The sequence below is a fragment of the Benincasa hispida genome, chromosome 5 (genome assembly GCF_027475165.1).
Source record: "Benincasa hispida cultivar pf3 chromosome 5, pf3_genome.v1.1, whole genome shotgun sequence".
In the NCBI taxonomy this organism is placed as follows: domain Eukaryota; kingdom Viridiplantae; phylum Streptophyta; class Magnoliopsida; order Cucurbitales; family Cucurbitaceae; genus Benincasa; species Benincasa hispida.
Window position 1 is genome coordinate 60,241,737 of NC_143482.1, and position 59,271 is coordinate 60,301,007.

Sequence of the window (59,271 nt, forward strand, 5' to 3'; positions counted from 1 at the left end):
ATGCATCCCGTTGGATATTGGGAGGATTATACGGGACCATAACAAGCCTCGAGGGCAACTATATTTTCCGTGGTTGATCTGCACGTTATGCGAACATGGAGGCATCCCTCTAGGGATGAATATGAAGAAGTCAATGGTCTGATAGACATAAAGGCAATAAGGCGTCTCCTTCAAGGATCACAGCATCAACCAGCCTTACCTGCCAAAGAAGTGGCACGTAGACCTCGACCAACAAAACGCACCCCCAAGAAAAGACGCGTCATGGTAGTTGAACACAACGATGAAGCTTCAGAGAAGAAGAATGTGAAGCTGAGCCAGAAGCTTTGGTTGAAGAAGCGTAGCTTGCACTTTAATTTTTCCATGACTCACCAATAACCCAGCCAGAAGGGAGTCCTGAGCAGACGCATCAAGAACCCATATTCATAGATCAGGACCTCTCTCACTCCATTCCTTCGCCCTAGTAAAGTCCAATCCAAAATTTTGTACCACCTCTACTGATCTTTGAGCCAACTGGGTTAGGGTTCAGTAATGCAGTAGCATTTGAAGACCCAGTACCCCAACGCAGCATAGACTTGGAGGAGTTGAAAACATTCATCAGTGATCAACTCCAACCGTTGGCCGCATCAATTGAAGATCTTCAACAACAAAATCGGGTATTAAGGGATTACTTGAGGCAACAGATAAGACGCATGCAAGCCCAATTTGTCTACACAACACAGTATATCAATCAGATCTTGGTGGGAATGTTTGCCTTGCCTCCGTTACCAGCCCATCTCAGAAATCCCTTGCGCTTCATGGACGAGAACCCCGAAGAAGAACACAGAGATGATGCACCAGCACAGTAGAACCTTGGGGTGTTGGGTTAAAATTATTTTGTAATTTTGGTTTAATTGTCCTTTTGCATTTTTTTGCTGTGTTTATGCAATCTATGTTAAAATATGAAAAATGAATGAGAAGTTATTATCACTTTGATTCTTGCGTTTGTCCTTAGCATACTTTATTTTTGTTCTTTGATTGTTTTCTAAGTCTTGTGTTTAACTTAACCTCAATGATATCAACTATATGAGTTCATAAGCATAAGATAGGCCTTAGGAAAATAGACAAGGCTTGAACTTCTCTGTATCAAAAGATCATGGTCTTCTGTACCAGGGATGCTCATGTGTACCTACGGATGATGACATTAAAAATGAAATATTGATAGAAACCCATAGCCCTCCATTTTCATACATCCTGGCAGCACTAAGATATATCAAGATCTGAAATGATGTTATTGGTAGAATAATATGAAAAGAAAAATTGTTGAGTTTGTCAGTAAGTGTTTGGTGTGCCAATAGATTAAAGCCATGAGACAGAAGCCAGTAGGCTTGTTGCAACCCCTGAATGTGCCAGAGTGGAAGTGGGAGAATGTATCTATGGATTTCGTTATGGGTTTGTCAAGGATAGCAAAAGGCTATATGGTGATATGGGTTATAGTGGACAGATTCACCAAGCTAGCACGTTTTTATCCTAGGAAAGTCCACATATTCAGTGAATAGGTGGGCGCAATTGTATATATAAGAGGTGGTGAGATTGTACGAGGTACCGGTGTCCATCGTGTCTGATAAGGACCCTTGTTTTACATCCAGCTTTTGGAAGAGTCTTTAGACGGTGTTAGGTACTCAAATGGATTTCAGTACAGTTTTTCACCCATAGACTGATGGTCAAATTGAGCGATTGAACCAAACCTTGGAGGATATGTTACGTGCATATGCGTTGGAGTTTTCAGAGAGTTGAGATGCCTACTTGCATTTAATGGAGTTTGCTTATAATGACAACTATTAGGCTACAATTGGCATGACGCTATTTGAGGCCTTGTATAAGAAGAATTGCAGGTCTCCTGTTTATTGGGACAAGGTTGGTTAACAGAGATTTTTTAGTCCAAAGTTGGTGCAAACCACCAATGAGGCATTAAAGAAGATTACAGCCCAAATGTTGACAACTCAAAGTAGACAGAAGAGATACATTGATGTTAGGCGTAAAGATTTGGAGTTTAAGGTTGGTGATAAAATATTTTGTAAAGTGGCACCTATGAAGGAAGTGTTGAGGTTTGCAAGAAAGGAAGTTGAGCCCTCGGTTCATTGGGCCATTTGAGATCCTGGAATGGATTGACCCTGTAGCATATTTGCTTGCCACCATCTCTTTCGGTAGTTCATAATGTTTTTCATGTTTTCATGTTGAGGATGTACATAGTGGACCCATCTCATATTGTAGATTATGAGCCTTCACAATTGAATAAGAATTTGAGTTACAAGGAGAAGCCTATTCAAATTCTGACCAAGGAAGTGAAGGCGTTACACAACAAGGAGATATCATCATTAAAAGTTCTTTGGCGAAATCATCAATTCGAGGAAGCAACGTGGAAATGACAGGATGAGAAGAGGTCACAATATCCCAAGCTTTTTTAGGATTAGAACCTTTGAGAACGAAAGTTTCTTAAGAGGGGAAGAATGTAACACCCTGATTTATTATGTAATTATGCATTATTTTATTTTGGTTTGTTTGGATAGGTTGAAATATAAGATTTGATTATTTAGCTCAATTAGCTTCAATTATTTTGAATTGACTGGGATTAACTGGTTTATTTGATTCGATTAGTTTCAAGGATGGAAGATTTAAGTTAATTTGGAAAGTTTGGGATGTTGAGATTTTGGATAGAATTTTATTAGGTTTATTTGGATTTGGATTTGGTTTAGGGAAAAATTTGAGTAAGAAAAGGAAAAGGAAAAAAAAGTATATAGACGGGTTTGTTTGGGTTAAAAAGTGAAAGAAAGAAACAGAAGAAAATTAATTCCTTCTCTCTCCCCCTCTCAGTTTGCATAGCAGATGAAAAAATTAATTAATTAATTAATCTTTTTTCCCTCTCTCATTCACACATGGGCAAAAATGAAACTCCCCTTTTCATCGTGTTTTCTTGTTCGAGCGAGACCCAGCCTACCGCCGCCTTCAAGTTTCTTCTACGAAGGCCTACACCTTCGATTGAGTTTCTTCATGCCCTAGTTGTGATGTCACGCCTAAAGGTTCCAGTTGCCAACTAGTCGCGTTGCACGCCTTAGATTTGTCGAGCCATGCATTATCTCCCTCTCTCAGCCTTTTGTCTGTCGACTCCAGCCACCGTCGAATGTCAAGTCATCGCTTGTCCAGCCACTGTCCATCTTTCACCTCATCCAACATTCGTCGCATGTTGTTGTCCGTCGTCATTTATTGCCGGATTGTATTTAGGTGAGATTTTAGTGGGTTTTATCGATCTTTCTTGAACAGATCTTGAATACCCATTTAACCATTAAATTATTGGTTCGGAGGTTGTTTATCCATGACATTTGGATTCTAGATTTTAGATTTGGAAGAGGTTTTGAATTCAACCACATTTAGGGCTTGATGCAGGATTCAAAGGGTTTACACGGGATAAAATTGTTAATTGGTTAGACAACACTTTGAGGTAAGTGTCTTTCTACTGGTTCGCCTTCGAGCCAATTGTCCCTATTACTTGGCTGTATATTTTAGACTGAATGGATTGATTACTCTAGATTTCTTGGACTATTAATCTTTGATTGATTTAACTGTATGATTTAATGATGTATGATTTAATGATGTTCACTGAAAGGATTGTTTGACCCTGATGATATGTAAAAATGACTGAGGATATACTAAAGATTTTACCCCTAAGATAAACGAATGTGCATATAACAAAGGAGTTATATGTAAACTGATGCATGCTAAGTTTTAAGGTTCTTGTCAGCTTTTCTTATCTAGTCATATGTACACATATGACTGTATATGTGCACATTTATGACTGATCATGTACCTCCAGGATACACACCTACAACTGACGTGTGCTTCCTCGAATCACACCTATGAGTGATTTATGTACTTTCGGGTTACACACTATGACTGATGAATCATGTGTACAACTGATTTGTGTACCTCCGGGATACACACTATGACTGATGTGTATTCTCTCGAGATCGCATTTATGAATGATAAACCCTTTAGAATCATGCTGATATGATATGGTATCCATCGAAACCTAAATAAACTAGCTACGGGTAACTTAGAGGGCCCGGTAGAGGGTAACTTATTGGTATTGTTATACTCATTCTTACTTCTTTTATGTTTTTCAGGCAACAACAGGAATGGATTGGTGGGGGATAGAAAGGACCCATGATAGAGCCATACGGGGATAATAGAAAACGCTTCTGTACAGTTCATGTTTTATTTTTTTTTATTTATTTATATGTTTTATTTTTATTTTATTTAAATTTGTTGAAAGATGTCATGTTTTATTATTTTGTTTTAGAATATTGTTTTTTTAAAATGTTTTTTTTATCCCAACCAAATGTATTGATTGTTGGATTTATTATCAAATTAATATTTCAGTTTAAAGAGGTTATTCATGTTTTCTCTTATTTTACGTTATAACGGTCAGAATGTTTGAATTAAAATGCGTACTAGTGGTAACGACCCTCAACATAATAGAGTTTTGAGACAAGTGATCAATGAGAACACAACACATAATGTTTGGGAGAAATTGAAGGCTCTTTATGAAAAAAATAAAAAAAAATCCTAACAAGCTGTACATTCGAGAAAAACTCTTTTCTTTCAATATGAATCACTCCAAGTCCTTGAATGAGAATCTAGATGAATTCAAGTGACTCATCAATAACTTAGGCAAAAAGTGAAATAGCTATCTTAATCAATTCACTACATGACACTTTTCAAGAAGTAAAATCAATATTGAAGTATAGGAGAGATTCAGTGATAGTAGATGTTGTCATTACAGCTTTAAAAAGCAAAGAATGAGAAGTTCATTTAAAGGGAAATCGTGTTGGAGGAGTTGAATCTCTTTACTTTAAGGGTAAGAATTAGTCTAAGAAAAACAACTTCAACAAAAATCAGAGAATGTACAAAGAAATACCAACTTTAAAGTATTTTATCTACGATAAGGAAGGACATTTAAAAAGAAATTGCCCTGAAAGGAGGAGACATCAAAGAAGAGATGACAATAGAAGATTTAGAACCTATTGCAAAAAAGATACAAACGAAAACAGAGATTATAAAAGAGATGAGTCAAGAAAATCAAGGGAACATGGGAGAAATAAAGGATCTACTGGTGAAAAAGCATTTGAGTACACTAAGATACTTGTTGTAGCAAATAAAAAGGCCATGGAAATTGAGACTGAGGAGGGAGAATGGGTTTTAAACTCAAGATATACCTATCACATGACTTCCAAAAAGAACTGGTTTGTAGATTACAAATCACAGGAAGGAGACTCAGTTTACATGGGTAATAACAATGAATATGAGATCATTGGAAGAGGCTCTGTGCTATTAAAGCTTTCAAAAAGCAAGAAAGTTCTCTTAGGGGATGCTAGACATGTTCCAAAGCTCAAACGAAACTTGATTTCCTAGGGAATGCATTATGATCAGGGATGTAAATTCATTGATGAAAAGGGTGTTTTGAAGCTAGAAAAAAAGAGGAGGACAATCCTAATTGGGAAAAAAGTTGATGGCCTATATGCTATGAAGAAGATTAATGAAATTAAGTATGCTCTATTGTTAGAAACAGAGAAGAACAGTGAGCTTGAGCTATAGCATCGAAGGCTTTCATACATTAGTGAAAAAGGTTTGAATGAAATCATGAAGCAAGGCTTGATTCAGACTAGAGGCACTAAAAAAACTTAGCTTTTGTGAACATTATGTGTATGGAAAGTCCAAAAAATGAAGTTCATAAATAGGGATCACACTACTAAAGCTATCCTTGAATATATTCATGGAGACCTATGAGGCCCTACTAGAATTGCTTCATGGGGAGGTTCTAGGTACTTTCTATCCCTTATAGTTGATTAGATTACTCAAGAAAAATTGGACTTATTCGTTTGAATTTAAAGATGAAACCTCTGAATGCTTTAAAATATGGAAGACTAAGGTTGAAATTCAAACTAAAAGAAGAGTTAATTTTTTCATAACTAATAATGGTCTAGAGTTTCTAGGGAATGACTTTAACTCTATTTGTGATGATATGGAATAACTAGACATAGAATTGTAGCCTATACCCCTCAACAAAATAAAGTTGCAGAGAGGATGAATAGAACTTTGATAGAAAGAGTTAGATGTATGCTATTATAAGCTAAAATCCCCGAAGAATTTTAGGTAGAAGCACTAGCTACACCAATTTACACAATTAATAGAAGCCCTAGTGTTTCTATTGACATGAAAACTCCTAAAGAAAAGTGGAGAGGAACACCCCCTGACTTATCAAACCTAAAAACTTTTGGATGCACTGCCTATGTTCATACTAAGAAAAGTAAGGAGGAACCTAGAGCCTTAAATGTGGTTTATATGGTATCTTTAAGGAGTAAAAGGCTATAAGTTTTGGGACTTCAATTCAAACAGAAGCTTAATTAGCAGAGATGTGACTTTTGAGGAAGGTGAGTTCTATATGGACTTTGAAACAGCAAAGCAATTGGTTCTAAACCTCCAAATAGCTCACATATTGAAGTCCACCACATATTTGAGAACTCATTGATAGTGGATGATCCAATACAGTTCACATATGTTCCTAGCACCTCTATGGATAGACCAGAAAGACAATTAGAAAGCCTAGAGAAAGAAGGACTACCATACCTACCTCTAGATTTACAACAGCTTATTACATTTTTAATCATTCTATAGAAGATGATAATGAAGATCCTAGCAGCTTTGAAGAAGCCTTGAATAGTAATGAGAAGAGTGAATGGCTTGTTGTTATGAAAAGTGAAATTATTCACCATATTAGAATGAGACATGGGAATTGACTGATAAATCACTTAACAAAGGCATCATTCCTTGTAAGTGATTTTATAAGTTAGGGAAAAACAATGAAGAAATAAAGTATAAGGTCAGCCTAGTTTCCAAGGGCTTCAAACAGAAAAAAGGAGTTGACTACACAAAAATCTTTTCTGTAGTGGTGAAACATACATCAATTAGAGTTCTCCTAGCTATTGTGGCACGTGAAGACCTTGAGCTAGAGTAGATGGATGTCACTACAACTTTCCTACATGGAAACTTAGAAGTGGAACTCTAAATGGAACAGCCTGGAGGCTTTGAAGTTTAAGGGAAGATAGGCCTGATTTGCAAGTTGAAAAGGTCTCTATATGGGCTACGCAGTCATCGAGATATTGGTATAAGAGGTTTAATGATTTTATTAGCCATATAAACTTTGTTAAAAGTCTATATGACCCTTGTGTCGACAATAAGTAGCTTATTGATGGCAGCCTAACCTACTTGTTGTTCTATGTAGATGACATGTTATTGGCAGGGAAAGATCTAACTAAGCTGAATGAGATTAAAGGTCAGTTAAATGTTGAGTTTGAGATGAAGGATATAGGGTCGGCTAAGAAGATCCTAGGAACGGAGATCACAAAGCAAAGAAGTAGAAGAGAACTATTCCTATCATAAGGTCAGTACACTTAAAAGATCCTAGACAGATTCAATATAACCAAGCCAAAGTTGCAAACACTCCTATGGGCTAACAGTTCAAGCTATCTGGTAAAGACTCTCCTAGAGAACTAATTGAGAAGCAAACTATGGCTAATGTTCCCTATTTTAGTGCTACTGGGAATTTGATGTATCTGATGGTTTGTGTTAGGCCAGACCTCGCTTATAGTTCAAGTTTAGTCCTTCAATATATGGACAATCTAGGCTATCATTGAAAAGCTACCAAATGGGTATTTTGATACCTAGTAGAATAGTGAACAGAGGCCTACGGTACACAATACCTAACTACTCCTAAAGGAGTATGTTGATGTAGATTTTGCAGGGAATAATGATAAGAGAAGATCCCTAATTGGTTTCTCCTTTATGTTAGATAAGCTAGAAATCTAATATTTAATCAGTAGTTGCCATATTAATTACTAAAGTCAAATTCATAGCAACATTAAACACAATCAAAGAAACAATATGGTTACAAGGCTTAATCAATGATCTAGGCTACAAACAAGAATCAGTAGAACTTTTATGTTGTTGGGGTGTATGTCTTAAAGCCTCATAATTTTATGTTAGTTGAATCAATGGTTGATTGATTTTATATTATTTGCGTAATAATCCACTAACCTAAGATCTAAGGTTATCTGATGTAACTTAAAAATGTAAGTGGAGACATACAAGTAGATCATGTTTAAGTGATAAACTAAATGGTATGTAGTATATAGATAAGGTTGAGTACCTTATCCTGGTAACACTACTGATACGTTCCACTTTGTAGTTGTTACAATTGATGTAAAGTACTACAAATGATCTGATCCTGATCATTCTTGTGGAGACATGTGAGCGAAGGTATCTTATACAAAAGAGTTTATATAAAGACCGGACCAAGAAATGTTAAGTCTCTCTTTATAACATCGTTGCTAGAAGAGACTTACATTTCACCAGGATGACCATAGGTGACTTGACTTTAATCATGATTGAGTTATGAAATTCTACTTGTAAGAACGATCCTTTGATTTGTATGGATGAGAGTGGCCAGATTCACCTACTCAATAAGTCTACCATTTTGGGGATTCATCTTATTGAGGATTTTGGAACATAGTTATACAAGAAGGAATTCACTCATTCTATATAGTTAGGGCAAGAAGATAAATTGCTCTCTTAAAGGCTGATTATGGGGCTTAAACAATGAGGCATCTCACTCTCTCCTGGCCCGAGAGGGGTTTTGTCATACTTAGACTTTGACTAATTGTTTATTAGAGGGATCAATGGTACTTAAGAAGTTAGATATAACTATAGGGGTAAAACGATAATTTGACCCAGATGTACTTACGAGCTATTTGTGAATGGTCAACTCACTATTGCTTGGTTATATCCAATGGGCAGGTAAGTATATCTATAGTACGAAGAGTACAGCTGTCAGTCTTTAATGGAGTGACCGATAGTTAATGAATATTGATTAATTGATTAAAAATGTATTAATCTCGTATCATTTGAGCTTCAATCTATAGGTCCATAAGGTCCCCTCGTTAGCTCAATGAGGACAGATGGGAATCAAATTAATTTTAGTTTAATTTGAATTGTTCAAATTAATTAAAGAAAATTAATTATATAAGATACAGTTAAATAATGTATATTGATACATTTTGATACATTATATAATATATTGTGTGTTGATATAATATAATTAATATTTGAATCATATTCAAATATTAATTAAATGAATATAATTCATATAAAAACTATATGTTAAAATTTAATATAAATATGATTCATATTAAATTTAAATATAATTTTATGAAATAAATATTGGAATATGATTCAAATATTAATTGTATGAATATGAGTCAAATAAAAACTATAGGTTAAAATTTAATGTGAATGTGATTCATATTAATTTTATATAGTTTTATGAGAGAAATAAATATTTGAATATGATTCAAATATTAATTATATGAATATGATTCATATAGGAACTATACATTAAAATTAATATGAATATGATTCATATTGAATTTATATATTTTATTGAGATTTGTTATAATTTGAATATGATTCAATTATTATTTATATAAATGTGATTCATATAAAAACTATAAGTTAAAATTAATATGAATTTGATTCATATTAATATGTTAGGTTATTTGAGAGAATAATAAACTAAAATTTATGTTATATGTGGATATAATATTAACTATATGTTACATGTGATATAACGTATAGTTTAAATATATATTAAGTGGTTAATAAATATATATATTAAATTCAAATTTTTGAATTTGCATTTATTAAAAATAAAAGGGAGGGAGTTATAGAGAAGAAAAAAAAAAACTTTGAATTCTCTTCTCCATTCTCTTCTCCTCACAATCCCATACCTCTGCACGGTTCTCGTCCTTAAGAATAACGAAAAAGACCCCTTGGTGGTGTCCATTCCTATTCATTGAGTTCGTGGATCACGGACTCATGAGATCCAGAGAAGATGACTTGAATTGGAGAGGAATGTGAAGAATTCGTCTTCAAGAGTATGTGATTTCTTAATCCCTTTATCTCTATTTGAATGGTAGAAAGCTTGATTAGGTTTATATTTTTCCATGGTTTCTGTTATTTCGAATTTTGAAACAAAATTTAGAGATTGATGCGTCCAATTACTTCGGGACGGTGAATTCCAATCCCTTCATATGTGACAATCATAGTGCAATACACGTAACTAAAAATCAGCAATATCATGACCTAACAAACTATAAAGATGGAAAGCTATTTTTTGTACAGAGAAAGCCACAGCAGCATACAAAAGGTCAAAATAGAAGAGAATGTAGTTGATTTTTTTAACTAAAGCTCTATCGAGACCTAAATTTGATCATTGTTTGAATCTATTTAGAGTAGTAGATTTAAATAAAAGGAACCAAGTACCTGAAAAAGCCAGGAGAGAATTTGTTTCAAGAGGGAGATTTGTTAGAAAGTTAAAATTAAATTCCCTCCTACCTGCAACAAAATAAAACAGAAATTAGTTACAACTAAATTTTGTTATGTTTTATCTGTAAAACAGATCAGTAAATAAAGAGTGTGTAAATCGATGCTTGAAATGTGTATATCTTTGATCAAGAGAGAAGGTGAGAAATAGAAAGAAGTTTCACTTGAATTGCATGAAGAAAATGAAATTCTGCTAATGAATATTTTCTAAATTGAATAAAAGAAGAAATATGTACTAAGTGGAAAGACAAGTGGCTCTCTCTCTTTTTACACACGCCTAGTACATGCATTGGGAGTTAAGTAAAGGTCACACACATTTTGAATTTTTGATTTATTGTCTTTTTATTTTCATTGTGCTTTAATTTTTATTTATTTTCATGGTGTATTTATGAATTCTATTTCAACAAAGTTGTTATTATTCTTTTTCATTGTGGGCTGAATTCTTTAAAGGATTTGGTTTTGTGGATATCTTGAAAAAGATAGAATTACTTGAGAAATTGTGAAACATGCACCTATTCCTTTCTACTATTTATTTTTTAAAATCAAGTTTTATCTCATTAATTTGAGTTGTCCATTTAAGTTAGCATGCAAGTTGTCAAGTCTTAAATGTTGAGAAGATTAAGACAATATAGAGAAATTACAATAGAATATGAGATTACGAGCCTAGACATAGAATCTTACGTGACTTTAGACATAAGGCACAATATAGGTGTCACATCCCGCCCCGAGCCCACGCTCCTAAGCCTGAGATGAGGCATAATATTAACTGATAATACTTTGGCTAATCTACTAGTTTCTTTTACTATGTCTGTAGCGGAAAATATTACATACTTTTATCAGAAACTAGTTTACAAATTCAAGTTACATTTACATGAAAACCCTATCCCGACAACCAATTTCATTTCAAACTATTTCTAAACTTGTGGCAGACCTTAACCAACACCGCAACCTGGACTCGTTAGCTACCTGCAAAATAAGCACAGAGAAAAACCATGAGCTTTTACAAAGCTCAATGAGTGGTAACACAAATACAAATCTTCCACAAATAAAATCACGAGGTTCCCAAGCAAACCTCCACCATATCATGAAGCTTTCACAAACTCACCTACACATACGGTAGATGGTTAACATATCATAACTACAATATCAACCTATGTACACATAGTTTCTCCTTTCATGGACTCAGAAGCTAGGCCCGTCGGCCCTCTGACCATCCCATTTCAAGGTTTTTTTTGTCCCACAGGCTCAGGCATTAGACTCCTCGGTCCCGTGACCATCCTGTAAGGATTCATTCTGGGCTCAAGTTCTAGGTCCTTAGACCACCTGACTATCCCAACGTCATAATATTTCATAGCATAACCTACAGCATATTAATTCACAATATGCTCAAAAGAACAAAGGAATAAACCACTCACAGTGAGTTGTTGAGAACTTTCTTCGCAATTCACCTGGTTTCCCTTGTTCCACCATTGGATCCTATTTCATGTTTAAGCTTAGATTACTAATGCTTTCGGGCCTTATCTCAAGATATTCCCTTCTTAAAATATGTGTGGAAATATCTTGACTATAATACCTTAAAGTTTCGCCTTCAAATTCTTTGGCGAAAGTTTCGAGTCGCATGTTTATTTCTCTTGGCCCGACTGTCTCCTCACTGGTGAGCACTTCTAGGTTTTCCTTGATGTTGACAGCCTTAAAATTAGAATTTCGTTGAGGCAACCTCACACTGAAACTACACTTAATTTAGAATCTTTTGGTTCAAGAATCATTTGATTTACACGAGTATTTTGGAAGAACTTCATGTTTGAATTTAGCCTATGCGCCTGTCCATACAGTTCTGCTCCCTTTGTGCCTTTGCTTGCACCTTTGACCGAAACCTACTTTCCCTTCTCTTATTTTTCCCTCTCTTTGTCTTTAAGTACTTAATTGATGTGTAGGTCGAAGTGAGGCATTCTCTCTTTTTTATAGGCGCTCAACACTCTTTTTTGTCCAACACCTCCTCCCTTGACCACATCCAAGTGTTTTCCTTAGCATCTGCCAATTTCCAACCTTCTCCACCTCCTGCTTGAGGTGTCTTCACCTCACAACATCAACGCAACTTTTGATCAATGTAACCTTAAGTGTCTTTCTCCCCCATAGCCAATGTCTACTCGTGCACCCACATCATTTCCTTAAGGCCTAAGACTCCTTCCTAGCAAGCCACATGTCTGATGACGTCCTCCATATGCGTTTATCTAACTCAATATGCGTTCAACTAGGATGATGACCAATACCCCTTTTCAACCATACTGCTAGCCTCGGATATGAATGCATAGTATACATCAACGCATAGTATGCCATCAATGCATAGTATACCATCAATGCATAATATGCCATCAATGCATAGTATACCATCAACGCATAGTATGCCATCAATGCATAGTATACCATCAATGCATAGCAACCCTTGGCTCTACTTGGTTTTCAACTCAACACCATCGCATCTTCTACAACGCAACCAACTCACTTACTTTGTCACCGCAAGCCTTAACAATCGCAAGAGCAAACCACTATGCGTCCATCCTAGCTCTTCCCATCGCATGGCCTATGCCTTAGCAAAGTCGCCGCGTCCAATGTATCCATCGTGCATGCCATCGTCTACTTCCAATGCATAGCACAGTCGCATGGCATCAATGCATAGGATGGTAGTATGGCATCAATGCATAGGACGCTCGCATGGTATCAACGCATATCTTTTATCGTAAAACATCGGCCGCATAGCCCAACGCATCCATGGCATCCAATGCGATCATCGTGTCCACCTCTATCGCCGCATGCCACCCTCCAGTGCATGTCTCGCACCGTGTCATCGCATACCCTCGCGTCACCGCATGCCCTTTACACCGCCTACCCTCGCGCCACCGCAACCTTCCAATGCATCTTTTTCAGCTGCATGCCTTCAGTCGTATAGACGCATATCCTCGTGTCCAACGCATCCAATGCAGCCGTCGAACCCTATGCATTGATCTAACCTCCAAGAGCAGCGGCTACCACATGCATTATTCTTGGCCCTACTTCAACCTCTCCCTTTGCCCAAGTAATCTATCACAATTTTATGGCCAACATATGGCAATGCCTAGTCCAACACTTAGTTATTTTCACAGCATGGTTATACTTAGCCACATCTTCACTAGTATGGTTTATTTCCAAAGTACTTACATTCTTTGCATCACTTAGGGATCTTCCTACTCTTGTCTTATAATTTAACTTTTAGTTAATTCCTTTTATTTTCTGCTAAAAAGGGAAAATGGGCTCTGGGTTTCACAATAGAACTTAAAAGACTACATGAAATAATCTAAGTTATAATCAGTCATATATATAGTTCTGATTACTTAGATTTCTTAAGGTGCTTGAAACCACGGTCGAATATAGTAGTTAATCTTGATTCATGTTTGATAGTGTATGCTGGTACTTTCATGACCTTTATTTTTAGAATGTTTTTTGAACCATAACCACCCATACACATTTTTTTTTATCATGAATTACACATTAAGGTAATACCACACTTTGTCAACAATATATATCAATTTTAGGGTTTTACTATTTTTTTTACTGCCGCACATTTTTGTATGTTGTGGTTCCTCAAGGATAACTTCGACTTTTTGTATTTCTTCTTTAGGTTGAGTTGTATCCTAAGAAGCACAGAAATAGATATGGATATATTATACGATACGATACGACGATACGTTAATTTCTAAAAAACTGATATGGATATGTTGAAGATACGTTTTATATATAATGTCTAATTAATTGCTATAATACTCATTTTAAGTTAGATTAAAATAGATTCAAGAAGAGAGTGAAAACTTAAAAAAAATTTGAGTAATGTCGAGTGATTGTTGAGAGCCTAGAGTAGACGGTAGGAAAGAAGTAGAAGATGAAGATTGAAGAATGAAGTTGAGGATGAAGGGGGTGTGAGTTATGATTTAAATAGTGAGAGAGAATGGAAGAATGAAGATTTAATGACGTTTCGGGTTTTTTTTTAATTTCTTATGTTTTTATCATTTTTAATTTATTTTGATTTGGATTGCTCGATTTAAGTGGACTTTTATGTTTTGAAGTGATTTTGAAATGGTTGAAATCACTTTTGTCATTTTCAAAATCACCGTGAAACATGTTTAATTCTTCAAAACTAATTTTGTTGATATGAAAATTGCATTTAAAAGTGTAAAATTGAAAACTAAATTAATTTTGAGTAATTAAAAGTGTGTTTTCGAGTGATTTTAAAAATTAAAAAAAAAATGATTTTTGATGATTTTAAAATCACTCCTAAACATGCACTAAAATAAAATGGGTTGTGGGTGGGCTTTTTAAATGGTTGGGCTTAAATTAAAAAAAAAAAAAAAAAAAAAAAAAAAAAAAAAAATTGACCCAAGTATCCCCTTCCGTATTTGGAAGCAATATGCGTATCTAAAAATTAAAAATAAAAATAAAAAAATCAGATACTTCAAATCACGTATAAAACACGTATCTGGACGTATCCATATCGTATCTATATCTGATACTGATTCTCTACACAATTAGAAGTATATGTGCTTCTTAGGTTGTATCTATATAAATGATATAGGTTAGCGATATACCTACCACAAGGGAATTAAGCAATAATTCAAGGAAACAAAAACAAAAATGGACAGGAAAAAAATATATATAGATTAGATATAGCAAGTTGAAGATGCGGCCCCAACAAAGACAGAAAATACCAGTGCAAGGGCAAAAATTGCTTTGCTTTGCTCAATATCTAGCCCATTGCTTAATAATTGGATATCTTTCCAAATTTAAGTCTTATCTTCACTGCCAATCTGACTATACTTTGGTAGGATATACATATATATGTGTGCCATAAACCATTTTTTTCTATTTTTTATTTTCAGTGTTATATTAGTTATTGAATTTCAAAAAAAAAAAATCATATATCATTAATAATGAATGGATGAAATTCCTTGATCTAATACTTATATTGATGATTAACATGATCCTAGTTCAATTGACCAAAGCATATATCTTCATAAAATCGGACGTTTTGAATAATATAATGAAAGATATATAGATGATCATGAGGATAAGACACTCAAACTCATCTTGTTCATTTGTACTTTCTTATGAGAATAATTAAAGCCAACCTTAATATATGTATGGATAAGGATAGTAAATTCCTATTAAAGAGGAAAGAAGGCTGAAGAATAAAGGTGTAAAAATAGGTAATTGAAACCACATAATTAGATGATGAAAGCAAACTTTACCGACATCAAATAATACATACATTTACGTGGGATCCCACATCATAAATAAATAAATAAAGAAGATCTCCAATCTTTATAAAATAGGTGAAATTATTCCTCCAATCACCAAGGATTGAGGTATAGAGAAAACTTCAAATGGAAGTTGAGCACAAAAAGTGTTCATCAAAGAAGGAAGACGATGGGCAAGCCATCATCCAAATGTGGAAATACGTATTTAGTTTCACTGAAATGGCAGCAATAAAATGTGTAATAGACCTCAAAATTGCTGACATTATAGAAAGCTATGGAAGCCCCATGACATTATCAAACTTATCCTCTACTTTAAATTGCTCTTCTTCTCTTCTTTACCGCATCTTGAGATTCCTCATTCATCGTGGAATTTTCAAAGAAGAAACCATTGGTGAAAACCAAACAGTTTATTCACAAACACCTTTGTCTCGTTTGCTAGCCACCAATGTTGAGAACACCATGGCTCCTTTGCTTTTACTGGAAACAAGTCCAGTGATGCTTGCAGCATGGCCTAACTTGAGTGCTCACTTAAAGAACAGTGAGACTTTGCCATTTGAGATTGCTCATGGAATGGATTTTTGGAGCTATGCTGAAGCAAATCCTGAACATAATGTGTTGTTCAATGAGGCCATGGCTTGTTATGCTAAGGTGATTGCTTCTGCTATACTTGAAGGGTGTGGGGATGTTTTTGATGGAGTTGGATGTTTGGTGGATGTTGGAGGAGGAAATGGAAGTACTTTGAGTATTTTGGTGAAGGCTTGTCCATGGATGAAAGGTATTAACTTCGATCTTCCTCATGTTGTGTGTGCTGCCCCACAATATGAGAATGTGCAGCATGTTGCTGGCAATATGTTTGATTTTGTTCCAGAAGCTGATGTTGCTTTCCTCAAGGTTGGTATATATATACATGTTTGAGAACGATTAACATGAAAAAATGTGATTTTTAATCATCTCAAAATTACTTCTAAATATACACTAAATGTTAAAGCATTGTATAATTTTAAATTTACCATAATCTAATAGTTTAATCTTTTGGATTAATTTGTGTTTAATTAACATGGATCAGAATAAGAAGTATATATTATCGTGTTCATTTGAACCCTTGTAACATAATTTTCTTTTCAAAAGTAATATTAAAGTTTATTTGTCAATTAGTTGGACTTTCTATAAATTTTCAAGCTTTTCAAGTGAGGAAAATATTATTAAGGCAACAAAAATATTAAATTTATAGTAATCCTTCGACATAAATGTTTATGAAAATTTTCCGACTTTATGTGATTCAAATGGCAGTGGATTCTACATGATTGGGACGATGAAGAATGTATTAAAATTTTGAAGAAGTGTAAGGAAGTCATTCCAAAAAGTGGAGGGAAGGTGATAATTGTAGAAGCAATAGTTGAAGAAAAAGGTGAAAAAAACAAGAAATCAGATGTGGGATTGATGTTTGATGTAGCGATGATGGCTCATACAAATAAAGGGAAGGAAAGAACAATTGAAGAATGGGCATTTGTTATCAATGCAGCTGGCTTCACTCGATACACCATTACACCCATTCAAGCTGTCCAATCACTTATTCAGTGCTTCCCTTGAAGCAAAACAACCAAGTTGTTCTTCTTCATTTTATTGTCTTAATCTATTTCTATTTCCATCTCTCAATCTATTAGATCTTTGTTAGACCACGTTTTAGTAATAAATTTTTTATTCCTAGGATTTTACTTTTGTTTCTATTTAGCTCGTGAGTTTTTAAAATGGATACTCTTGATTCTTTGAAATTTGAATAATTTAAGCTTTATTTAGTAATTATTTTACTTTTTGTTTTTTACTTTTAAAATTTATGGTTGGACGTTTCTTAGAAAAATATTTGAATTTTTAGTCAAATTTTGATAATAAAAATAATTCGAGAAATATGAAATCATGACAAAAAAAAAAAAAAACAGTAAGAAGTTAAATTAAATGATTATGGGATTATTATGGTTTCTAATTGGCTCTAAAGATTTCAAAGAAGTGGTGGTAGGTTTGAATATGATTTCAATTGGTTCCTTAAGTTTGAAATTTGTATGTTAACTACCATGACTCATGTAGCCTCTATATACAATTAGAATGATGAAGAGCCTACTGGACTTATGCTAAACAAAGAGACGTGGTGCTCCAACAATTCATGCTTGCACCTGCCCCTTGTCTATTACCAGATCTTGTCGGCCTTCCATTCTCGACCTTAAAATTGTTGGATATATATGGTGAAAGAAAGAAAAGGTTTGATAAAGATTTGAAACATAAGATGAATTTACTTGTGTAGATTAAATTCAACGTTTAGAAACTTTTAAATTGAAGTGAAACTTCAAATTAAAATGATGTTTCATGTATAAATTTAATATATATGAAAGTTAAATTTGTAGTTTTTTCAATTTGAATGAGTTATGTTTGATTTTTATCAAGTAACAACTCAGTTGAGTCAAATTTAATAAATGTTTCAATTTTTTTATTTATTTGACTTTATTTTGTAATTTGAAGAGTTACCAAGTTTCTAGTTTATAAATAACAACTTGGTTCTTCATTTGTAGCATCTCATTCCAAATTAAAGAGTTCTCCTCTTTCTTTCTTTCTTTCTTTCGTTCTTGAGTTGAGTGGAGAGCAAGTATCCATAAGTTTTGTCAGATCTAAGTAGTTCGAGGTTGCAAAACTACTCAGTTGGCTAGTGTATTCAGTTTTATATTATCATTTTTTCTTCAATATTTTGAAGACAATTAAAATATTTGAACTGATAGCTGCAAACTCCTCCACCAATGTCGCTAATTCTACTATCATTGGATCACTCATTGTCAAATCTCATGCTGAAAAACCAAAGAAGTTTAAGGGAGACAATTTCAAGAGATGTCAACAGAACATGATCTTTTATCTCATCATACTAAATCTTGCTCATATTTTGAAGGAAGATTGCCCAATTATCCCACTAGAAGCTATAACTCCTGAACATAAGTTGTAAAGCAAGCATGGATGCATTTGGACTTCTAGTGTCGTAATTATATACTTAGTAATCTTGAGGACACTTTGTATAATGTCTATTGCAATGCCTATAATACATCAAAACTATTGTGGAAGGCATTAGACAAGAAGTGAGCTAGAAGATGCTGGTACTAAGAAATTCCTTGTGGGAAAATTCTTATATTATAGGATGATCGATATCAAGTTGGTAGTCAATCAAATGAAAGAACTGCAAATTATCATCAGTGATTTGCAAAGTGAAGGATTAGATATCAGTGAGCCATTTGAAGTTGTTACTGCGATTTAGAAGTTGCCTCCTTCCTGGAAGGACTTCAAAATTCTATCTCAAACACAAGCAAAAGGAGTTATCCATGGAGAACCTCACGGTAAAACTTCGTATGGAATAGGATAACAGAAAATGAGATAAATTATGCTAGAAGTTGAAGCCAAGACTCACATTGCTGAAACTTCAAAACATAAACCAAGAACTAGAATTTGAAGAAGAAAAATGTGAATCATGGGTCAAGGAATGATAAGCGCATTCGAGGCAATTGTTAAATTTGTGGTAAGAATGGCCATACTACTACAATGTGCAAGCACAAAAAGGGACAAAGTTCCAACAATCAAGCTAATGTTGTGGAAAATGACGATTTGGTTGCCATCACTTCTGAGGTAAATATGGCTTCAGACACCAAAAATTAGTAGATTGACACTGATGCTACTAGGCACATTTGTAAAGATAAGTCATTGTTCATTACTATGAGAAGCTAGATGGTAGCGATAAGCTGTATATGAGAAATGCTTCAACTGCCTCAGTGGAAGGCAAGGGAAAGGTCTTGCTGAAATGGACTTCTCCAAAAGATACTTATCCTTAATGATGTATGGCATATGCTAGCAATTCGAAAGAATCTAGTGTCAGGAACCTTACTTAACAAAAATGGGTTCAAGATTGTATTTGAGTCAAATAAATTTATTTTGACAAAGGGAGTATGTATGTAGGAAAAAACTATCTGAGTGATGACATGTTCAAATTGAATGTACTGACACAAAAGCCAGAGAATAATAATTATATCAACTCTTCTACTTATATTGTTGAGTTATATGATGTATGGCATTCCAGATTGGGACATGTCTGATGGAATACGAGACATACGCAGCGGAATTGGGACCTAATTACACTCTAATTGCTTCTAAATTAAAGGATAATAGCATGTAATTGAAGGAAAAACAGTGAATTAAAAGTGTAGAGATGCTACCTTTAAAGCTCCCGAAAGCCGCTTCTCCTCATTGAATCTCGACCCAAACTCTTTTGAACCACCACTAGAGTTGACCTACTATCCTCTAGACTCAGAACCGAGTTGTGGGACCCGGTGGATGAAGAGAACCGAGAGAGAGAAAAGAGATGAAAATAAGGAATGGAATTTTGAGTAGGTTTGGGTGTTTCCTTTTTTCTTCACAAAGTTGTAATTTTCCAGCCCAAATATCAAAAAACTAATTTTCAAAATGGTAAAAATCTTTTAACTAAATTGAAAAGCCCAATTTATAGAAAAAAGGCATGCAACAATTGCATGAAAAAACTTCACAAAAAACCCAACACCTAGAATCCACTCACTTAGTGGGCTTAATGTCTCCAACATCTAGCCCACTATTTTGTTAGTAGAATTATCCAACAAAAGTTTGGATTTTCCCACTAACTATAGTCAAAGGGCAAAATAGTCATTGGGTCAAAGTCAAACTTTGACCAAAAAGTCAACATTTTGACTTTTTATGATTTTTCCGTGTTGACTAATTTTGACCTCCCAAGCATGAATCCACATTTATTTTCTCGAAATTCAAATCACATTTGAATATAAGGTCGGTCAAAGTTTTGACTTTTCAAAGTCAAAAGTCAACTCTTTGACTTTTTACAACTTTGACCATTTCCATCATTTTCGAGCTTCCGAATATGAACGTATTCATATTCTTGATATTTAAATCACATTTAAATATTAAATCTGTATCTCTAAGCTAAAAAAAACCCGACCACTATATCACATATACTTGTCGGTTTCTCTCTCTACCTAATTCGAACAATTCAACTCGACCACTATATCACATATACTTGTCGATTTCTCTCTCTACCTAATTCGAAAAATTCAAATTATTCTATCATACTATTCTAAGTTTAATCCATATGAGCTAGTAGGGGAACCTAATGGACCTATAGATCATGGGCTCCAACGATCCAAGATTAGCTAACTAAACTCTTTAGACGAAGCTAATCAACATTCGTTAACTAACGGGTCATTCCACTAAAGTCTTGTAGTTGCACTCCCCTCACTATAGATATATTTGTGTCCATTTGATATAACCATGATGAGTAAGTTAATCCTTCACAGATTGTTCGTAATCTCGGCTGGGTCATAAAAACCATTTTACCCCCAAGACTACATCTTGTTCTTTAAGTTCCACTGATCCTCTAATGAACAATTGGTTAAGGTCCAACCCATAAACCGAATCCCTCTCGGACCAAGGAGAGAGTGGGGCCCCTTGTTTAAGACCTGGATTCAGTACTAAAGGGAACAACCTATCTACTGTCCCTATAACGGGTAGGAGTGAATTCCGTCTTGCACCCTATGTTCCCAGCTATCCACCCGATCTTACCCCTGAAATGGGAGGCTTATTGGGCTAGCGATATTGAGTTTCCTTCACCTATGCAGATCTAAGGATAATTCTGAGTGAACAGGAGTTCATAGTTAGCTCAGGATTAAGATTAAGTTACCTAGGTCATCAATTAACGAAATAGTCAGTTTTATACATAAAACGGTATTTAGAACATAAAAAGTGACTATTTCATGGTTCAGTCTTATGTAAACTCTTTACATAGGATACCCCCACTCACATATCTCTATATGAACGATTCAAGATCACATCGTTTGTACTATCTACAAAGTGAGCCGCATCCATAGTGTCCCCAGAATAAGGCGCCCAATCTTATTTATATACTATAGACCATTTTGGCTATATATTTGAACTTGATCCACATTTATGTCACTACATAAAGTTCAAATTACATTAAATAGCCTCAGAACCTTAGTTTATTGGATTTAAGATTACAATTTCAATAACAACTTTATTGAAAAACAAAACAAAATATATTTATTAATTTACAAACTACGAGTTTTAGGACATAAAATTCAACAATGTCAATTATCAGTCTTTAAATAGAATGGTAATTTAGGACTATTGTCGAATTTTAATATTAATAATAGACACAAATGTGAAGTTTTTATTGAATCAAAGTTTACTAGAAAGCCATTTTCATCTATAGAAAGAAGTAATGAGTTACTTGATTTAATCCACAGTGATGCATGTGACATGAAAAGTACTCTCACACGAGGTGGTAAGAGATACTTTGTCACATTCCTTGATGATTGCAGTAAATATTGCTATGTATATTTATTACATAGTAAAGATGAAACCTTTAATATCTTTAAAACATATAAGACAAAAGTTGAAAGTTAACTTGAGAAGAAAGTAAAGGTGTCAGCTCAGATAGAGGTGGTGAATATGAATCATCCTCACTTTATGAATTTTATGAAGTTAGTGGTACAATCCATCATACTACAACACCTTATACACTACAACAAAATGACGTAGTTGAAAGGAAGAGCCAGACTTTAAAGGACATGGTTAATTGCATGTTAAATAGTTCAGGTTTACCTTACAATTTGTGGGGTGAAGCTTTGTTGACAGCAAACATTATATTAAAATAAAATTCCACATAAAAAGACTAATAAGTCGCCTTATGAAGTGTGGAATGGAAAGCTACCCTCATATAAAATGCTAAAAATGTGAGGGTGTTTGGAAAAGGTACATGTTCCTTTACTAAAAAGGACCAAATTTGGGCCTAAGACAATTGATTGTGCCTTTATAGGCTATGCAATGCATAATGCTGCTTATAGATTCATGATGATTAACTCATAAATATATGATATCAATAATAATACCATAATGGAATCTATTGAAACTGAATTTTTTTAGGATATTTTTCCTTTAAAAAAGGAAGGACATAAAATTATTGGTACTGAAAGAATTAATGAGGCTAGCTCTTCAAAAGGTCAAAACGATCAGAATACTGAGTCTGAACCTAGAAAAAGCAAAAGAGTTAAGAAAGCTACTTCTTTTGGACTTGATTTCATAACTTATATGATAGAAGGTGTGTCTCAGACTTTTTAAGAAGTCGTACCAGCTCCTGATGCACCTTACTAGAAGGAGGTTATCTGTGCTAGAACCCATTTTATAGAATAATACATGGGTATTGGTTAATTTACTTCCTGAAAGTAAACCAACTAGGAGTGAATGGATTTTTAAAAGAAAGCTAAAGGCTAACGGCACTATTGATAGGTACAAAGCCCGGTTGGTAGCTAGAGGCTTTCACCAAAAAAAATGGCTAGATTTCTTCGATACCTATTCTTCAGTGATGAGGATTACATCTATAAGGATGTTAATTGCAATAGCAACTTTACAAAATTTAGAAATACACCGAATTGATGTAAAAACTGCATTTTTTAATGGAGATTTAGATGAAAAAATTTATATGGAACAACCTAAAGGGTTTGTTGTTAAAGGACTTGAAGACAAAGTTTATAAACTTGTTAGGTCTTTTTATGGGTTGAAACAAGCACCTAAACAATGACATGAAAAGTTTGTCACACTATGTTTAAGATAAATGAATGTGATAAATGTGTCTATGTTAAAACTATAGATCAAAAGTATGTCATTATTTGCTTGTATGTGGATGATATGTTAATAATGGTTACAAATAGAAATGTTATTGATTCCAATAAAATGATGTTGAAATCAAACTTTGATATGAAAGCCTTAGTCTTGTTGATGTTATCCTTGGGATTCAAATAACAAAAAATCCAAGTGAATACATACTTTCTCAATCTCATTATATACAGAAAGTACTGAGAAAATTTGATCATTTTGAAAGTAAGTCGGCTATTACTCCATTTGATCCAAATTTTAATTTGAAGAAAAATTATGATGAAGGTGTGTTTTCTCTGGAATATTCTAGATGGTAGCTTAATGTACATAATGAATTGTACAAGACCTAATATTTTCTATTCAATAGGAAGGTTAGCAAGATACTCCAACAATCCTGGGCATGATCATTGGAATGTGTTAATCAGAGTTTTAAGGTACTTGAAGCACATTATAGATTATGGATTGCATTATACGAGGTATCCACATGTATTAGAAGGATTTAGTGATGCTAATTGGACTTCTGATAGTATGGAGACTAAATCAACCAATCGATATGTTTTTACCTTAGGTGCAACAGTTGTATCATGAAAATCTTCAAAACAGATGTGTATAGCACACTCTACTACGAAATCATAGTTTATAGCTCTTGATAAAGCAGGAGAAGAAGTTGAATGGCTCCAAAATTTTCTTGAAGATATATTCCATTGTGGCCAAAGCCTATAAGTGCAATACGTATTTATTATGACAATTTAGCAGCTTCTATGAGAGTCAAAATTAATGTCTATAATGGCAAGTCACGACATATTAGACACATGCATAATTCGATAAGGCAATTACTCTCTAATGGAACAATTTTCATTAATTATGTGAAGTCGAAAGAGAATATTACAGATCCTTTGACGAAAGGATTGTCAAGAGGGCAAGTCACATATACATCGAGTGAAATAAGGCTAAAGCCTACGAAATGAGATATCTGGTGGTAACCTAAAATAGTTGATTAGAGATTCCAAGATCTAGTTTCAATAGATAAACTAATTGGATAATTCATAGTTGACACACTAAGAAACTTATAGTTTCTTTCCATTTCTGTGATGTTCTAGAGTGTGTGATCTTTTGATGTTAAGGTTATATTGATATCTTGTTTTACAAGAGGAGTAGTGACAAGATGCTCTTAATCATATTACCTATATGAGAGTAGAAGTGGGATCGCTTCTATGAGAACTTATCAAATGGCTTATGTTCTCTAAAGCTCTCATGAATTTAGAATTTTGTCCAAGACTAAAATGGACACAAATGTATAGAACTCGAAGATAAAAGACGAGTTGTATGTGATATCTATTGTCTCAATTCACCAATGAAAAAGTATAGTTCCAGAGCTTAGTCTCACTATTTCTTCGGTAAATTTGATGGATATTCACTAAGGAAGATTCAAGTCCAAAAGACATATCTCCTAATGCATAGCTTGTTTGTTTGCTCTCAACGATTTCATTTGATTTTTCTAACTTTCTTTCATGTGGGGGATTGTTGGATATATATAGTGAAAGAAAGTGAAGGTTTAGTGAAGATTTGAAACACAAAATGAATGTAATTGTCTAGATTAAATTCATTATTTAGAATCTTTCAAATTGAATTGAAACTTCAAATTAAAATGATGTTTCATGTACAAATTGAATATGTATGAAAGTTAAATTTGTAGTTTTTTCAATTTGATGAGCTATGTTTGATTTTTGTCAAGTAACAACTCAATTGAGTTAAATTTGACAAATGTTTCAATTTTTTTTATTTATTTGATTTTGTTTTGTAATTTGGAGAGTAACCAAGTTGCTAGCCTAAATAGCAACTTGGTTATTCATTTGTAGCATCTCATTCCAAATTGAAGAGTTCTCTCATTTCTTTCTCTTTTTTTCTTTTGTGCTTGAGTTGAGTTGAAAGCAAGTATCTAAGAATTCTGCCATATCCTAGTAGTTTGAGATTGCAATTCTACCGGAGTTAGTCATTGTATCCTACTAAGACGATTGTTGTAGTTTGCTTGCAGCCCGTGTAGAACGAATAATTATCTTCAGGACAGTGCTCACCAAAAGCGTGCCTCGACTATGTTTTAAATCTCCAAAGGTTTTGAAATTCTTTCAAGTCTTTGGTATCTGGTTTTCATTTGAGTTTGAATATCATACATTGAGTGTATTGTTTCTAGTAATTGAGGTGCAATCAGTTTGCTAATATATTCAGTTCTATATATACCATTTTTCCCAACAAAAATTTAAGAAGAAGAAGATGATGATGATTCTTCCTCTGTTGATCGCTAGGGGAGTTGGACTTTTATTATTATTATTATTATTATTATTATTATTATTATTATTATTATTATTATTATTATTATTATTATTATTATTATTATTATTAATTCTTTTAGTTTGTATAGTTTTTAGCATTTTAGTTTTTTTAGTTTTTAGTTTCTTTGGCCTTTTGAAGCATTTTGGAATTTGAAGCATATATGAAAAAGAAAAATGGCATTGGTATATGAAGTTTAAAGCATGAGCTTTCTATGAATTTGAGTAAAGTTAACATCAATGATGAAATCTAGACCATATCTCTACTCTTTAAAAGTTTCATACATAGCAATTGTCAAAGTTTTGAAAACCATGAGTTTCTTTTAACCTTTTTCTTGCCAAACCTTCTTAGTAGCTGGTCTTCCATATGTTTAAAATAGCCCAACATAATAGGAGAACAATTTAGCCAAATTAAAAGTCTAACACCTCTGTTTTGAAAACCTTTCATTTTTGTCAATGGGAACATTCCTTCCTTAAGTTTGGGGGTGAGTATTATATATGTAAGTGTGTCACTAGGCTTTTCATGAAAAGAAGGGGAAAAAAAGAGAGAGAAAAAGAAAATGATGTAGAGAATTATTCCTTTTTTTTTTTTTTTTGGATTGGTCAAGTGGCTAGGGCATGCATGACACGTGTCATTTGTTGGAAAGGTTAGTTTAAAAAATGAATATTTATCCAAATACGTGATTCTTGCCTGTAACTAGATATTTTTACCATAAGGGTTATCAATCTGGACAAAAAGTTTTGAAAAACAATGGAACAAAAAAGTGATGAAGTGAAAAGTCGAGACTGAATAGACAAGTTTGAGGGATGTCAAAATTATAAGATTATCTAATGGCAACACTTGAGGAGATGAATAGAGTTAACTACCAATTTTAAGTTTGAAAGTAATGTGACATCTAAACTTAAATTTTAATTTAAGAAAATAACTCCAAGCAACCAATTTAGGTTAATTATTAATAATGCAATTATGAAAAGCAAAAAATCAATCCAAACATGCAATCTAAAAATTAGAAAAGAAACTAAATGATAAATAAAAGAAGTTTAGGGAAAAGAATCCACTGAAATTTATAGTGATTTGAAAATTTGTTTACACCCGATCTCTAAGAATTCTTCTTGGGCATTTTACCGAGAAAAGTTCTCTTGGGGTGAGAACAAAACCTATATGACCTTCTTTTTCTCACCTAAGCTAAAACGAAATTCAGATCCTTTTCACTGGTTCATGATCTAACCAATTTCTTTTTCTCTGACCCACACCTTAATACAAAACCCAAAGAAAAATAAAATTAAAAAAATCACCTTCAAATAGGTAAAATCAACCATTTTAGCTCAACATTTCAACAATTTTCTCACATATTACACTTGAAAAATTTTGCAAAAATGAGAGAGATGAATTTTTAAGTACTTGGAGGATGAACAATGGAGGAAAATAATTGCTGAATTTTTTTTTCCCCCAAAAAGGTGACTAGGAGTGTAAAGAAGAATTGATTATGAAATTTGAAGGATTTAGAAATAGCAATTGAAGAAAAAATTAGAAAAGAGATTTGGGAAGGGAATCACGTTTTCCCCATTTTTGTATCATAGGTTTGGGATGTCACATGTTGCAACCTCATGTGATCTTACTGTTCTCCTTTTTTTGGTTTGATCTCTCTTCAACAACTCATCATATGTCATCTTACAATTGATGCATGTTTGCCACATTACTATCATGTTATCGACTACATCAAAATTTGATTTCAAACTTCTTTTAGTCATATTTTTTTTCGTTTGAACTCTAATTTGAACAAAGATGCATTAAAATCGTCTTTTTAAGTTCTACAAGATAAATATTTTGAAACACAAAATCATTAATACAACAACATACGTTTGTTATCATCAAAATACTTGATTTGAATTGAAGCCTTAAAGCGAACAATCTTCCCTTTTTTATGATTACAAAAACAATAACTCTTACGACCTCAAAAATATTCTCCCTCTTTTATTATCACCAAAAAGGCGAAATAAGAAATTCAATGTTCTCCTGATGAAACATTTAAAAAACAAAAGTGTCCGCCCTTTCAATCATAATTATGCAATCAAATGTGAATGATGCCAAGTGCAACTATATGTAAAGACAGCTTTCCTACATGGCCACCTAGATGAGATTATTTACATGGTTCAGCCAAAGGGTTTTGAAGAAAAGGGAAAATAGGACCTCTACTGTCTTTTAAATAAGTTCATCTGTGATCTTAAGCAGTCTCCTAGATGCTGGTACATAAGATTCAATGACTACATTGAGAGTATTGGGTTTCAGAAAAAACACCTATGGCATTTGTACCTATGTGAACTCAACTACCTACAAGAACAAAGTTTACTTACTTCTCTATGTGGATGATATATTACTAGCTGGGAGTTCGAAAGAAGATATAAAACATGTCAAATATCTCCTAAAGAGATAGTTTGACATGAAAGATATGGGTCAGTCTAAGAAGATCCTAAGGATTGAGATCAATGGAGACAGGGGTTCCTCTACTCTTACCATTAGTCAAGCTAATTACTATGAAAAGATCATTAGAAGATTTAATATGTCTAATGGTAAACCTGTCACTATACCCATTGCAAATCATTTTAAACTATCCTCAACTAATTCACCTAATGAAACTAACTTAGAACACCTAAACTAGATGCAATTGATTCCCTATAGTCAGGCAGTAGGCAGCTTAATGTATCTAATGATTTCAACTAGGCCTGATCTTTTCTATTGTGCAAGCCTAGTTAGTAGATACATGTTTAACCCTGGAAGAAGACATTAGGAAGCTACTAAATGGATACTTAAGTATCTACTCTGGTCTAAACAGTCTAAGCTAATCTACCAAAGTGTTCAAGAGATAGAACTTGAGCTATATGGGTTTGTTGATTCAGACTTTGTAGGGGATCAAGATAAAAGAAGATCACTAATAGGCTATTTTTTCCTATATGGTCCTAATTTACTAAGCTGGAAGGCCAATTTGCAATCAATCACAACCCGATCAACTACTGAAGCAAAGTACTTGGCACTTTCAGAAGCTATAAAAGAGGCATTGTGGTTAAAGGGCATGATGGAAGACTTTGGTATTAAACAAACAGTAGTTAAAATCTACTGTGATAACCAAAGTGCTATCCATCTTTCCAAAAACCCGCAATACCATTCATGAACAAAACATATAGATATAAAATACTATTTCGTAAGAGACGGGATTGAATAAGGAGAAATCGAAGTTCTTAAGGTACATACCTCGGAGAACACAGTTGACATGCTTACCAAACCAGTCTCGAAGCTCAATCTCTCTAAATGTCTCGAACAGACTGGCTTCATGTTACCTGAAAAAGGGTAAACAATGGTCAGATCTAGAAGGAAGAAGACTACCAAGTTGAGATTAAGGTGGAGATTTAAAAAAAAATAATCTCAACAGCTTAACAACTATTTTTTCTTTCTTTAACAGACTTGTAATTATATATATATGTGTTACATTCAAATCATTTATAAGTTGTTCACTTCTGTTTTGTACAAGATCTGTAAAAGAAGAAAGAAAACTTATCTTTGTAGTCTTTAATAAACGAATTAACTCCCTTCCTATGGATGTAGGCATCACCTTGCCGAACCACGTACATGCTTGTGTTGCTCTCTTCTTCCTCTTCCTCTTCCTCTTTGTCCATTTGCATGTTTGATTCTTTTCTTCACTGTGTACAGATATCACAAAGAACATTAAGAACCTTAAAGAGAAAATAGAGTTTCTGTAAACGAGCTAAGAGAAAGTGAAAGGGGATTTTGGTTACCAGAGAGTTTTGCTTCAGAGCACATTGATTCTTCTGATCAAAGACAGTGGTTCTTACCACGTGGAGACAACTGAGCTAAAATTTGTGGCCTCACAAGAGCCTTTCATTCTACCAAACTTTAGTCTTGGATCGGACATCTTCATCATTTGGGCCTGAAATCAAAAGACAACCCAACAGTAACTAACTCTTGTAAAGACTGATTTTTCCTTTCTACAAAACCATTTTGTTGGAGTGCTTTTTAAGAGGAAAAAACATGATAAATACAATTTTCATGATAAAATTTTCAAAAGAAGCATTATCAAGTTCTCCATGGTCACTTCTAATATTTGAAATCATAAAACCTTTTTCATTTTGAATTCTTTTTGAAAGACTAATAAAATCTTTTAAAGTTTCATCCTTGTGAGATAAAAATAAAACTCAAGTAAATCTTGAGAAATCTCCAACTATATATGATAAAAGCATAATGTTTTCCACTTTGGAACTCTAGTTGGTCCAAAAAGATCCATATGTAATAGTTGCAAAGGCCTAGAAATATAAACCATTTTCTTTGGTTTAAAAGAGGACTTAGTTTATTTACCCATTTGACAAGCATCACAACTTCATCTTTTTCAAAGTTTAATTTTGGACAACCTCTAACAAGGATTTTTTAGAAATATTTGAAATTAAATCATGCTAACATGTCTTAATCTTCTATGTCAAAACCAAGAATCATCATGCAACACAATCAAACATTTATTATCTACCATGTGACAATCAATTAAGTCTATAAGGTAAACATTTTTATCTTTATCCATCACATAACTGACTAAAACTTAACATATCATGCTTTAAACAATTAACAAGTAAAACATTTTCAACTTTTATATATATATATAAAAGTTGAACTATTACCTATGTTACCTTTGCCAATCATTTTACCTTTTTGTTATCCTATATCTTTCTTTTCTTGATATGCAAACTTTGTTTGATTTCAAGTTACGTGTTTTGAGCATCCACTATCCAAGTACAATTTATTCTTTATGGATCTCAAAATAGTTTTTATCTCTCTTTCTCTTACATTTATTTTCCTTCCATCATTCCTTCCTTTTCTTCTTCCCCTTCCTCCTCCTCCTTTTCTTCCTCCTCCCTTTTCTCATCTTATTCCTTCTCTTAATGTCTCCCTCTATTCAATTTGTGTTGCAAAGCGAGACGAGTGTCGAATTGTGAGACCTTAGAACGAGATTGAGCAATACCATGAGAGAAAGGAAGAGAGTGGAGCGATTTATGAGAGAAGAAAAGGAGTGAGAGTGTGAGAGAGTGAGAAAGTCCATTTTGAACTTGACATTGATAGAGAATAAAAAACCTTCATTTTCAATAAGCGAGGTAAATCTCTTTTTTTCTCCAAAAATTTAGGTCGTCCATCCAGCAAAGCCATTCTATTTCTCAAATCTTTCTTTTTTATGTTGCTACATTTTTTTTAAAGAGAAAAAAGAACCTACCTCTCAAAGTATGTTACCTCTGTTTTATGTTGATCTTCTTCTTCTTCTTTTTTTACTGCAGAACTTAGTTTATTCATTACCTTTTTCTACAAATAAAATTAGAAGAATCTCAAACATACCTGAAAGAAAATAGTTCTCATCTCCCTTTCTTTTATATTTAATAGACTCATTTATTTTTCCCTTCCTTCCTTATCCTCCTCCTCTTCTTTTTCTTCTTCCTCTTCCTCTTCTTTTTCTTTTTTTTTTCTTTTTCTTCTTCTTCTTTTTCTTCAGTCTTCTTCTTCATCTCTCTCTCTATTCATTTGTGTTGCAAAGCAAGATTGATCGTTAAAGAGCGAGATCAGAGAGCAAGATCGAACAAGATAATGAGAGAAAGGGAGAGAAGAGATCGGTCTGTGATAGAGAAAAGGGAGCAAGAGAGCGAGAGTGAGAGAGTGAGAGATCGGAAAAGCCCATTTCACATGGGTAAGATTCATTTTAGTAATTTCACCTAAAGTTGATGTCAACATATAGTAATAAAACTCATTTTCACTAAGTGAAACAAATTTTTTTTTTCTCCAAAATTTGATTCGTCTATTCGGCGAACCCATTCTATTTCTCGACTCTTTCTTCTTTGAAATTACGAACACTAAACTCTCTTGTTGTTTGAGTTGTTTCTAGGATTGGTGCATGGATAGAGACTCTAGGGTTGATGTATGGATGGAGGCTCTATAGGGTTTTGACTCAAGAGAAGGGTTTATAAAACCCAAGTCCATTACTACATTTATGTTTTTTTAGGGTATTTCCAATTTTCAAATGATACCAATCTTAGCTAATGCCCAAAATGGATTGGAGCCTTTTGGCCAAACAAATGTAAATCCAAAAAACCCTACTTATTTTACCCTAAACCCTATTAATTACTTTAATCAAACTAAAAAGGGACAAAACCTTCACAAATATAAATATGGATGAAAATAAGATTTAACCTAACAAATAACATGAAAATGTGCAAATATACATGTTAATTAAAATTAATAAGAAAAAACGAACAAAAATTGGTAATAAGCAAGGCTAATTGGTGAATGTGGTTTATAATTTATATACTTCACTAAGTTGGTTTATATATAAACCATGTATTCAACATATACTTTGAATCTGTAATTCGATAAAAATAAATTGATTAATTAAAAATCGAGGTTTCTTTCATAAATAAATAAATAAAAATTAAGAAATTACCTAGATTTTTCAGACTATTGCAACCGAGGCAGTTTATTTACTCATAATACTGCTCCAAAATAAATTAAATAAATAAAATCAAATATATATATATATATATAGCAAATTTTTTCTATGCTCGAAACTTCCTACCCAAAAATAAAAAAGATAAAAATGTTATTCATTTTTTTGTCTAGATGTGTTAATGTTTATTTGATTTTGTTGGTGTAGATTAGTTTTTAAAATTAAATTTTGTTTAAATATGTATATTTTTTTCGTTTTCAAATTAAATAAATTAAAGAATTTTTTTCGTTTTCAAATTAAATAAATTAAAGAATCTTGACATTTATACATTTTTAGAGTCGTTTGGTTGAAGAGTTTTAAGTACGAGAATTAATAAATGTATGCAAAATTCTATACATCTTCATTTTTTTTTCAACGGTGTATTTTCTATTTTTCCCCTTTTCTCCGTTTTTATTTTGTATATAATTTCATTTTGAATATAGTTAATTAATTAAATAACTATTTTAAAAAATTAATATAATTATTTGTTTTAATAAATTAATAATAATCTCTTAAAATGTTTACTCAATTGATATCAAAATATTTTATATATATATATATATACTCAATTTATTCTTACGAATAAAAATTTATTCAATGAAAGCAATTACTTATTTACATAAATTATTAATTAGTTGGCTAAAAATATTTTAAATATATTTAATTAATAAACTAGAATTGGTTATATTAAGTTAGTACAAAAATTCATTTTTTTAATAATTATCATTGATTACTTATTGGTTTTTTTTATAGGGAAATAGCAACGGCCGACAATTTTATGTTATTTTGTAGGTGTATCACCCATATTTGATATTTTGTAAATATGGCAAAAACTTAAAATCTAGATTTCGAATAATTTTCTATTTCATATTTGCCCTAAACAATCAATTGATAGACAAAGAGAAATAAAGAGAGAAAAGTGACAACCGATGGCCAGACATGTAGCAGCCGACAAAGGTAAATAACGGGGGAAGAAAATTTTAAAGTAATCAATAGTATAAACAAGTGCATTATTATCAAGTTTATCGATAGTATATCAATTAAGTATATTAGCAGTATATCAGTCAAGATATCAATATTATCAAAGAATGTATCATTATCAAGTTTATTAGCAGTATATTAGTAAGTATATCATTATCAAGTGTATCAAGTTTATCAGTAGTATAAACGAATGATTGATTGAAAAATTTATCAACAGTTTATTAATCAAGTTCATCATTATCAAATATGTCAGTTTAGTGTATCAAATTTTTCAGCAATATACATGAGTACATGATTGACAAGTATATCAAGTATATCAGTCAAGCATATTATTATCACATATATCAAGTATATCATTTAAGGTTTCGTTTGTCATTGCGTTTGAAATCGTAAAAAACTATTATGAGAAAATCTTACATCTCTTGTTTGGTAAAATGAATTATTTAATCATCTATCAGAATCACTTCTTAATTTTAACTAACGTGTAAAAGTTACTAGATACTAACTTTTAGATTTAGTTTTTCTAAAAATTTGCTAACTTCTTTACCATTTAAATAAATATATTTAATAATATTATTTCAAATTAATATAATTTCTTAGGTTTCTTTTCAAATAATAGTTTATTCATTTTTTTATAACAATTATTTTTTAAAAAAAATTATAAAATAATTTATATTAAATAAAATTAGTTAAAATTTAAATCACATACAATTTTAAATAAATTATAAATTAATTATCCATATGAAAATAATTGAAAAAATAAGCCTAGTTTGGTTCATATAGCTAAATTATACTAAATCAATATTAATGTAACTAGAATTTTTAATTAAAATTAAAAATTTACCAAACATTATTTTACTTCATTTCACAACTGATTTTTCTAAAAATCCAGCTGCCAGCAATTATTTTAAAAACTATAGTAATCTCAAACGAAGCCTAAGTGTATTAGTGAAGTGTATCAAGAATGTATCAATAGTATATAAAGTGTATATCAGTAGTATTTTAAAAGTTATAGTAATCTCAAACGGAGCCTAAGTGTATTAGTGAAGTGTATCAAGAATATATCAAGTGTATATTAGTAGTGAGGACATTTGCGACATTTTACACCGTTTATATGTAGGATGAACTTTGTTTTTGCCATTTTTGCAAACAACAAACATGTGGACTATGACCTAATTAATGTACTTTGGTTTGCCCTTTTTGCACCTATCCCTCTTTTATGATCCAACAATTATATATTGTGATTATTTTTAATTTGATACTTCATTATTAACATCTCATCATAATTTTATAATATTTTATAATATTTTCTTTTTATTTTCATTATTAACATATCATATTTTGTTCTCTCCTTATTACATGAATTTTCGTACGTTGCACATATTTCATAACGTTGAAAATAAAATGTACATGTATAAGTTGAAAAGTCTATTCAATCTAATCTCAATCTCACACAAATGTAAACACAATTTACGTTAAATGATAAAAGAAATAAAAAAGATGACATACTTTAAACAAAAAAATGTGATTTTTTATAAATGTTTCTTTATTTAAGGTGAAGTAGATATTAGTTAGAGATAAAAAAAAAATGATTTAAAAAAAAATCATTCAATTAACGCGAAGTAAATATTAGTTAAAGATAAAATGTGATTTTTTTTTTTTAATTCCCTTTATTTAAGGTGAAGTAGATATTAGTTAGAGATAAAATGTGATTTTCTAAAAAAATATTTTTCTCTTTTTTAATACATTAATTAAAGTTAAAATGTGACTTTTTGAAAAAAAAAAAAATATATTTAACATGAAATAGATATTAGTTAGAGATCAAAACTATGTAAAAACATGGTTTTTAAATCAATTGGTTATGGAGGGACCCATTTATTCTCTCATTAATCGTGGAACTTATATTAAGTTTTTGGATATATTTTATCCATCTTTTCCTCAGTTCTTACGTGGAAAAAACAACACTTTTTTTCTCTCAAAACAAAACTCTTCCTCCCTCTACCAAAATTAAAACCGAAGCCCACAACTCTCAACATTTTTCACCCTCCGAGAACTAAGGTGTTTTTGTATTGCTATAATTTTGGTGAGTTCTAGTTAGTAGAAGAATTTGAGGAGTTCATGACCCGAGAGGAAACGTGAAAATATTTTGGTCTTCAAGGGTAAGTAGTTCCAAATCCCTTATTTCCTCTAAAAATTCTACATAGCATGCTTAATTAGAATGCATTCGATATTTTCGTTCTCTGAAATTACATATATTTCTGTAAAAATAAAATTGGGTTAAGATCCACTTCTGCGTCGAGTGTTCACACATCCTTCATATTTAAACTTTAGATATTATAGATAAAATGTGATATAAAAAAATTAATGAATAGGAGATTAGAGGATAAAATATGATTGTTTTAAATATCTTTTTTCTTTATTTAATTTGTAGTATATATTAGTGATAAAATTAGATTTTTTAATGAATAAAATTAAGTAAGATATCTTAATGAACATCAACTAAACAGCTAAAAAAGAAAATCAAATGTTTCTCATTAAAAATTAAAAACAAAAATTGGTTAATTTCTCTCCAAAATATATATACACACAAAGAATATATACATACATATACATATTCTATTTTTTTAAAAAAAAATTAATGTCTGGTTTTGTGAGAATTGACTATCATCTCAACTTCACGTTTTCTCTCCCCCCACGACCATCGCACTCTCTACCTCTCTCTCTCCGATTCTCTCTCGCGCACAAACTCGTCGGACACTGCCGCTCGCCTTGGTCAAGCGCCGCCTCATCCTCCGATCGGCTTCCGTTTGTCGCCGGTTAGTCTCCTTCTATCTCCCCTCCGTTTGCGCTCTCTCTCCTTGTTTCTTTCGGCTTACAGTTTTCTTTCCCTTTCTCGTTCTCAGTCTCGTGCGCCGCCGTTTCGTCATCGCTTCACCACCGCCGCCGTTTTCGACGGTGATTAAGACGTAAAGTGGATTTTGGGCTTAGTGTTCGTTTGTTTTGGTTTTTCGGCCATTTGATTCAGGTTACCCATAACCCTTAGAGTTTAGATCTGCGATTTCGAACCTATTTGAACACGAATCGACAAGTAATTGAGTTTTTGGGCAGAACTTAATGGGCAATGTTACACTAAGTTGCTTATCGAACTCAATTTAAATGCTGAAAATTGTACAATAACCCTAGAAAGTTCATTGTGTTTAGGTTTGTATGGTTTGGATGAGATTTGGAGACATTTTCATAGTAAAAGATAGCTTGGGTAAACTCTTTTAAGACTTTCTAGTGTAATTTACAGCATGTACTCGGGCCTTAGATGTTGGTGTTAATTTAAGTGTATGGTTTAGGAGTGGTTTGAGGAGGTTGCAAGTCAAAGGATTGTTTGGTTTGTGGTGGAAAGTTATTGAGGCAAGTTCATAAGCATTTAATTCGAGTTGCAGAGTAACAATGGTTAAAGCTAAAGCTCTTATGGATTAAATTTGATCTAGGGTCATCAAGGACTTCTAAGTTGTACCGAATTACTTTTTGAAAGTTGTTGGAATTCCATTACGGTGTAAGTGATCTTACGGTTGGAATGCCTTAAGGACAAGGTTGAATGTTTACTCTATATTTTATGTGAACGCTGGAGTTAGTCATGAACCCTGAAAGTCATGTATTTTAAATGTCATGAATTTGTATGCATTGATTTATGAGCATCGTGAATGAATTTTCTGTTCCCATAAATGATTAAGCCCTGAATTGTAAATGATATAGTTTATGCAAGTCATAAATGTTATGTTATGCATGTTATTATGTGATTATGGATGGATGGTTTATTATGTTGCACTCATTGTGAAATTGATTTTCCATGTGGGGCCTCATGCATGTCTGAGGCCTACTAATGACATGAAAACGTTGAATGGTTTCCCTCCTTTTCTGCATGATTTAATTGCACAAAAGTGGTGTATGTCTAGAGGCTTTAATGCATGAAGGTGAAGTTCTAGGGTTGGTATGAATGAAAGTGATACACAATGAGGCCTGAGGTGTATGAAAGTGATGCACGTTCAGTGGATTCTGTGTATATGAAAGTGATGACCTAATGGATCTTTCATTTTTTTGATATACAAAGTATTGGATTTCACCAAGTCTATTCATAGGAATTTTTTACTAGACCATTTGCAGTTCAACAAAGGAAGCATGCACTTCTTCGATAGAAGAGCTTTTTTTTTTTTTTGTCTCTGTCCCAATTCAACAATAAACAAGTCCGAACTAATTGAATGATTGTGCCAAAAATTCCTAAACAGAATGATGTGTACAAAAGTGGTGCACATCCCAGCGTATTAAAGGGAAAGAGTGAAAACCATAGAAAGAGAGTTTAGGCCCTGCAATAGACACGGAAGCATAGTCATGTTGCATGTGTTTGCACATCAATGTCTCTTGCTGAGAATTTTCATTATGCAACCTTTCCAAAATCTTCTTTTCAAGAATGTACTAGACAGTCTATTGACAGTGTCATGGGCCTAGAGTTGTCACGTTCTGCATTTAGTCATGTCTTTAAAATTATTTCAATGCTTGTATTAAAATTCAGAACTAGCCATTCTGTTTTCACATTCGAACAATTTGTTTTCTTATTTTAATAGGGATCTTGATGCAAAACTGTTTTGTGTTTTTTATTTTGTTAAAAGTGGCCTATGCATGTTTTATGCTATTTTCTTCTTAAGGAAAAATAAATTTATTCTTGAGGTTTTATTATCAAGTCATGCATATGGTGATGGCCCTATATAGAGGTCTTGGAAAGTTGGGGTATTACATTTGGTCTGGAAACTGATTTTATATTTGTTTGTCATGTCTTTGAGAAGAAACCCACCTACATTGTGAAATTTATCTTTTGTTTTGATGATGTTTTCATATTTGTTCCTTTGAATGGTGAAGATACTTACATTTTGTAACCGACATGTTCAGGTGACTAAATGGACCTTGAGACAGAAAATAGAATAGCTGCAATTCTAATGAGAGAGGCAGCAGAATTGCGTCGTCAGGCTGAGAAAGATGGTGTGGAGGCCTTTCTACGGCATCCTAAAGTCAGGGGTCGTCCAAATTCCCGCTTCCTTACTGCAACTGTTCTTGGTGTACAACAAGGTTATTTCTTCGATTTATGTTCTTAAGTTTTCATTCATCTATAATACAATCTTAATGTTTGGTTCAATGATATGACCACTAAACCTTCTAGGTGTTTTATTGGTTTTCTTCAATGTTTGAAATTAAATAACTGGCCTTTTCTGTACTTTTCTTGTTTGGGGTTTGAGAAATGGATTCTATTTGAATACTTGCTCTTATGTTGCTTCAAGCTGATATATTTGTTTTTTATTACAGCCAATAAAGCTGTCGAAGTGAATGAAATGTGGAGAGTTCGCCAAAAGGAGCTTGAATTGGATGACAGACTTAGAGGCAAGTCAAGAGATGGGAACAACGCCTCTAGGAGGCAGGGTAGTTTCAGAGCATCCAGTGATTTCAGCCATGATATTCCCAGTAGTTCAAGCCCATCTAATAAAAGAGTTTCTGAGGATTGCCTCTTAAGGGAGGATCAAGGCTTAAAAGATGAAGAACTTGAGGAATTCTTACACTCAAGGTGTGTGTGTGTGTGTGTGTGTGCTTCTAGGAAATACATGATTGTTTGTACCTTGGTTAGATACTTCTATTATGCGACTGGATAACGTTAACAATTACTTTAGAAAGCTTTTAGCGGCTTGACACCAGTTTCTAAACTTTGTGGCAGGACTAAGCGTGGCAGAGGTGCAGTTGGGTCACGAATGGATGAAACTGGTCCATACCTTGCCCCTAACAATGAGTCAGATTTGAGTTGGCCATCATGCTCTAATGCTACAGATAGAAGTGTTGTTCATGGACCAGAGAGGCCTAGTTTTCTGAAATCAAGCAGCTCTTCCGAAAAGGAGACAGACAATGATCGACGGAAACGGTCAAAAAGAAGTTCACACAAACAGCATAGAAAGGACCATAATTCTAAAAACAAGTCTGAGAAAAAGAGGAGAAAAGAATCAAAGAAAAGCAAACGCCACAAATAAGATCCTTCATAATTGTTCGTTGCAGCGCGTTACTCTGTTCCTAAAGGTACCTCATACTGGAGTTATGTACATCATAACTATAGATTATTGAAAGTATAAGATTAGGGAACCCTTGCTGGCCTGGATTTCTCCTCTGCATTTGTTTCGTTGGTTACAATGTTCTATGAAGATGGTCAGAATTTTGCACAAGTTAAAGCTTAATTGAAGTTACATCTGTGGGTTCTATTTCTGTATATAACTAGGACAAGCTCATAGAGTCATAGCTCAACGGCTCTTACTGAATTTCACTTTTTTAGAAAAAATTAGCTTACTATATGAATCATTATTGGAGCAGGAATGTGTATCCGAGAACTTTCTGAGTGAATTCTTGGGGTAGATTGAATGACAGATATTCCTCCGTCTTTCTTATCAGAATGGTAGGATAATTGTATAAACAGTGGATGAATTGAGTTGTTATATGTCATGGGATAATTTTTCCTTAATCTGATAGTTGAGATCTCAGTTTTATTATGTATGTTTGAGATTTTGAGGATTCCTTTTATAAGATATTTTGGCAATTTTATGAGAGGATTTACATAATGTAATTTAGTACATAATATTAAGCTAAAAAGTTAAAATAGGAGTTTTATGCACGTATTTAGAAGACCTTATGTGTATACATTTTGTCAAAGTTATATAAATTTTCAATCTAAGTTCAATACATTGGTGGCAATTTGAACCAATGAAAAAGTTGGTCACATAATTTAATTATAAAATCAACAACTATACTTTTCTGTTCGTTGAATTGGTGTGTTTTTAGATGAACTTGTAAGTAAAAGGTTGCAATCGTTACACTTGTCACTTATTAAAGTTTTTGGATAACTCTACAATCTACAACTTAGATTAATGAAGCATTATAGTATTAAAAAAAATCAACTGCAAAAAGTATTTGGTAAATTCTAATTTTGAATTAATTAGTTTTTGGTACCAATGATTGAGTGGAACTTATGATGTGATAGCATTAAGAACAAGTCAATGTTCTACAACAATGTACAAAACTAAGGTTAGCAATTTGCATGACATATAGGTTACAATCACATGACATTAAGATCAGCAATGACGAAACATATGATTTGTGATGGCTAATCATATACTTCAAATCGCTAACGTTTATCTTTCATAAGATTTATAATCGCTGATCCTAAACTATAATGTAAGATTTTTTTATACCGTAAATATAGTTTTTACTTACATCGTCTATGTTCTACATGTTCAATAAATTCTTGAATTCCTTAGGTCTCATTTTTACTCCACTTATGTTGTTCTTCATACATTTTAGAAGATCGTTCTCATTTATTGTACACTTGTCATAACTTGTCAACTAGGAACACGAGGTCATACTTCTAAATTATTCGTTTCTCGAACTTTAGAACAACAAATTCTGGATTTGGTGGTGGTGGCTCAACTATCTCCAGTCAATGAATGTTTCGTCTTCTTATTCACTTTGGGAATGAACTTTTGCAGCTTGGTTCTCTAATGACTTAAAAGACGCTAATATTCCATTGATGCTTTTGTCACCTTTCTGCTACATTTTGCATTTAATGCAACAATAATCAATAGTGCATTTTAATACAATCAATAACAGGAGGGTTAGCAACAACTGGTGGATTTATAGAGGCTAGCAGATTGAGTGTTGCTGGTGGATTAAGAATGGTTGGCAGATCAATGGTACGGAGGTTCTGATCCACGATGGGAATCAAGTTGAAATCTTTTTGGGTAAAGGGTATGGGCCAAGGTGGATAATAATTTAGTTTTTTCTTTTAAGGTAAATACGATCGGTAGGAAGTATTTGTTTGAAAGGACACTATCCATATTAAAAACCCAACAAACAAACAAATTAAGAGAATCAATAACATAACAAACTTAATGATCGCAAATGTTATACTTAGTAATTGCCAAGTAGTTGATTAGTGATCGCCAAGAATGTGGTAAATGATCGCCAAGGATATGATTAACAATTGCAGACCAATAACCATGTTGATCACAAATCTCTAAGCAACCAAACAATCACAAACTAAAGCAAGCAAAGATTAGACGATCGCAAATCTTAGACTCAACAATCATAAAGCCTATTCCATGTGATTGCATACCTAATGAATGATTGCAAACAATATCCTTCGGAATCGACAATCTATTTTAAGCAATTGCAAACCATAAGAGTAAGACAGTCAAATCACAAGACCGTTTTATTCATTCTTCAAGCAAAAACGAAAATCAATTTTTGATGCTATAGACAAACATTCATGTTTCGAAGAACTCAAAACAAGCAAACAGTTAAGAAGAACTTGATGCTAAAATCATACATTTTGACTGTTAAAAGGTACTTGAATGCTGAAAGAAATTCGAAGAGAAACACTCGAGAAAAGTGAACTCTAAAGATAATTTAGAAAACGGCCACAAAATAGAAGTAAACAAAGAATCTTATAATTTTCATTTAAAAATGAGGGCAGAAAGAGTATTTCACATAAATAATAATAATAATAATAAAAAAAAAATAAAAAAAAAAAAAAAAAAAACTTTTAAAAAAGTGATCAGATGGAAGTTTTGGGTCAGTGGATATTTTGGGGCATATTTCCAAAAACGATGGGTAAGCAGCAGAAGGAGGTATTGGTTTGGTTAATATCCCACATCGGCCAGGTTCCAAAAATGGTAAATCAAAAGGCGGCTATAAGAGGGGCTGTGGAAGGAAGGGAATGTTATCTTTGCGCTTGGGGCAATGACGCAGCTAATGAGGTTCTAACCGAGGCGCGTCAATTGCTGGTTGAAAACTATTTCCAAACCCCCTCTTAGGCCTGGGTTCGGCCCAGGCCTTTGAGAATTTCTGGAAGGGCTCCCTTCGGGGTAAAGTCCTACAATTCTTCAGTTTAATCCTTCCTTCTTTTTAGGGTTGCATATTAGTTGGATTGAATTTTTTTTTTTGGATCCATTCGAAATTTTTTATTTTGCTAATTTTCAATTTCTTCCCCTAATGGCTTGTTGCACTTTATTTTCCCTCCGGATTTTGCTTCTTTCACTTTATTTTTTACTTTTCATTTCTTTTTCCTTTCATTTCTAAATTTTCAAGATTTAAAAATACCCAATTCATAACTAAGTCAATCAAAACAAATTTGAAAGAAAGAAATTTTTAATAAGAAACTAGAATACTTAAAAACAATAAGAAGTGTGAATAATTGTGTACTTGGTTTACATAGACAATCAAAGAAAAAGAGATTACGAATATTTGGAAAGATAAGGAAAGGGTTAATAAGGTGGTTAGTAGTTATCAGTGAAAGGGTTAATAAGCAAATAGAAACTGCTATCGATAATAGAAACTGCCACTGATAGAATAGAGAGTTATTATTGATAGCATGATAATAGTGAGATCATTGATAGCATCTTACCAGTGATATTATCGATAAAAAAAGCTATCACTGATAATCACAATATGAGTGATATTAGTGAAATCAGTGATAAAAGTTAGGTGAAATCTAAATATCATTGCTAGCCTAGAGTGTTTAATATTTCAAGCCGAATTCTAATTGATGAAAGTCTATCAGTGATAGTGACCAATAGCTACTGTCAATGATAGCTATGTTAGAAGATTATTAGTGATAGCTACTGTGTTAATCTTTCAAAGTTGATAGCTATTTAGAAAGTCTACCAGTGATAGTCATTAATAGTTTTTCATCACTGGTATAGCTCATCTTTCAAAGTTATTGATTTTCTTTCAATTTTGATAACTACTTATAAAAGCATATCATTAATAGCCACTGATAATCTTCACCTTAATATTTTAAGGTTGATTCTAATTAATGAAAGTGTATTAATGATAACCACTAATAATTGATAGTAAATTAAAAGCTAATATTTCAAGATTATATTAATATTTCTCAAATCGGAAGCTACCACATATAGTAACTACCAGTGATAGCAATTAATAGTAGCTATCAGTGATAGCTTTCAATTTGAGAAAATCGGGAAGAATGGAGCAAAATGGTGGCTAGGCATGGGCTTTTTAGTCTTTTACCATTTGTTGTTCTATTTATGCAATTATTTTATCTTTGTACTACATATTTTATTATTTCGGACTTGAATTCCATTTATGCAACTACCCTCTTATTTTATTCCAAAAAAATAATAAATTCAATATTTATTTCTGAAGCTGTTAAAAGTTGTATCAAGCAAGTGTTCAGCCCACTGGTTACAAAATTTGGGAAGTAAATATATGATAAACTATATAATTGCCATTGAGAGGTTAGGCGCTCAAAAAGGTTAATTTGTGCATTTGATAAAATCACGAAAGCTTTCAACAAATTCATGACTTAGAAATCCAAGTACAATTTAAGGAAATTATTATTATTATTATTATCTTATTTTTATTTTTTTTAAAAAAACCTACCTAATAATTATTTCATCCTTTAAAATTCAATCAACGTAGCGGCACTAATGAGCCTAAAAGGGATTCAACAATCCTTCAGTATAAAAAGCAAGCAACTATTTGTATTTTGTTGAATAAGAATAAATCATGCATTTGTTAAGAATAAATTCATTAAAGTACAGTGCATTTTTTAAAGATTTTGTGGACTAAATTGAAAAACAAAATTTTTAGGTTAAAATTTCAAAATGCACGGTTATATTTAAAAAGATAAAAATGTTAGATAAATATAGATTTTGAATTTGAAATTACATTTCTTAAAAAAAAAAAAAAAAAAAAATGCTACATGAAGCATACACCTTTGAAAATTCCGTTCAAAGCTAAACTCGGAAATTAACAACAAAGAGAAAACTGTTAACAATTAAAACTACTCATAAAATACATATATAATGCATCAGTTGGATTTCTTGGATTTCTTTGCATTGTCAGCTGCGGTTTCAGGTAGCATGAAAAGCGCAGTGAGTTTGTGTTGGTGGATGATTAAGCTCAAAACGGCTGTGTTTGCAGCCAAGAACAAGATGCTTGCCATCCACAATTGAATCAACACATTCTTTCCCTTGAACTCCAGCAAATAACCCCACATCAGCCAATGAACCTGTGCTCCCGTCCAGATCGATACCGATAACACTCCTTTCCATTTGAGCTTCATCTTACTCCAAGGAAGAATCAAAGGTAGAAGACAGAAGAACCAGACAAAATATTGTGCTGTGATCACCTGTTGATCAAATATGAAGAGTTTCTCAAAAAACTTCATAAGCATCAACACATTTTGACAGTAATCTTTTCTTAACTCTTATCTATAAAGATGGATTTGGAAACGAACCTTGTTGAATGCCACAAATGCTACTGTCTGTGCAAACCAGCAGAATGGAAGATCTTGAGCAAACGATAAAACGAGAACGAGCTGCACTACTAACTGAGGCAGAAATGAAATGAGCTTCTCCACAACCGAGAACTCGTGTTCATGGTGAAGATAGATGTGATAGAAATAAATTGAGAAATTGTGCCTTGGGTCAGTACGTGTAAGATGATAGAGCAGCGCCTCATGCAGGAATTCCCAACCATATAGATAGTAAAACAGTGCAGTACAGAAGATGAAAATCGAACCCGAAACGAGGCCAAAAATTATTCTCTCCTTAGTCATTGTGGATCTTAATAGAAACCATGGATTAAAAATATGAGCCAACCTCGTTGGTAAATTGCTCTGGGGAACCTTTTCATCACCCTGGCTCCATTTTTGAAGAGCGGGATTCAGACCAGATTTGAATACATTCTGGTTGAGAATCAGAAGAATTGGAAGGGCATAGATGATTGGATAAATTCTGAAATGGACGACGAGTCCATACCAAAATGCAGCTTGTAGCAACTGACCTGTTACAGGGAAAGAGAGTTATACTAAACTATAAGTGGATAATGTACCAACAAATGCAGGAATATCACGATAAACAGTTGCATCCTACAATCTAAACAGGAACTTTTCTAGGCTACTGCATATTTGCAGTAATTATGTACGAAATGGAAAATGATGTATACAAAGCGGAGAATAATTCTCTGTCAAAAATGAATGCCCTAATGCCCTTTAAATACAAGCTAAATACAAGCAGCCACCTATTTATAAACTAAGGTTGGCTGGAAACCAGTAACCGGTGACACAAAGTCTAGCAACAGGCGGGACAGCGAACTAATAAAGTTATAGTTACCAAAGAGTAACTTCTAGATAATAAACTAAGATGATCTTCAAGAACTAAAGAACATACAAGAAAACAAAAATATACAAAATAAAAGAATCCAAACGAGGACACAAGATTTCCTACATCAGCAAAGTTTGTTTAGTTCTGTTTTTAATTCGACAATGTCTGAGGAGGAGAATTCGAACCTCCAACCTCTTGGTTGATAGTATATGTCTTTGCCTTAGCCAATAGAGCTGTGCTCAACCTGAATAGCAGAGTTTTTGGTTATGTTGTGAAGTTACATTACATTTACATGGGATATTAACAATAGCAAATTACTTTGAAAACTAGCGCTAATTGTCATGTTAACTCCACATAAATTTAACGAAACCTGCAACTTATCATTCGACACAGGATTAGGACTTAGAAATTTGAATATTGTGAAATATAAAGTATGCAAGTTCCAGAAATATCGAGTGAATTATCTCCTAATATCAATGTAAACAAGTTAAATTTTTTGCACCACCTACTCTTCCAATCTACAAATTTGCATAATTAATTATAACAACTTCACCGAATTGACACAGTTCCGATTGTAAATTGAGAGATAAAAGAAACTTCACCGAATTGACACAGTTCCGATTGTAAATTGAGAGATAAAAGAAACTTACACCGTTCATCAGACACAAAAGGATCTTAAGAACCATTGCACAAACAAGAGGTTCGCAGTTTCCTCTGGTGCCAATGGTAAACGTGAACGGATTAAAAAGCCAAACCATAACAGAACCGATGCATAAATTTTCTGGAACCCCACGTTTCTTCAAAATAGTACGTATAAAGAACCCGACGAGCAAATCTAGACGAAATCAAGAAAATTGATTCAGAAACCAACAGAAAACTATAATTCAACGAATCGAATGAAAAGGTAAAGGTACCTGATGCCGAGAATAGAAATTTTCCCCAGCAACGATGGAAGATAGAGTTCGGTATGAGCAAAAACGCCAGCAATGGTGAGTATCTGTATGTGGATCTCAGGTAGGGAGACTGTCCGGACGCCATTAGAGAAGCAGCGTCTGAGAATACGATGTAATCGACATCAGTGTATCTGACCTCCATGTGCGCATCCTGCCACTCGCCGTAGAGTATGAGTATAAACCTGAAGATCGCCGAGAGAATCAGCAGGGAGCCGAAGCTAAAGGACGCCATGGCTGTGCAGAAGCAAAAATGGCTGCCGAAACACGGGACGAGAGGACAAATGTGGGAGACGAATGAGGGATTGGGCTTCTAAGGAAATTTAAGCCCACTGGCCACGAGGTTGGGCCTAGTAATTGGGCCCTTTAGCATTATTGATTAAACCCAGTTCGTGAAGTTTTAGTTTGGTTGAATTTTCTGCATCATTTTTCTTTACGATTTTACCCTTTTTTTAAAAACGAAAAAACTTTTCTACTATTCTATATTTATGATGTTATTATATTTTATTTCTCCATAATAGACATTCTTGACATTTGTATAACATCACCTTTGAAATGGTTGAGAGCAAATATTAATTTTGTGCGAGATTTATAGGTGACCAACTTTAGTAATTTAGAATAAGATTTTCTTTGAAAATGGTCTATCCATTTTGTAAAACGACATTTGAAAACATACATGTGAGAATTAATGTATAAATAATTTTTTAAGATAATCATGATGAAAATCTAAATTGATCCACTTATGAAAATTTAGAATTTAAATTGATACAAATTGTAACTTTCACATAATATTTTTCAAACAAAATCGAAAGAATGTTAAAAATGGTAAGTTCAAGCTTTAAATTCAATTATTAGTTTAAAACTTTAATTTATGCAACCTCAAAGAGGCGTATAAATTGATAATTTGATATTTTTACTATTGTTCATGAGTAGCCGCTGTCCCTGGGTTATTTGACAATGTGATTTGCATATATAAAAAGGGGAAGAAACCACAAGACAGTAAGGTAGAAAAGTTACCCTTAGCCATGCACCTTAGAAACAAATTATCGACATATTGAAAACTTTTCCCAACGTTTCAGAAACTATGTATATTTTACTTTCAAGTTATGAAAAATTCCAATAGAAATATCGACATATTGATAAAAACTTTTCACGATCTATTGAGAACTTTTCTCCACCTCTTGGGTTAAGGCTGTGTGATTTAATCAACATGGTTCTATCCTGTTCCTGTTGCCCTCATATTTTCCAAAGAAAATGGTCAACTAGTAAAATTAAGACCATCTAGTTTATATTAAGAGACTTCTAAACTCTCCTATTTCCTTATCAAGGTGATTCCACCCTCCTCTCATCAACTTGAAGTTTCAAAACTGAAGCTCCTATCGGCAGCATAGTCCACAAAGCTGTACAAAGGCATCACTTGGTCTCCATATTTCTCAAAACCTTCCAATTCCTTCTTAGCTTTGGTCCTCAGCTCCTCTGCCACTTCTTTAGCTTTCTCAATCCCATATACTCCAACATAGCTCTTCCCTTTTCTCCTCTTACTCTCATCTGTTTCATCGGGTTTTTTCGATTGTTCTTCCAAAATATCATCAACTACTTGATACAACACGCCGACCGATCTTCCGTACCTTCTTAATCTCTGTATCTCATGGTCTTCTGCTCCAGCTAGAAGTCCTCCGCATACTGCAGAACACTGGGCCATTTCACCAAATTTCTTTTCTTGGACGAATTCAACGGAGTTGGGGCCTCCCTCAAGGTCAAGAAACTGTCCTGCTGCCATGCCTCTGGAACCAACAGCCCGGGCAATCTCAGCGACCACACGGAGAAGGCGGGACTCAGGAACAAGATCAAAGGGTGTGTGTGAGACAATATGTTGGAAGCCAAGAGGGAAAAGTGCATCACCTGCAAGGATGGCCATGTCAACACCATAAACTGTATGGTTTGAAGGTTGGCCACGCCGTGAGGGGTCATCATCCATGCAAGGAAGGTCATCATGGATCAATGAAGCTTCATGAACCTGTCAAAAGACCCATGATCAATTTGTGAAACTAAATTGAAATTTGTTGATAAGAGCTATTGAAATAATCTAGTGACATGCAGTAGGTTGTTACATAGGAACATATTATCACATTAACTTTGATATTACAAAGAATTAATAAGCTCTCTCAATCCCTGAAGGTTAAAACCATCTCCAAAGGCTAAAATTGAGGAGCTTTATTAATACTCTTGAACGTTAGATCCCAGATTACATCTCACCATAACTTAGTTTTCCATTTGGAGAGACTAGAGAGATATCATAACTTGGATTTGGATATCAGTTCTAGAAATTAATGGACTTGTAAAAGCTGATAAAAAGAAATAAAGAGACAGACAAAATATAAAATGAAACACATGTGCTCGGTGTAAGGACTAGTTGAGAATGGCTATTTACTAAAAACTTGAACACAGGTAAAGAGAATTACACACAAGTACAGATATCAAATAAGAGCTATTGAAGTATTCATATAATGAAATTTTGTTGTAACTTATTATCTTAAACTTTTGGGTCGATGATAATAAACTTTTGGGTCGATTGGTGATTTAACTAGAGCAAACATAACCAAGTAAAGCACAGCTAGGAAAAAATCATAGAACACAGGAACTATTCAGCACTACATCTTCTATCAAACTCTCTACTCTCAACAGTCCTTTAAAGGGTACTCTTACATTTATTCATCCAACCCTGTACGAAATTAAAGCCAAGGAAGCCAGTGCACTTTCCACGTTCTAGCAATCCTAGATATAATAATAGAAATCAGCTCACAATTTGAAACGCGTTGAACCACTGATTCTGAGAACCAGAATCTATAATGTAAAAGATTGTGGGAATTTCCCCCCGGCCATCCCTTGGTTTGTCCTACCTAATTATAATCTATAGCTAGAGATAGAATTGAACAGCCCTGTTTAGGTAACTTCACAATTAGAGACGATTGAGAGAACTATTTCAGAAAATTGCAAGCATAACACATAACACATACAACCAGGAAACTATAATTGCAAGTGAGTATTCGAATTGAGCAATTTCAAGTCAAATTAGATTTACGCCCCCAAGAAATAACAGAATATGAGAATTTAAGCGATTCTCAACCAGAAACGTAAAATGAGATAAGAAAAAGAACCATTTCGAGGGCACAGGCGGTGGGGAAAGCGGCGAGGCGATCGACACCGAAGAGCTCGCAGGCGGCGACGCACATAACCGGAGGAGCTCGTTTGGCCCCTTGGGCCAAGACGGAGTAACGCATAGCCTCGTAGATCTGGTCGGGGTACTGAATTGGAACAGCTTCATCCAGCTTCTGGTTGATCTCGAGAATCAGCTGTTTCCAGTACGTTTTGAGGTCAAACTGAAGCGATTTGGCCTGAGAAGAAACAGCTGAGGAAGAAGAGGAAGAACATCGAATTGGAGTCTTTCTTCCAAAATGCATACTAAGGGAGGATGCCGCCATGAGTGAAAACGCCATTGTCTAAGCTCTCTCTCTCAACTCTGTGGAAGTGGAGGGGAATGGAATGAGAAGGATAAACACGCGGAGATGGAAGAGAAGGCGATTGCGGGCAATCAGCACTTGCCTTGGATAAGCCAACTATTAGAGTTTATTGGAGGTCCTCGTCTTCAGTACTGATGTCGATTGAACTAAACCTTTGTTCGCATATGTTTTACTGTTCTCTTCAATAAGTAAAGTACACAAGTTTTATTTACTCTCATTTGTAATATGATATAGATGAAATTTTAATTCTCTCTGCTTATTTTCTTCAAATCACCATTTGAAACCGTTTCTTCAAATCCTAATGTTTGTGTTGCAAATCCTTTGTCGTCTTTCTTGCTGCAATCTCCCAATTCATATGTGGTTGAGATAGTAATTGAATCCATATTTTCTCCATCACTCTAACAATACCAGTGATGAAGGGCTTATCCATAAATCTCGCTTAAAGCACTTATTGTAATAGTAAACAAGGGGGAGGTTCGATTGATTGTGAGTGCTTTAATCGTAAAAGAAAAAAGGAATTAAAGTTTGATCATGATCGAATAAATTGAAATATCAATGAGACAAAATATCCAATCTAGATTGTAGTGAGGTTTTTCTTAATTTGCTTACTCAGTCATCGATTACTCACACGAGGTAACGTGTAATCTTGCATGTTTAAGCTTAGTCTATCACATTTAGAAAATCTAAATAAATATCCTATTTATTAAGTTGACCTTTGTGTCTAGATGAAAAACATCTTAAACATGTGAATCAATTAGCATTAAGTTCTAGAGTTATTGCTAAGGCGAACAAAATAGTACGAAATTGCCTACTTAAATGTTCGATGTGATTCTCATCTAGGTTTGTTAAATGAATCTTAATTGTTTGGAAATATCAAAATAATTTACAACTCTAACTTAACTCTTAGTCGCTTAGCGGTTTAGGGACCTAACGATTATGTATTAAGTATTAATCTATGTCAATGAACTAAAGATGCACAACTAATTTTTCAGATAATCCGCAAATGTACTTGTGAGAATAAACACAAGATGAAAGATCCTTACACTAGAAAATTACAAGATGAAAATTTGTTCACAAATCTCATGAATTTACAAATCAAGAAATAAACTTCAAAACTCAAGCTAAATAATCACATCTTACCTTAGAATCTCACTTGAATTCACCGAAAAATAATTGATAAAAGTCTCAAGTGAATTGGAAAGTCGAAATCCAGAGGAGAGAAGAAGTTAGAATAGCGAAATTCTGTGTAAATCATGATTAAAAAAAAAAAAAAACGTAGGCAGCTAAGGTTTCTTTTAAAAAGAGTGATGGTGCCACGACACTATAATGAATTGGCCTCTCAGATTGAAGCACACTGTGAGTGTTGCGGCCCTGTTGCGCGCATCGCCTCCGTCTAACTTCGGAGTGTCGCGATGCTTCTTCATCTTCACGCTATGGGGTTTAATGTATCGTGACGCTTATTTAATAAGGCCTATTTTGCCTTTGGTGTTGCAATGCCAACCTCCTTTGTGCTCTTCTTGCCCCGATTGATGCTTTAAGTCTTCATATTAGCACGATTTAACCCGAAATTGGCTCTAAGAGCTAGTTCTACCCAAGTTTTGCTCAATACCTGTAAAATAGGAAATAAACACGTAAAATACAAGAACGATCCCAAATTAGGTGGAGCAAGACAACACATTTTCAGTGTTATCAACCAGTCTTATTCTTGTTTCTAAATTGTCAGCATAATCCAATTATACGTCATAGAGTTGTGCAATGATCATTGGCTTCACTACTAATAATAAGATTGGATTTGTTGAAAGTACTCTTTGCAAAATTCATGGCCTATTTATAACAGTGTCGTTACTGTTTGGATTTTAAATTTTCTTTTAAAATAGATCTCGTCTAATGTGAATTTCTTAGATTCATCTCGATAGATTTGGCTTGATTTGCAGCAACGCTATCACCACAAGAATCAATGGAGGATTTTTCAACTTCGATGCAAACTCTCCAACCTTGTTCAGGATCAATCCTTTGTTACTATTTTGCAAAACTAAAGATGTGAAACGAACTCACTTCCTACCTCCTCCTTACTCCTGCGGCAAGTGCTCTTGTGGAGGTGTCAAAGATTTGGTTTATTATTATTATCCAACTGAACATGTTATGGCGTTTTTCATGTACTTGAATGAGTCCTTAGTCATATTTGCACTTAAACTTCTCCTTATAGAGCCAAAGCCTAGGATCCAAAGAGCTTTTTCCTCTTGTTCATCATGAGGTTGAATAGTGTTCGTTCTATTGTTTATGCTAAGTAACTTAGTGTTCTCCCTTTAATTGGTCGTTCTATCATTGTCTGTTCACAAAAAATAATGAACCAATATAATCCCTTCTTTTTCGTCTATTTTGTTCGATATGCAAATCTAAGTCAGAAAAGAGTTTTCCACTTCCTTCACTTATGAAAATCAATATACTCTCTCATTTGTCCTCTTGCTACTACTTTTCTTGGGAAAATTATTATTTTTAACTTAAAAAAAATTTCATCTTTCAAAACTAACCTCTTTTTTAAAAACTAGAAAAGCTCTTTATTACTTTTTCAAATTTTAAGTGGAGAACCCCACATAATGAAAATATCATTTTGTCCCTCATTTAAGTGCCTTCAATTTTATATTTATCTAACACAACTTTTCATATCCAACTTTAGTTTTTAACATTAAAATCCTATCTTCCATTTTGTTTGTCTCCATGTTTTTGGAAAGTTTAAAACACAATTTGGGATAGATTTCTTTTTATTTTTAAAGGAAAGAATTGGGAAAAAAATTGTTGGGAGGGAAAGGTTGTAAGTTGTTTTTATTTTATTATTTTTTTTTCTGTAGTTTCTTACTAATTCTTTTATCGAGATCCCAACCAATTTTTACCAATTATATTGTAAAACTTAACTTTATGAAATTCTTAAGGAAAATCTTGGTAAAAGTTTTAATTTCCAGTAAGGTTGATCGATAAGAATTTGACAACGAAAAACGAAAATTAAAAAGTTTCAACATGTAATTTCCCGTAAGGTTAGGTTAAAAAAAATACTAACTTAAATTTATTGTAACTCCCGAGTTCATTAGAGGTGCATGAATAAAAAAGATCTTAAGAACATGAAAGTATGATAAGAAAGATATAAAAGAATTAAAAGTTACTATCAATACCAACAAGGTGCAACTATCTTTTCGCTGGCTCAATTATAGGAACTCCAAAGTTAAGCATTGATCGGCGGAATTTGTCGCCAATTTTGGATCACGTAATTTTTGTTTTTGCCTAATTCACTAGTAGTGGCAGCACAGGTCCAACCCAGAAAACCATTGAATATCTCTAATAAATTGCTTATAAACCCGAGGTAACTGGGTGGAGTTTTGAGATTGAGTTTGTTGCCAGAAAAGTAAATGGCATAAGAATAAATAAAGCAAAACAAAGTTTGTGATAATCAATGAAAAAGAGACTTAACTTGGGTTATTGTGAATTTTTCCTATTTAGTGTAATCAATCATCTAATTCTTATAACTTGACTTAAGTGTTTGTTTATACTTAATCGAATTAATTAGAAAAACTAATTAATCACCCTAATTAACTAATTAGTCCAAAGTAAATTGATGAAAAGCATGCAAATCTAAATTAGTCTAATTGCATTAAGATTTAAGGCAAAATTAAGTTGATTATTTAATTTTCAAGCACCTAATTAAACATTCAATCAATTTCCTTCTAGGTTAATTAGAACAATGTTTATTGTTATCAACTCATAAGCTAATCTAACTTATTGCCTTTTGTAGATTAACAAATAATTACATGTCACTTATTATATGCCAATCTAAAGCGGTAATCATACAATCAACAATCGCTAGAAAATATGATCTATAAACTCAGAATTGAAATCGAAGAATACAAATAAACCAAGTGCAAATACTCACAAATTACATAAAAAGGGAGAAGATCTTAAAACCCAAGCTAGAACGAGATACCTTAGCTCATAATCGACATGACGATTAAAGAGGTAGAGTTTTGGTACATCTCAGATAAAAAAAAAAAAAACTAGAAGAAAATAGAGAAAAAAAACTCTAAAAATCAGTTGGGATCGGACTTCCCTTTAACTGCTAATCAAACTAGCACCACAGCGCTAGGGTACAGTGCCGCAACTTTGCCTGAAAGAAGGCCTTCGGGTGGGCAATGTCGTGCTGCAGTGCCAGGGTGGCGCTACGGTGCACTCGAGCATACGCGCACATCAGACTTCAAAGTGTCGTTACGATATAGGGCAACATCGCGATGCCAATTTCAATTCATCAAAACGACCCGCTCTGGAAAAACTATCAAGTTAGGCACCTGACAATGCAATTGTGTAGTGATTTCAAGGGAAAATGGTAATTTTAGCTTTCTCTTTCCTAGTTAATGCATTTAAGCTCCGTTTTGGTCTGTTTTAGCTCTTTTTCATCACTAACACCCAAATCTACCTCTTATTTGCTCGATACCTACAAAATCATGAAATAAACACATAAAACCTAAGAACAAACTCGAATTAAGGGAGCAAGATAGCACATTTTAGGTGCTATCAAACCTGCTTAGCTTGGAGCAATTGTATGTTGGGTGATCTCGAGGTCATCAGGTGCCAAATCTAGAACCTTTCCCAATAAGATGTGGTCCGGGAATGAACCAAGCAAAAGTTGGTAAGCAAAATGGACTTTTCACTATGTGGGACTCTCCAATTAAAATTTGAAAAAGTAAACAAAAAAAAAGTTAAAAATAAAATTTAGAAAAGTAGTTTTTAAAAAAGATGTTAGTTTAATAAAGTGAAAAGAAAACTTGTATGTTAAAAATAGCAATTTCTCTTTTGCTTTTAAAGAAATCTTTTGCTACTATATGTTCAAGGGAGGTATGTTTGAAAATTTCATAGACAGAAGGCACCTATTCTAAAAGCATAAAGACTAAAAATGTATGGTTTCAAAACTCAAAAACTAAACACACTTATTCTTCAAAACTCGAAGACTAGTTTTTTCATCTATAAGTTACTTCAATTTTATATTTAAGAATCTCATAAATATTAAGACTGCTTAAAAGTTAATTGTTTCGTTAAAAAAAATAGTTTGTGTCTAACTGAATCCTAAAATTTTAAATTTTGCAGTTAATAGATATATTGATTTTAAAAGCATGTCTAACCATACCTATTAAGCTCAAAGTTAAATTGTTAAAGTGAGCTAAGCTAAATGGTAATTGGCACGTCCTTCCTCCCAAGAGGTTGAAGGTTCAATCCTCCATCTCCACAATTGTTATACTAAAAAACAACTTTTAAAGTTTAGGAATGATATATAAACAAGAACCTAGAAGTTCATAGGTTAAACTTCTAACATTATATATATTTGTGTCTCCCTTCATAAAAATGAATTTCAAAAGACGAAAAGAAAGTGAAAACGAAGAGGGAGTGAAGGATGAGAGAGAGGAAAAGAAAATGAAGGAGAAGAAGAAAAAGTAAAAAATATATATAATAATTAATTTAAAGAGGTAATGATTATGTTACATTTATGATATTAGCTATATATATTTGTTTAAGACCCCGATTTTTGTTTCTTTGGTTGTTTAAAAGTTGTCTTGGGTTTTGTCTATGTGGGTAATTATCTCAAAGGTTGTTCTTCCAGTTTACCAACTCTAAAGAATATTTATTTCCTTATTTAAATTATTTTGCATAATATTCTCTTTGGGATTTTTTTTTTTTTTTTTTTTTTGGTGTTTCATCGATTATTCGTGCTAGGGTTGCCGCACATATTATTTTGTGAATTCATTATAGGTTCCACAGAAGACCTACTGCATTGTATTGAATTAAAGAAGAAGGCGTTGTTCTTTGTTTGTGGCAGTGTTTTTTTCATTTGCTCTTACAGTGAGCATTTCCGTAATCACAAATGTTTGTTTGGTCGTAGAGGGAGCGGTTTGTTTGTTCTTAGGAGAGGCTTAAGAAAAAGTTGATCAAGAAGGATTTCTCTATACTCAGAGGGAGCCTAAGTTATCATTCAACAAGAAGGGAGTTCTCAAGTCCACACGTAAAGGGAGTTCACAAGTAGAAGGAAAGATATATTCTAGTGAGAGGAATTTTCACATGCTTAGGGGGAGCCTAAGTGTTATTGCACTAATATTCATATACTTAGGGGGAGCCTAAGTTCAAGTGAGAGGGAATCTCACATCTAGGGGAACCTAAGTGATTAGTTGAGTTGGGTTCTACGTGTGTCACTGTAAGCTTTGATATTTACATATAAGTACAATATTGTAATTGCTTGACTTTTATATATTAGTGAATTATCTTTCCTGGATACACTACCTCTAGACGTAGGTGGTTGATCACTGTATTGGGTTACCAACTTCTATGTTTCATGTTTGATTTACTATCTGTTACTTTGTTGTTATCTCTATCATTGCTAGGATGTCTTGTGTGATATCTGTTTAGTGTGTACACGACCACATTTCAAAATTTCAAATTACCTAAAAATTTAGACCCTGTTTGGTAAGAATTTCATTTTTTTGTTGTTTGGTTTTTGAAAATTAAGCATATTTCCTCCCTATTTCCTACAGCGATTTACATATTTCTTAAGTACAATGGTTGAATTCTTAGCCAAATTTCAAAAACAAAAACAAATTTCTAAAAACTATTTTTGTTTAGTTTTCAAAATTTGGCTTGGTTTTTTAAACCATTGATAAAAGTAGATAACATAAGAAGAATTTTGGAGGTGAAAGTAGAAAGCTTAATTTTCAAAAACAAAATATGGTAATTCATGCTTGGGGCCAAAAGAAAAACCAAATGATTACCAAGTAGGATTTGATTTTTTTTTTTTCTTTTAGCCCCGAGTAGAAGCATGATTGATAGGCCCTTAGACCTTTATAGACTCATCTTCAATGCTGCTTATAAGCCCCCAGTCTCTGGAAGACTCAGACAAATTTTCAACATCCTCTCAACCAGATTTTTTTTTTTTTTTTTAAGACTTAGAAATAGCCTTCGTGTCTTCTGCAACATCTTTCATCTTGGATAGCATTTGACTTAGAGTCATATCATCTTGACTAGAAGAATCTGACTCATGACGATTAAAAGAGGGTTTTGCAGAATTTTTTCCTTTACAAAATTAACATGATCAACATTAACACCATCCAGTTCTCCACTTCCTTTGTTACTTTTTCAACATTTGCATCTGAAGGCAATAAACCAACAGACTCTTCAATTACTTGATTAATTATCATAACTTGAAGCAACATCACGAATAGACTCAATTTCACCGGACACTACTACCCCCACTTTGTTTTTCAGACACGGGCAAAATCACAGAAGGATAATTAGTTTTAGTAGCAGACACATTCATTTCAATATTACCACTTGAACTCAACCTAGACTCATGCACAACATGATCAACCAGTTCTGATAGAATAACAACATTCGAAGGAACGTCAGAGCTAGTTCTAGAGACATAAATATTCTCATAAATAGGATTATTTTCAATGGTAGAGACAACATTCGTTTTGTCAGTAATAGAAATTTTAGAAACTCTAACTTCTTTACTTGAGGGTTCACCATGATCATAAACCTCTTTACGCTAAAAAACATGACTCACAACACGATAATCTTGTTCAGACTTAGAAGAACTACAAGAATATGATTTATTTGAATCAACCAAGATAGTCTTACCTAATCCTACCAAGTTAGTCATAGTCAGGGTAGATGTAGATAATAAGTCGATCTTCCTTTAGTAGAGATAGGAAAAGTAACATTTCGATCTCTTCCGCTTGACGGAACGAGAACTAACAAGATTATCAGTTTAAGGAGAATGTAACCTCGCATTCAAAACTCATATACATTAGTTGTTGTTGCAGGAACATCAACTTTAACAATCTTCTTTCGATTTGCTTTTTCTTTGAAATAAATCATTTTCTATTTAGAAACATAAGTTTTCTTCCGAGTATTCACCATTATGCATATAAAATAAGCAAAACAGAATACACAGGTAGTTTGAGAAACATGGGAAAGAAGATGAACAACCACGTTGAAGGGAGTTAGCTCCTCAATTAATAACTATCACCTACTTAATTTCAAATTTAAATTAATCACATCATTAAGAAGATCGTTGACCGCCAACAGAGTGTTATTAATGGGCTTGTTAATATCCAAGACTCAAACTTGCCAAACACAACACAAATTAATTAATTGTTATAAATTAACTTTACAAAGGCCTAAACTTCCTCTTAAGGTTTCGTATTGAACGACATCCAAGGCTTAGTAAAAATATTTGTAAGTTGATCTTTAGTCTGAACATGTTTATGCACAATTTGCTTATTTTCAACAAGATTTGAATAAAGTGATGTCGAATATCAATATGCTTGGTTTAACTGTGTTGTACCAGATTCTTTGATATATTGATTACATTAAGGTTGTCACAATAAAGAGTCATGACTTCGTCTAGAATATCATATTGCTTTAACATTTGTTTCATCCACAACAATTGAGTACAATTACTACCTGCCGCAATGTATTCGACTTCTGCAGTAGATAGAGAGACATGATTTTGTTTCTTGCAAACCATGATATAACATTGTTTCCAACAAAGAAACAACCTCCTAAGTTGCTCTTTCTGTCCTCTAAACTCCCAACCCAATTAGCATCGCATTACTCTACTAGAGAGCTACTCGTGTCAAAAGTATAAAATAACTTGTAATCACTTGTCTTTAATTATTCTCTTTGCACCGAGAAAATGATTAGATTTGAGACAAGATTGATATCGAGCATAGACTCCAATAGCAAAAGCAATATCAGGTCTACTAGTCGTGAGGTAAAACAAACTTCCAATTATGCTTCTATATAAGCTTTCAACAACACTATCTTCATTTATATCTTTGGATAGATTAGAGTACGTGGGAGCTGGTGTTCATTTGACTTTCATCTTTTCAAGCCCAAATTTCTTCACAATGCTTCTAACATACTTACTTTGAGAAATAAATATGCCTCCTTCAAGTTGTTTGATTTGGAACCACAGAAAGTAGGTCAGTTCACCTACCATACTTATTTCAAACTTTTTCTTCATTTGTTCTACAAAGAGATCAACCATCTTCTGAAGCATCCCACCAAAAATGATATCATCGGCATAGATCTTAACAATAACAAAATCCTTGTCAGATTTTTTTAAAAATAGAGTTTTATCAACTCTTCCTCTACTATATCCATTCTGAACAAGAAACTGAGTCAAACATTTATACCAAGCCCTAAGAGCTGCTTAAGGCCATAAAAAGCCTTATGATCAGGGTG

At 33.3% G+C, this 59,271-nt stretch overlaps 4 protein-coding genes and 1 non-coding gene across 7 annotated transcripts; 3 read left to right on the forward strand and 2 right to left on the reverse strand.

Moving 5' to 3' along the window:
* Positions 1–15,851: 15,851 nt before the first annotated feature.
* LOC120078594 (acetylserotonin O-methyltransferase-like) lies at positions 15,852–17,480 on the forward strand. Its single transcript, XM_039032881.2, has 2 exons — positions 15,852–16,646; positions 17,046–17,480. Exons 1-2 carry the CDS (start codon positions 15,882–15,884, stop codon positions 17,343–17,345), a joined length of 1,065 nt encoding a protein of 354 aa, XP_038888809.2. The 5' UTR covers positions 15,852–15,881; the 3' UTR covers positions 17,346–17,480.
* Positions 17,481–35,927: 18,447 nt separating this feature from the next.
* LOC120078717 (G patch domain protein) lies at positions 35,928–39,862 on the forward strand. Of its 3 annotated transcripts, none has more exons than XM_039033017.2 (5): positions 35,930–36,140; positions 36,228–36,349; positions 38,260–38,436; positions 38,671–38,926; positions 39,074–39,862. In XM_039033017.2, the coding sequence occupies exons 3-5, from the start codon at positions 38,268–38,270 to the stop codon at positions 39,378–39,380; spliced, it is 732 nt and encodes a 243-aa protein (XP_038888945.1). In that variant the 5' UTR covers positions 35,930–36,140; positions 36,228–36,349; positions 38,260–38,267; the 3' UTR covers positions 39,381–39,862. The 3 variants fall into 3 exon arrangements, with proteins under 3 accessions (XP_038888947.1, XP_038888945.1, XP_038888946.1); XM_039033018.2 differs by having other exon boundaries at positions 35,959–36,140; positions 36,228–36,290; XM_039033019.2 differs by lacking the exon at positions 36,228–36,349 and having other exon boundaries at positions 35,928–36,140.
* Positions 39,863–42,117: 2,255 nt separating this feature from the next.
* Positions 42,118–42,268, forward strand: LOC120078826 (U4 spliceosomal RNA). The gene has a single exon (XR_005482108.2). It is a non-coding gene; the product is annotated as a U4 spliceosomal RNA (small nuclear RNA).
* Positions 42,269–44,034: 1,766 nt separating this feature from the next.
* On the reverse strand, positions 44,035–46,763 carry PNT1 (mannosyltransferase family protein). Its single transcript, XM_039032879.2, has 4 exons — positions 46,439–46,763; positions 46,177–46,359; positions 44,657–45,204; positions 44,035–44,548 (listed from the first exon to the last, which is right to left on the reverse strand). The coding sequence occupies exons 1-4, from the start codon at positions 46,707–46,709 to the stop codon at positions 44,228–44,230; spliced, it is 1,323 nt and encodes a 440-aa protein (XP_038888807.1). The 5' UTR covers positions 46,710–46,763; the 3' UTR covers positions 44,035–44,227.
* Positions 46,764–47,547: 784 nt separating this feature from the next.
* Positions 47,548–50,244, reverse strand: LOC120078383 (heterodimeric geranylgeranyl pyrophosphate synthase small subunit, chloroplastic-like). Its single transcript, XM_039032649.2, has 2 exons — positions 49,633–50,244; positions 47,548–48,491 (listed from the first exon to the last, which is right to left on the reverse strand). Exons 1-2 carry the CDS (start codon positions 49,969–49,971, stop codon positions 47,823–47,825), a joined length of 1,008 nt encoding a protein of 335 aa, XP_038888577.1. The 5' UTR covers positions 49,972–50,244; the 3' UTR covers positions 47,548–47,822.
* Positions 50,245–59,271: the final 9,027 nt, after the last annotated feature.

Coding starts and splice junctions, on each gene's coding strand:
- LOC120078383 (XM_039032649.2), bottom strand. CDS start 49,971: ATGGCGTTTTCACTCATGGCGGCATCCTCCCTTAGTATGCATTTTGGA. Junction 48,492..49,632: donor CCGCCTGTGCCCTCGAAATG/GTTCTTTTTCTT, acceptor GTCTTTTGACAG/GTTCATGAAGCTTCATTGAT.
- LOC120078717 (XM_039033019.2), top strand. CDS start 38,268: ATGGACCTTGAGACAGAAAATAGAATAGCTGCAATTCTAATGAGAGAG. Junction 38,437..38,670: donor TGTTCTTGGTGTACAACAAG/GTTATTTCTTCG, acceptor TTTTTATTACAG/CCAATAAAGCTGTCGAAGTG. Junction 38,927..39,073: donor GAGGAATTCTTACACTCAAG/GTGTGTGTGTGT, acceptor ACTTTGTGGCAG/GACTAAGCGTGGCAGAGGTG.
- LOC120078594 (XM_039032881.2), top strand. CDS start 15,882: ATGGAAGTTGAGCACAAAAAGTGTTCATCAAAGAAGGAAGACGATGGG. Junction 16,647..17,045: donor CTGATGTTGCTTTCCTCAAG/GTTGGTATATAT, acceptor TTCAAATGGCAG/TGGATTCTACATGATTGGGA.
- PNT1 (XM_039032879.2), bottom strand. CDS start 46,709: ATGGCGTCCTTTAGCTTCGGCTCCCTGCTGATTCTCTCGGCGATCTTC. Junction 46,360..46,438: donor ATTTCTATTCTCGGCATCAG/GTACCTTTACCT, acceptor GATTTCGTCTAG/ATTTGCTCGTCGGGTTCTTT. Junction 44,549..44,656: donor CATTTGTGGCATTCAACAAG/GTTCGTTTCCAA, acceptor TTTGATCAACAG/GTGATCACAGCACAATATTT.